Genomic DNA, 61,860 nt, shown 5'->3' with positions numbered 1-61,860 from the left:
ATTTGTGTTCTTTGCTGCCTTCTTCTTCCATTGATGATGATTTTCAAATTCTTACAGATATTCATGTTAGTAGCTTGTCTTCTACATTCGATTTGAAAGAAAATGATATGTTTGCTAGCAAGGAACTACTATCAAAGTCATTTTACTACATTGCTATAAAGAACAACTTTGAGTTCAAGACTGTGAGATCAAATTCTAAATCTATTGAGTTTAAGTGCTCCCAAGATAATTGTCCATGGTATGTCCGTGCATCTCGTTACAAGGGTGGAGAATTATGGCGACTAAGGAAGTATATTGCTAATCACAATTGCTCCATAAATGTTATTCAAACTACTCATAAACAAGCATCTTCATCATTGATTAGTGATTGTATTGTAAAAGACTTTAGTTCTTTTGACCATTTGATTCCAAATGATATTATGATTCACATGCGTACTAAACTTGGTGTAAATGTTAGCTACTATAAAGCGTGGAGAGCAAAGGAACTTGTTATGAATTCTTTGAATAGTGAAGCAAAAGAATCTTATGCCTTGATTCCAAACTTTTTTATGAAACTAAAAGAAATTAACCCAGGTATGTTTTTATTCTTACAATTTATATATCATCAATCAAGCTTTCAATGATATGGTCTATCAGTGATAAGTTCTATCAGTGATAGGCCTTATAGTAAATGAGCATATCATCAGACGACTGGTGTTATGGTGGTTTACTATAGGGTCTATCAGTGATAAACCATATCAGTGACAGACCTATAGTAAAAGAACATGTTATTTATTTTTTATGTATGTGTATATATATATATATTAATATTTTTTATTTCAAGTTCATTCACTGCTTATGAAACTGATACAGAGGGACATTTTAAGTACTGTTTTATGGCTATTGGAGCGTGCATTGAAGGATGGAAATATTGTAGGCCCAACATATCAGTTGACGGTACATTTTTGAAATCTAAATATGGTGGAACTCTTTTGACAGCCTCAACAATAGATGGTAATAATCAAATTTTCCCATTGGCCTTTAGTATTGTAGATTCTGAAAATGATGCATCCTGGAGATGGTTTTTTTGAGAATATAAAGAATAGTTTAAGGGATCGGGAAGATTTAGTTGTAATATCTAATCGACATTTAAGTATCCCAAAAAGTGTTCATAATGTTTTTCCAAATACTGAATATTGCGTTTGTTTGCAACACCTTCTAAAAAGTTTGAAGTTGATATATAAGGACCCTATAATTGATAAGCTCTTCTTTAGATGTGGAAAAGCTTATACAGTTGTTGATTTTGAGACTAATATGAGATGGATGGAGTCTATGTATCCTAGTATACGAGACTATCTTAGTAAGGTTAGTTTTGAAAAGTGGGCTCGAGCATACTGTACAAGGAAAATATATCAAATGATGACTACAAACATTTCAGAAAGCTTAAATGCAGTTCTAAAAGAATCTAGAGATTTTCCTGTTGCAGCATTACTCGATTCTATCAGACAAATACTTCAAAATTGGTTTTATGATCGGAGAAAAGTTGCATGTTGTATGAGAACTGTTTTAACTAGTTGGGCTGAGGGAGAATTACGAATTCAACATCAAAACTCAAGAAGCTTCACAGTAAGTTTTTGTGTTTCAATGTTTATTTATTTAATTAAAGGGTAATGTAACAAGACCTATCAATGATAGACTCTATCGCTGATAGATTCTTATTAGTGATTGTCTATATCAACGATAGATTCTATCGGTGATAAACCATATATGTTGACTAAGTCTTTTTTTTTCAGGTTAATGCTATTAATGATGTTGAATTTCAAGTGATTGATGGAAGAAAACAATTTATTGTATGGTTAGATTGCAAATCATGTACCTGTCGCGTTTAGGATCTTGATGAAATTCCATGTGCCCACGCTCTTGCTGTTCTTCGTGGGCGTAATATGAATGCTTACTCTTTTGTTTCCAAGTATTTTTTGGCACGTACTTTGATTTCAACTTATACTGGATCAATTCGTCCGGTTGGGAACCATGCTAATTGGAAGTCTATTGGGATTGAGAATAACATACTACCTCCAACTTTCAAGCGTCGAGTAGGACGACCGCGAAAACAAAGAATACTATCAATTGACGAGAAGAAAAGTCACTCAAGATGCAGCCATTGTCATCGTGCTGGTCACAATCGTAGAAATTGCAAATTTCCACCATTTTTATAGTGACGTGATATTATGTTTTTTATAATAAACTTTTAGCTTTAGCATATAGAGCATTTATTTTGTGTGTGTAGTAAATACTTTCTATTTGTTTGACTCAAACCGTTCAATAACAATCTACCTTTTTCTCAAGACTATAAAAGTAAAAGTGATTTTATTGTAAAGTCTATCACAGATAGTTTCTATCAATAATAGATTTTATTGTGTAGTTATCACCAATAGTTTCTACCAGTGATAGAAACCAATATACAATTGAAGGAACTAGAAGGGATAATTGATGAAAGGAATAGTTCAAACATTTCAATAATAATCTACCTTTTTCTCAAGACTATATTGTAAAGTAGTAATATGAAGTAATCTACTATAAAGTCTATCACAGATAGTTTCTATCAATGATAAACTTTATTGTGTAGTCATCACCAATGATAGAAACCAATATACAACTGAAGGAACTAGAAGGGATAATTGATGAAAGGAATGGTTCAATAAATACTAATCTCAATGCAAACAAAGACAGACAAAAAACTTTTTCTTCATTAATATGGTAAAATCAACTAACAGCATATGAAGGTCCAATGTGAACTCTGTCACAAACATCCACAAAACAACTAATGCACTACAATATCTATCTACTAAATATTAAGAGATTTGTATATTAAAACAATGTGAACTCTATCACAAATATCAACAAAACTACTGCACTACAATATCCATCTACTTATAATTTAGAGATTTACAAATCAAAACTAGGTGCAAGATCCTATATTCTAGGAGAATGTCTTGTTGGTTTTGGAGAATCATTCTTCTTGCTTCTTGCCTCTTGCATTCTTTTGTTCTTTCACATTCTCCAACACTTTCTTTGATGGTTTAGGTTGTCTCTTCGGCCTAGTTTTTTCAATATTCGTCGCTATTTCCATAATTTTCACTTTTGCCTTTTCTTGAACAACCTGAAAATATAATATTGAATTAGAGTTTATCTACATATATACATTAAGTCTATCATAAAACAACAAAATGTGATTATTATAATACCTTCACTTTGTTTGATGTGTCATGCACCATTTTTGACTTATTTTCACGATGATTATCATCTTCCTCGGTTTCCTCGTTATCTTCAATCTTTTGCATATATTAATATTAGTATTGCAATGAAAAGAATTATAGAAATTGTCAATATCCTATCATTGATAGACTTTTGAATCACAATTGAGATTTCAGAATAGTCTATCACTAATAGACTTAAATCATAGAAAGAACTGTCTATCATTGATAGACTTTTCACACACAGACATAATAGTCTTGGAAAAAAATAAAAGTAAAAGAACTAGAAGCTTTAATAATTTTACCTCTTTATCTTTATCAACATCAGCATCAATCATTTCTAAACTTATTGATGGAGGAGGATTTTTTTCCAAGGGCTCTTGAGATTGTTTTTCACTTTCACATTTATGCGAAAGTCTTTGATTTACCACTTCTGTCAGTGAAAGTAACAAACGAACAATCTCCTCTTGTCCCTTCTTCAAGCAGTCTAAATCTTCTTTGTTTTTTTAAAATCTTTAATATCTTCATGTAAAGAAGATATTCTTTCTGCCATAATGCTTTCCTTCGTAGCACATGCTTCTTCATCCAATCTATCATTTTCTAATTCCAAAAAATATCTGAAGTACTCAGATTTCATTTTTTCTTCTGATGCAACAATGTGGACCACAGATAGCTAAAAAACAAAATATATAATCAGTGTTAAACAAAAAAGAAACTATCACTGATATGGATCTATAACTGATAAGGATCTATCACTGATAAGGATCTATCACTGATAAAGATCTATCACTGATAAAGATCTATCACTGATAAAGATCTATCACTGATATGGATCTATCACTTAGTAACAACAAATTTAGAAAAAACTGAAAACAAAAACAAATGAAACTTACATTTTTTTCCAGAAAGATGTTATCTTCAAGATCTTGTCAATCGAGTTGTTCACTGGATTCCCAATTTAATATTCTTGGACACCTTTTTCCTATTCTTGTCACATACCCGCTAGCAAGTTGAGGAAGTATTTCGTATGCCCAGTAAGCTAGAACCATAGGGAAGCCTTGTAGAAAGGCATACGCTTTAGATTATGTTTCTGAGTTCTTAGACTTTCTTTTGGATTTCACTGCATTTTGTATGAATTGCTTTGTAAGACTAAAGCACAACCTTCCCCAAGGATAATTCCTAAACTTCTCTTTATCATCCAACATTTTTACATGTTTTAAATCCAACATATTGTGATTTTGTCTATGAATTAAAACATTGTACAAGAAGTAAAGGTTGGCTAATTTTACTAGATCTTCTTCATCGGTGCAGGATTTACAGTGATAGTTAAAAGCAGTCTTCAATTCTTGTCTACTAATGGAAGTGTTATTTCTAAAAAACAATTGTTTAACCATAGACTCATTTTCTTTCGTTGCATCTAAAACATCTTCTATAGCATATTCACCACAATTTAATCCTGTAATCAAACAAAAATCTCGCAGTCCAAACTCCACAATGTTACCTTCGATGTTGAAAAGAAGAACATTGTTGTCCGTTGAGACACATTGTCTTCTAATCAAGTGTGCTAATAGTTGTAAAGGTATTTTTGTCATTTTTAAATTTAACAAGTGCCCAAATGGTCCTTCTTTAACAAGTCTAGACAACTAGGTGATAAACTTTCGATAATATGGTCAGAAGTTTGTAGATTACAGTACACAGTGATTCTCAAGGTTGACTTCCACATTTCTTTAGGAATAATGAATCATTTTCCCTGTTTAGAGCATAATAATTGTTACAAATATGCAACATACTAACTTAGAGACAAATATATATATATATATATATATATAATGGAATACCTTCTCTTTTTTTATCTTCTTTTTGCTTGATGAAGGTTCATGTGTTGAGACTCTTTTTGCACATTTTTCATTTGGTTCGCTTTCCATAATATATTTTTTCTTATCCATCTATTAAAATTACAACAAACACATCAACCCAATGAACATATCAGTGATACAAACATATAATAACAATCCAACACAAACAAAGTAAAACATCCTTCAAGCTGATAGAAACATATCACTGATAGAACATAAACAACATCACATAAAAATATACATTAAACTAAATTATCTACTAACATTCCAATGCAAATAAACTAAACATCTCTCAAGACTATCAGTGATACAAATATATCACTGATAGACCCTAACCCTATACACTTACACACAAACCTAAAACAGATCAGCATGTTATACATTCCAACATAAACCAGTTAAACATCCTCCAAATTCGTTAATCAGTGATAGAAACATATCACTGATAGACCCTAAGCAACATAACACACAAAATCTAAATTAGACTAGAGCTTTTACTAATTTCCCAAGTCAAACAGGCTAAACATCTTCTAAGACTATTAGGGATTGAAACATATCAACGATAGACCCTAGGCAACAACATATAAGAAGTGCACATTAAACTAAAATATCTAATAACAATCCAACACAAACAAGTAAAACATCCTTCAAGTTGATAGAAACAGATCACTGATAGAACATAAACAACATCACATAAAAATATACATTAAACTAAATTATCTACTAACATCCCAATGCAAACAAACTAAATATCCCTCAAGACTATCAGTGATACAAATATATCACCGATAGACCCTAATCCTATACACTAACACACAAACCTAAAACAGATCTGCATGTTAAACATTTCAACATAAACAAGTTAAATCCTAAATCAATGATAGAAACACATCATTGATAGACACAAACTGAAAAACAGAGCGTAGAACGTAGCGCGGCGGAAGGAATGAAGGAATCGATTTCAAACAAATAGAAAAAGAAGAAAATCTTCTTCAACAATATAGAACGTAGTGCGGCGGAAGGAAAACAAAATAGAAGAAAGTAGTACCGGCAGCGCGGCGGAAGGAAAACAAAATAGAAGAAAGTAGTACCGGCAACGCGACGAAAGGAAAACAAAATAGAAGAAAGTAGTACCAGCAGCGTGGCGGAAGGAAAACAAAATAGAAGAAAGTAGTACCAGCAGCGTGGCGGAAGGAAAACAAAATAGAAGAAAGTAGTACGGGCAGCACGGCGGAAGGAAAACAAAATAGAAGAAAGTAATACTGGCACCGAAAAACTAAATGGGAGTACGAAGAAAGTGGAAGAAAATAGAAAGAGGAGGAAAACGTGAAGAATCTTCTTGAAATCGTCTTCTAGAGGCTTAGTGTATATGTAGGGGTAATTTCGTCTTTTTTGTTAAAAATTGCCATATTTACAATTTTTAATTTTTTTTTTACTATATCCTTAATATATATCGGGCCAAATGCTATATACCCACTCAGCCCTTTAATTAAAGACATTTTCTAATCTAATCTAATCAAACTCAGGAATTTAATCTAACAATTCAATTGTGGGAGTTTGGTGGGTGGGTGGGTGGGTTATGTTTGAATACCCCTGCCCGTAACGGAGACGAATATAAAAAATTTGGAACTTTGGTTGCAATTAATTTGTTTTCTTTGATAGGTCTAAAGAGTCAAACTTATTCAACTAAGTTGACTTCTTCGTGTCCAAACAAGCGGTAAATCGAACAAAAGCAAGAAAGGGCGGAAAAAGAAGAAGAAGAAACCCTACTAGGGTTTTTATTTTCCACCCAATCCAATTGACGGGATGATAATCCCCTAATTCCCATCCCCTCAATTTCGTATTACCTTCGTACTTATCCATTTTCCGTCGGATTCCTCCTCTCCCGGAAGGTTAGTATTTGGATTTCGATCCATTTCGTGGTTTCATTGTTCATTGTATTCGTGTAGAATGAATCCCATTCGTGTTAAACGATGTTTCCTCAGTTTCGTATTCGACATGGCTGAGCTGATCGAGAATGCTTGACTTATCGAATTCTGCGTTGGTGTCTTGACATTCCGATTGCTTCGGATGGAGTGGCTTTCCTGGCAGTAGATAGAAAGCTGGCTTCTTGATGTTTATGTTACTCAGTCCTACTATAGAAATGTAACTTGTTTTTGGGTTTTGGGATATTTCGGTACGTTCTTTAAGGGGTTTGTTGTTGATTCGATATAATTGGGGGTTTGGGTTTGATTCATAGTATTTCGTGCTGGCGCGAAGATTTTTGGATTTCCTTGGGCGTAAATGCGTTTGCAGATTCTCTAAATCGTTGGATAGCTAGTTGTTTTTTGTCTCGAGATGTTAGAAGTCAATACTTTGTCTGCTTGGTTTTTCTTTTCAGAAGCAGGATTACATGTAGTCTATGAACATTTATTTCAAAAATTAGTTTTATTAATTTGTTGATATTTCGTTAAGTCTTTCTTTTGGGTTTTCTTTCCTAGATTATGTCTGGAAGAAATCGAGGACCGCCCATCCCGCTAAATGGTCTGCCTCATGGTGGACTACCACCAGTTCGTGAACCTCCTTTTGCTAGAGGTCTTGGGCCATTGCCACATCCAGTGCTTCTTGAGGAAATCAGGGAATCACAGTATGGGATGCATCCAGGGTCTCTTCCTCCACACCCTGCAATAATCGAGGAGCGTCTTGCTGCCCAACATCAAGATATTCAAGGTCTTCTTCTTGACAACCAGAGGCTAGCTGCAACCCATGTTGCGCTTAAGCAAGAACTAGAAGCAGCCCAGCATGAGTTGCAACGCATGGCTCATGTTGCCGATTCCTTACATGCAGAGAGGGACATTCAGATGAGAGAATTATATGAAAAGTCAGTAAGACTAGAGGTTGATATGCGAGGAGTTGAGACTATGCGAGCAGAGCTTCTTCAAGTTCATTCTGATGTCAAGGAATTAACTGCTGCAAGGCAGGAGCTTAATGGGCAAGTACAAGCAATGACACAAGATCTAACTAGAATCACTGCAGATTTGCAGCAGGTCCCTGCTTTGAGGGCAGAAATTGAAACTGTGAAGCAGGAATTACATCGTGCAAGGTATTTTATGGCAGTCTCTTGGATAGTAAATTTCGATGGGCGATTGAGTTTTTTTTGGGTTGGATATCTATCTTGTAATTCTAATTAGCACGTATATTTTTTGCTTATCAAGAGTTGCAATTGAGTATGAAAAGAAGGGATATGCGGAGAATTATGAACACGGTCAGGTTATGGAGAAGAAACTGGTTTCAATGGCTAGGGAATTGGAGAAACTTAGAGCTGAGGTTGCTAATGCAGAGAAGAGAGCTCATGCTTCTGCTGCTGTTGGCGGAAATGCTGGTATGCACATTCTCTTGAGTTTTAAGTTCCTAATGGCTACTCTGTTTTAATCTAAGATCATATTAGTACTTGTACTTTAAAATGTCCAAATTTATTCATTGTACTTTCATAGTCAAACCCCATTTTTGGAATCAACAAACTCAGTTCGATGATTGATTCTAGATGAACTTAAGGGGTATGTGGAGCACTAAGTTGTTTATCACAGTCAACTGTTCTTTTAGTATGTGGGTTATAATAGTCTATAGGTTATAAAAGTCCGTATTTGGGGTGCAAACTATTTAGTGGTTATAATAGTTTGTATTTGGGGTCTAAACTATGTTAGTTTAGGTAGGAAATAATCAACACTATAATAAAGAGGGAATGAGAAGGTAAGTAGGAAATGGTAAGCATTGTAACATACAGGAATTTGGAATAATAATATTTTTGTTAATTGTAGGTTATAATATTTGAAAATATCAACTATTATTATTGGAGCTCCAAACATGGAGTGGATTATTATAGCCCACCCCACCCACTTAAATCTAGCTAGAATCTGGTAAGTAGATGAAAAGTGGGATCTTCTTTGATTGAAGAGCTTAGATGAGTTCTGTGCAAATCCCATTAATTGAAATATCCTGTAGTTCACATTGTTGTATGTTCTCCCTGAACCTGTTAAATAATTTATTTAGCTGCTGGATATGGAGCAAATTATGGCAATGCTGATGCTGGATACGGGGGAAATCCATATTCTACCAATTATGGCTTGAACTCCGTAAGTTTTCACCCTGTTTATTACTTCTGCTGTTGGTTGTATATACTTCTGTGTGCGGTACATCTGGGAAAGAAGAAAAGTTCTAACACGGATAAAAAATGTCTGATTCAATTTTTCTGGAATGTATGAATATTTCTGAAAAATCATGAAAGCCATGAAAACGTGGATACATTTTTAAAGTCAGAACTTTTTCGATATTTCTCAAATTGGCAAACAGTAATTCATATCTAATTAGTTAATTTTTTCTATGAGATACAAAGCATAATAGTTATCTAAGCTTCACACTATTAAATTTTCTTTAGTTATATCAGGTTAATATTATATTATTATTTATATATTTTTTGCCACACCTCACAAAACCTCTCTCCCTCCCTATTTCTATCAGCCAACCTCAACTAGGGATAGAAAGCAAAAGGAAAAGCAAGGATAGTTACAAGCATTTGCTCCTATTATTTGCTAATAAGATAATAATTCATATCTAAAGTTAATTTTTTAAAATATCCATGAGTGTTTGAGCTAGCTTGTCTGCTCCTCGTCTAATCTCATGGGACAACCTGTCTGATCCTACAACATTTTGATGTCCAAGAAACTAGTAAGGAATTAATTCCTAGATAGGTGACCACCATAGATTGAACCCATGACCATGACCTCTTAATTATGAGACCATGTCTCCTTTTTTTACTACTAGACCAACCCATGATGGTTATATCTAAATTTAATTTTGTTTAGTTATATTTGGTTAATATTATATGATTATTTATATATTTTGTGCCACACCTCACAAACCTCTCTCCCTCCCTATTTCTATCGGCCAACCTCAACCAGGGACAGGAAGCAAAAAGTAAAAGCAAAGATATTTACAAGCCTTTGCTCCTATTTTTGCTAATAAGACAGTAATTCATATCTAAAGTTAGTTGTGTTTACAAGTCAATGTAAAATAGTTTGTTAATTTATGGTCCACGCTACTATATTTTATTTTTCTTTTACAATTCTAATTCAATTTTATTAATTTTAATAGTCAGTGACTCGGTATAAATTTTTTGATGAATTTTGGGCTTGATCTTACATACATACATATATTGGGGGGGGGGGGGGTTGTGAGAATGTGTTCCTTCTCCTACATTTTTAGAAATTGTCATGTTGAGTTTGTGAGTGTCCATGTTTAGCCTGTGCTTCTTAGCCTCTTCAATTCTTTTCCACCTCACCCTAGGCTCTGGACCTTAATTTCTTTTGCGTATAGCATTTTAAATCTTCACAAAATAATGAAAGACAAACAAAGCAGTAGTAAAACCAAAATATTTACAAGCATGTGCTGCTATTATTTACAACAGAAGAAGGGGTTGCTATTTTATTGGACTGTCTTTATGTACGCTCCTTCAAAGCTAGGTTTCAACAAAAAAGGGTTTGTCATAAAACAAAGTTGACTCATACACCCAAAGCCTTTTTGGAGTATTTGCAATTCAATGCAAGCATGTTCGGTTTTTGGGGGTCTTTGCCATACTTCTCATGTACCATTTGTCTGTCTCTTCTTGGATTCCTATATTTTTCGTTGTTTTGAATGTTGTATTATGGTTTTGCTGTAAATTATAGGTGCAGTCTGGTACTGAAGGTTATCCTCCGTATGGACCTGGATCTGTTCCCTGGGGTGCATATGACATACAACGGGCTCAAGGACATAGATAGAATGATGCATGATATCCTGCTAAGATGTTTCTTGCAGAGGGATTGAGGTTCAAATCACAAAGCACTGATAATTAGGTCTGGATCTGATGTGTTGTTTTGTGATAAACATTTTAGGAGGTTTGCTTATTAACAGTTTCCAAGTTGTACTTGTGTTAGACAATTAGCTTGGCCCATTGATGCAGTATGCTACTTTTTGTTTCAGATTATATATTTTCCCTGTATATGCCTTTCTGCACATTTCAGATGTGATATTTATTTTCATTTTGATATGGTTTTCTGGTACATTGCAGAAGGTACACATAGTTTTTTGAATTGCAAATCTGCATTGCAGTTCTTTTTGGTGTGAGAGCGCAGATTTGCTTATGCATTTCACTTAGCAGCTTCAAGGATGAAGTTCTAAGAATTAGATAGGCTAGGTTGAGTTCCCTGCTTATCTCGTGGGATTTAGTCTCTCTTTTCTCTTGATGTGGATCCACATATTGGAGGTGGATTGGTGATTTCCCTTTTTCTTGGGGTTTAATTATGTTATGTATCTAGTAAACAAAGTTTCCTGGTAACTAAAAAGTGATCTTGATATTGGGTAACCATATTGATGTCTAGAAACCTTTTTTTTCCTCGACTTCCTTTGTGCTCTTTTGGTAAAATTGCCGGATTAATGTCTAACAAGTATATTATTAGTTCTTTGTTATTGTTTTCTTAAAGCCAACTACAAGAGGGTTTAGAAATACAAACTTGAAGACACGTGTTAATATGTGCCATACCCCAAACCCATGGAAACCCAAAAGGATGTCACAATGAGCACCATATCGTGGGAGTAAAAAGGAAAAAGCCACAAAGGATAGTTTCAGTCTTTGAAGGGTTCCTTGCACAAATGCAGGTTGTGGTGCCAAATAAAAAGATGGTGGCTCTTTAGATAAAGTAATTTGATAACCCTCCCAAGGAAAACAAGCCAAGAAATGATCGGAGTTGTTTTCAACATCCAAAATTTAGAGAATAAATGATGGTTTGAAAAATAATAATAAACCAACTTTAGAGGAGTTAGGAGTGACCCCTGGGATGTTTTGTCCCTTGCTAGGATTCCGTGATTCCCTTTGGAGGTCAGTGATGAAATCCTTTTGCAATTATTGGTTAGGTCTTTACTTGATTGGAGTCCCTTTATCAAGCACGATTTTCTTTGTGGCTTTTTTTAGTTATTATTTGTTTTATAATACCCTTGTATTCTCTCATATTTACATTTTTTCCTCAATAGGTTAGATCTTCATTAAAAAAGGAAAAAAAGTAAACTAACTAGGTGCATGTAAGACATTCTACTTGGTTCTAATAAATTTAAAAAACATGTATAAATTCCTCGCTGTGGGAGACCTTTGAAATGTGCATGCAAGACATACTACTCACCGTTGTAATTTATGAAGTTAGGGCAAAAGTTGTCTCTGCAACTGATGGCGTGCAAGTAAGCAGGAGCTGCATTGTCTCCATCTCGTTCTGTAATTTCTCCATTCTGATCTACTGGTTAGAAAGAATTTGGCTACATTTATTTGTTTACTGATTTGGTGTAGTAAAGGTCGGCAACAGTCAAATTTACATGCAATGGTTGGAGTATAATTTCTTTAGTTCAATTTTTAGATCTAGATTTCATCCTTTTATTTTGGTTAGGTTTTTTTCTTTAACTGATATTGCTTCCTATTCTTCCTATAATGTAGTTTTTCCCCGAAGCCTCTAGCTTTAAAATCTATTTCCATCCCCGTCGGATGATGTAGCTTGGGTGTTATGGTCAAATCCTTAATTTATTAGGATTATGATTAGTTTCTTTGATTTATCAGGATCCAGATCTAGTTTCTTTGGTTTATTAGGATTCGGATTAGTTTCTTTTCCTAATTATTAATTAGGATTAGGATTAGTTTCTTTTATTAATTATAATTATGATTAGTTTTTTTTATAAATTAGGATTAGGATTAGTTTACTTTTCGACTCTGTAAATAGAGTACTTGTCTTCTTGTATTTATAACTTTTTATTCATTTGAATAAAATTCTCTCTTGATATTCACCACTTTCTTTTTAAGATGTGTTGGAAGATTGGCATTTCAGTAGAGATGCAAAGGCCGTTGGATTTTGTGGAGGGGTGATTGCTTCTCAACCTTTTGAAGAATCACCTATGGGTATTAAGTACCTCACAAGTTTCTACAATATCATATATTGTCTTGTTGAGAAGTTATCTTATTTTTTATTCTGTTGGTGGTCAAAAGGTGAAACTTTCGAGTATTCGGATTTCACATAAACAGAGAGAGTAGGTGTGGATGATTTCGAATGGAATGAAGGACATGTTTTTTTCCTCTTGAACTGTGCCTTAACTTAATGTCTTTGTAACTCTGATATTGACACTTGTACACTCAGAACTTTTATTGTGTTTAATACATATTCATGAACATATGGATGTGGTTGGTAATCTGTTCAATCCATTTAGAGAGTAGAGTGCCTTGGGAAGGGATTGTACCATATTCTGAAGAAAAGGTATAAAGTGGCATTAAATATGTGAAATGGCCTGCTAAAATGGACATGGTAGTGATAGTTAATAGGTAACATGATTTGAAACTCGCCATTCCTTTGCCTATCTTGTGTGCTCCACTCATTTTGATCTTCTGTCGTCTGTGTCCTATCTTTCCTTACCAGTTAGATTTCCACGCCTTAGTCCAGACTTCAATACAAGAATAGTTACATTTCTATGCTTTAGAATCCAAACTTTAATAAGAAACGATGAGATCTGTGTCTTCAAACTTCTACTTATAACCTACATCATTAAATGTGAAATTCACAGGATTTTTGTTGGACCTCTTGGTAATGATTTCCCTTCTATTTATTTGGTTGGCCTGTCATTTAGGAGCTTGTATTTCTTTGAGTTTGTTGTCAACACTTTCCACTATTTAATATGGTCTATTTTTGTATTGTATGGCTTTGTTACATGTATGTTATCTCTTAATTTTTTGCCTCTTCCATTCATGACATGGGAGAGAATATTTCATTTTCTGGTCTGTATACTCCAAACACGAGGTATGAATTTCGGTTGTAGCCCATGTAATGTACTGCAACCATATCATCCTGCAGTGGGCTAATTAAGTGAAGTGAGTAGGAACGATAAGTATAAATATGGGGATCTCAAACTTTTCTGGTGGTATTAAAAGTCTCGTCCTCACATGGTTTTAGGACAAAGAAAGAAAATAATTACAGAAACGTAAGGAAACGCTCTATGTTTCTCATCTGCTCTAGAGAATTACAGCAAAGAATTGAGAGAAAGCTTGTATATTGCGTGAAATGGCTGGTCATTGCCAAGACAGTTCAACAATGGAGCCACATGGTGAATTTCAGTCAAGTAAGTGTTTATCTTTTTTCTCTGAAAAAAAAGTGATCACCTATTATCCCAGTCTCTTCCTCTTCCTCATCCTTGTAGAAATCTTAGATCTGTTTTCTTTGTCCTCACCTGTTGCCTTATGGCACTCTCACTTTGCTGCCGTTGCCTTTGGTAGGACATCGGTACCCCTTGATTGAGATTTTGTGTGCAATGTGCATCTTTCTCCTTTCCTTCCATCTCCCTGTATGATCGTGCCTGAGATTGTAGGTTTGGGGTTTTATGTACAATAGTAGGTTTATTAGGGGTTTTATGTACAATAGTATCAGATCCGGGTACATTAATGATTTCAATGTAGATAATATTTTGATAAATGAGATGTTTAAGTTATATAGTTACGAACAAACCTTGTTCCTATCCTGAACGGCATTGCTGCTAGAATATGTAGAATGGTTTATGGAAATGAAAATTTTACTTCATTCAAGTTACCAACTAATGGAGTGGAGTATTTAGAACGGTTAAAGGTGGAGTACAATTGCATGGTTGTAAGGAAAATTTGACGTTTCAGATTATAGCAGCAGGAAGAGGCTGGAAGAATCGTCTCGTTTGTTTGGTTAGAAAACATTAAAAATGGTCAAATCTGCCAACTTTTTACTTGGCATCCTTCAGAATCGTTTTTTACTATTTTGGAACTTTGTCATTTGAATTTCAAATGCAGTTTCTGCATTGATATCTTTTTGGGCTGTAAATACGATCTTTTTCCCAGTTTTGTAGTTAGAGATATTTGAAGCAGCCATTTCTCTGATCCCTTTGTTGATAGGCTAATGCTCTTTTGTGAATTTGCTTCTTTTCCATATTATGCAGTCCTCTGGAATAGTTTGACCCCTGTTATGAATCTTTTAGGAATAAATTGCCTGTAGGTCTGCGTTTATTGTCCTGAAATGCTGATGGGAAGCTTTTTATTTAAATTAGCTTATAGCTTGGTACTTATTGTTTCGTAAATTTTCTAGCTCTTAGGACCCTGGAGGATATCCAATAGTACTGCTGCCACTTTCCATCTTTTTCCCACTATAGTATCCTAAAAAGAAAACTAGTTGCTTAACTTGCCTTTTAACTTATTGGAGAAGCAGTCCCACAACAGTGTGAATTATGAGCATTCATTTTTTCTTCCAAGTATTTTGTTATGTTTTAGTACTTCGGTGATTTTATGTTCAATTTTCTTGGAAACCTATAATGATGTCTGTTATGGTTTGCATTTTTCTGTTTTTCATATTTTCTAATGTAAAATTTTCATTTGCTCCTTTCACTAGCAGGTTTGTGGGCCTCCGTTATCTGCTTCATCTATGTCTGTGAACTGATTTCAGATTGTACTGAGGTGGGTGCATCTATTTAAGCTATCTTCAACCGTTTCCAATCTGATTATGAATGTATTTGCAGTTTGATATCACTGCTTCTTTTGAAAGATATACATTTTTTGCATGTAATATACCATGAAAAATACAACTTTATTGCTGTTACTTATTAAAGCGAATTTGTTGTTATTCGTATAAAAAAATGAATATGTTATTAATATTATCAAATTTGAACCATGGGTAGGCCTAGTGATGGAAAAGAAGACATAGTCTCAATAACTATCCAAGAGGATTTGAGTTCAATCAATGCTGGCCACCTATCTAAGAATTAATTTCCTACGAATTTCCTTAACACCAAAATGTTGTAGGGTTAGACGGGTTGTCTCGTGAGATTAGTCAAGGTGCACGTAAGCTGGCCCGAACACTCACGAATATAAAAAAATAAAAATTTATCAAATTTGATGAGGAGCAAACTACAACTTGAGGGAATAAAATAGTAAAAGAAGGGCTCACTAATAAGGCCAAACAAAAATTGGGGGAGCAGAAAAGCATGTTGAAAAGTGTTAGATTTTGAGAATCCCTCCTTGGAAAAACCAAGGAGACTCACACTCCTTATAAGAAGATGGATGAGTCACTTCTCTCATTACCAATTGGTTTTGAGATGGAACCTCATATTGCTAAATATGATATGAGAACAGATTGCTTCATGATATCCTAGACTCAAGTTCTTGCAATGTTGTTTCCTCCACAATCAATATCAATCTACACTTGCTTGGCTCTTCTTTATGTTGCATGCTTGCAAGTGAGGGAGAGTGTTAGATATATAATTAAATTTACCCTTACTCACTACCTAAACTTTTGGGTCAATAGGTGATAGAAAAAGATCCCTCATTTTTATTTTCAAAAATCGTATTCCTCCTAAGCCAAATAAAATTGAGACTGACAATGAAGCTAGTCCACCATATAGCATGACCTTGCTTGCAAAGAACAATTCCGAATAACTTCCGCAGACCTTTGAATTTCAAGATTTGAAAGTTCAGAAGAGAAAGAGCACAACCATGAAACGATTAAGATCCTTTGTGTCATACTGCAGCCATAGAAAATACAGCAGTTTGTGATTAGAGCTCAAGTGGTAATCTTCTGGTGTCAATCCTTCCATAGACACCCAAGCAAAGAACCAAATCTTCTTTTCGATTTTGGACTTCCACATAAAAGAGAGGGAAAAGGTGGTACAGGGAGGAGACAGGAGGCATGGTCAATCATCAAGGGTACATATGAATTAATTCTAGGAGACAAATTAATGGACTGGGATCTACAACCTGGAAAAAGAGCAACCATCTAAAGTGAAGGTTGTAGGAGTGGTTCACTTTGTCTAGTTCATGAGGTTTTAATATAAGGTTGAATTTGAAAGGGCTGCTCCCTCTTTATCTAGGAAGTGTTTAGTTTGAAAGGTTCCAAAATAGGTTAAATTTGAAAGCTTGCAAGGCTGTTCGAGATCTCATACACAAGTGATATGAAGTACATAAAAAAAGTGGCTCATAGATCTTGTCGCTGGATGTAGTACACAACATTCATTTGTTTCTGCAGAGATAAATGAAAGAACAGTCTAGTTTGTCGAAATTGAACGCTTTCTACATTGTGGTGTTTGTAATTTCATGGGACTTCATGTGGTGGGTTGGTTAAGAAATGGTTTGGTAGGAGTGATTTCATTGCTGAATAAAGGCTCCTTAAGAGGAGAAGGTCATCTAGTCTTCTGCCCTACCTTTTGCTGTGGTCATAAACACGAGGGGAAAAAGTTGCCCATTTATATATTAGCTTGGCTGGATGGAATGGAGGACGGGATAAGGTGCATTGCATTTAAGTTGAAATTGGAAGAGTTCCTTTGAAAAAGGCGTGCTTATCTAATGTGACAGTTGACAGTTTTAAAAAGGAAAGTTGTCTCTTTTTATGGATGTTGAATGACCCCTCTCTACTTCCTCCTTGACATGATTTGGAAGGACAACTATCCAAACAAAAGTCTAGTCCTCTGGTCTAGGAGAGGCAGAGGGCTAAATACACATGATCGTCTGTAAGTCTGTAAAGAAACTGAGCCATCTATCTACACCTGGTGCGGAACCGATCTACCATCTATTTGTTTATTGTTGGGTCCCATCGAGAATGTAAGGCTATGTGGGTTACTTCGTTGGGTTTTGGAAAGCAAGCGAAGACTTCTTTAAAGCAATGCTTCCTCTTATGAGTCTTTCCATAGTAATGTGCTTTCTTTTAGTTCACTAAGAGGGAGTCTTTTTTGTATTTTTATTCACACCCGAGTTTCTTTAAAAAGAAGTTTGGGATGGAGGAAAATATATTTATTATGTCCTATTGTGAAGTTGATTTTACCCTTGGATAAAACCGGTAGGATTCTGGCCTAACAAGAAATACTCAAGAACATACAACTCGAACAATCGAATATGAAAACATATGAAAATATATTGAAATGTAAGCTATGGTATCACAAGAACAGGTAACCCCTAGCCTTTCGAGAGGGTTAGACTCTTCCCAAATTCCCACTCAAGGAGTCTACTACAAAACTCTTCATACCTTTCCCTAACCCCTCTCCATCTACTTGTAGCAAAATAACCTATCCAACTTAATATCTAATTTCTAAAATGCGCTTCCTACTAAACATACGAATTATCCTTATCTAGGAGTCTCACAGAATCATTGTCTGAAAGAGAAGTTTGGTAGGCGCGTTTTACGATCATTTAGCTATTACCCATTAGGATAGGGAGGAAGCTGAAGTCTGGAAAGTGCTTAGAAATGTTTGAGACTAGGTTTAAATACCTTGATATTTCTCCAGGTCATCAAACTAGAAGGGCATCCTATACAAAATAAGAAGTTTGATCATTGAAATCCTTGTGTCCAGGTCTCATAGTTAGATTTGAAACTTTACGAGTGTCCTGAGGGTTCTCAACTTTTCTTAAAATTCTTTTATAGTTCCTCTCAAGAATGCCCTAAAATTGCCGTAATCTTGACATGCCAAAACCCTTACATGAAAGGGCGAATAAAGAGACTCCTCCATGAAGATACACTCTTGAATTGAGTCAAGCAGACACTAAACGTCCTAATGAAAATCTATCCCAAAACTATCCCCAAATTGCACAAGCAAACTGAAGGTCTTCAACCACATCCTTATAGAGGATACAACATTGTGGCTCTGTGAAGAAGAAGACTTCGTCTTAATGATAAGCAACCACAATTTACCAAAAGATTGGGAATCCAAAACTGAGCATCGCTTCTATCCTTGGGCTCATAGAAAAACCCCCAAGCAAAAACAGAAGTCCTCATTTATGTCGAGGGATGTTTGGACGGTTATATTCATATGGGATTTAATATGACTATCTAGTCCTTGCATGCTTTCTCCAAAGTTGTTTAGGTAATGTTTCTCTTGAACTCTATGATCGAAAAACAGCTGTTGAAAAAGTCAATGTCAATGGTCGATTGTGAAAACTGTTTCTTGCTCTAGGTTTTGAAGGTATCTTCTTGTGCTTTGCATTCCCAATCCTCAGATGGTTATGATGATTTTGTTTTATGTATTTTTCAAGCCAAGAAGTAGGGCGTCAAAATGGTGAGCCTTGTTGTTTTATGAAGATCATAAACATTCTTAAGATCAATTTGGAGATGACTCGTGCCTTGGTTTCGTAATTTTATTTCATCAATTAAGGCAAACTGGATTTTAGAAACTTTAGTTTTGGGTTACTTCAATTCTATCAGCCACGGCCCTTCCTTTTATCTATGCTGTTGTCTAGGCTTATGATTGGGTGAAATTTGTGCATCTGGAAGCCTCTGTTTTCTGTAGAGTTAGATAAGTGATCTCTGAAGGCACACAAACAATTTGAATACAAATTGAAGCATATCTACTGCGGTTATTGATGTCCATGAACCGTGTTTTTTTTCCTGATACTTTTTAGTTCTCCATTTTGTAAAACCATATTTCGGGAAAAGTAAATTCTGCATGTTTCATTATTTATTTATTATTATTTGTTTCTAAAATTTTTGAAATTAAGAGAGTCGTTCATTCGAGCCTTTGCAGGTTTAAAATCTGCGCAGTTGATTTATTTATAGCAAGCACTCGGTTAAAATTATTGTTTTGAGTAGTTAAGTATTGCTATTTTTCAACAGTGCAAAATTTCACTTTCTCAGGAAACATAGATTTTTGGAAGTTATCATTGTGTATCTTCTGTGTTATATAACTTATTACTGTGTATCTTCTGTGTTCCGGATTTTTATTGCCTTGGTGGACAATATTGCCTACATTTCTGTTTGTATCTTAACTTGGTTGATATTTGTTCTCAGATTCTATATAAAAGCAGTGGAAGCTGAACTCCCAATTCTTCCATCTGAAATCACTGCAGTTTGTGGCTTGGCTTCCGCCCTTTGCTTCAGTATGAGAAAAATGAGACGTCTATTCGAAGTTGACCTATGGTTCTTGAACATCCATCTATGTAACAGGCATACAGATCCGAACAGGCTTCAACTGTGTTCGCTGCTCGACAAAATGGGTTCTGTCACAGTTTAGTAGTTCAACTTCAACCAAAACCCTCTGGAGTTTTGTTGGCTTGAAGTTGGTTGAATTTAACAGCAGCGGATCAAAAGTTAATTGTTGAAAGTTGGGGTAAATCAACCCCACATCAGGCAAATATCAGTGTATCTAACATCTCAGATCAAGAAATTTTTGTACGTTTTCTCGTCTCTGAATTCTTATTTGAACTTATGAATGTATGAACTACTAAGGTTCTTGTCTAAAAGACTCGTAAACATCAAATTTGTGTCTAATAGATACGGGATTTAACTTTGAAGAGTGTATTGACATAAAATACAAATTTGTCAGTAGGTAAATTATCAAATAAATTTTGACCCACCAGAAAAATAGATATTTCGTAGAGGATATGATTCAATCGATAGTATGTCATCATCCGGGCCACTTTGTGTAATTTTCATCCCAGTTATTTTTTAATTATTATATATATACTACAGAAGATAAGGTATTCTTTTTTAATAACAGTTTATGTCCATTGATTTTTCTTTTCTTTTTATGTTTTCTAAATATTTAAAACCACTTTTTAACTAAAAGATCAAACTATTTTAGTTCTTCGGGTTTTTGTGGCCTAAATCCCTTAATTTTAATAACTTATTTGGTCTCTTCTAGTAGTCATTTAGAAGTGAGAATTGAGTAACAAAATTCTACCATATTTATTATTTGACCTTCATCATATATTTTTTATTTTTTTTATAATATTTACTATTTTCTTCTCATACTAAAACTATCTATACCACAAATCTATATCATTATAATCCAAACTATAATAATCGAAGATCGTAATAAATTGTTCTTTACTCGAAACATATCTTAAAGATCAAACCACTAACCTAATTGGTGCAATATACAGAAAACATGTTTCTTAGTGAATTTGAAAAACATGTTTCTTAGTGAATTTGAATCACTTAAAAAGGATAGTATTATTAATAAATCAGGTAGCTAATTCACTAGGTTACCTTGTTTAAGTAATTGGGGACTTGGACATCTAAAACCTATTACTCAAACCTTGAAAACTATCCTTTAGTAATCAAAATTATGTTCATTTGTTTGCGATAAACATCTTATTATGATTTGAATTTTTATAGGTAGAATATTTGATTCCCGGTTGATTCATGATTAAAAAATTGTTTTATGGAAAAAAAGAAAAAAACAAATCTTCTTCCTCATTATATTAAAATATTAAAATATAGATTTTTGAAATTTTGATTTCAAAACTAAGAATTTGTATTTGGTTGTTAGGTTGGAATTGCAAAAACTTGTCTTTGAATATAAGCTATTTAAATAGTTATTTTTGGATGTCGTTTAAACATGCTTTAATTGTCTTTTTTTTTTTTTGATACAGAAAAGTAAATCACGAATCAAGCTACCCAAATTTTTAATACTTTTTTAAATTATCAATTTTTAGTCTCAACTTAATTTTAAAAGTATAGACAACATATTGAATAAATTAATTATAAATTATAAAATTATTCAAAATATTTATAAAATTGAGTAAAATTCGAAATTCTATATTGTTATATACATATGATAGAATGATTATTTATTTGTAAAGTTAATTTTGAAAGTGAAAAATGAAATAGTGATGAACGGAGCATAGAGCTTTAACCTTTTGACATCAAATCAATTGTGACCAAAATTACATAAACGTCGAAAATGGATTCCCGGTCCCATCGAACTAAACTCCACGCCACTCTCCACGGCTCCACTTAACCAAGCTGACCAAAGGGTTCTGGCGGGATTGAAGATCGCCGTCCCCGGAGTTCCCCCGTTGCCGTAAACACTGAACTGAGCTTCACAGTCACGTCATTGTCGAAGTTTCTTTCATTCATTCTTTGTTTGGTCGTCGCCGAGACATAGAGAATGCAGTCTCTTCCATCAGATACTTGCGTTCTTCGTCCTTATCGATATTCCCTTTCAACCTTCACGCCGCGCACTTCACTTGTAACTTCATCTTCTTCTAACAACCCTCTCAATTCGTCTTTGTCCTCTTTTTCTCTGGTTGGGTTACGTCGTGAATCTTCTTTACTGCTATTCGGCGACCGAATTTGGAATCGGAACCCTTTTGTTTGCTCCCAGACCAAACGGAATGATTTTGGATTGTTAGTTCCTCCTCTTCGATGCGAACCGTCATCGAACGGCAACAGCATCCAGGGCGAGCGGAGTTTGATGCAGTGGATTGAATTGATTGGAGAAGCTTTATCTACTGCGTTTCCTGTTTGGGTGGCGCTAGGTTGCGTTTTAGGGCTGCTCAGACCGGCTTCCTATGCTTGGGTTCAACCGAGATGGACTGTTCTTGGCATTACTCTCACAATGCTTGGTATGGGCATGACATTGACCCTCGATGATCTTCGTGGAGCCTTGGCTATGCCTAAGGAATTGATTTCTGGGTTCGTTCTCCAGTATTCGGTTAGTTCCTTTGTTTACTGGGATTGTGCTATTGTTTGAACGGATATGAAATTCGTTGATTTTGTTGATCTTGAGAAATTTCTCGTGTATGCTGCATGATTCTGAATGTGTGTGACTTGGGTTTTGGAATATTAGAAGCTGTTCTAGTTCACAGAAGGAGGAAAAGGAACAACAGAAATGACTATGGCCATCAGAAATGTTCCAAAACTCAGCAATGGGTATTGATGTTGAATCATAGCGAGATGAAGAATTACTATTACGAGCTAAATGGAGATTGATTCTTCATCTCTAATATTCCACTACTTCCTTTGAATTGTATGCTAACTGTGTTTCGAAAAGCAGTTCGTTTGGATGAAATCCTTCTATTATTGATCTACTGGTTAGATTTTTCTGAATTTGTACTGAAGAAAACAATTAATAAAAAATAGTGTGACATCGAGGATTTCCACTTCACTTTCTTTGGTAGTTTTAGGAACTTCAATCTATAGATGAAATTATAAGATAGACTTTCATGGTTCTTGGTGCAGGTGATGCCAATATCAGGCTTTCTTGTCAGCAAGCTTTTAAATTTGCCATCTTACTATGCAGCTGGTTTAATATTGGTTGGTTGCTGTCCTGGTGGTATGCATCAGTTGGTAGCGTCAATTATCTTTCTCATTCTATTTATTTTAACAGTTTGATCTATCTTTGGTTTCAGGAACAGCAAGCAATATCGTCACTTACATTGCAAGGTATTCTAATTTTTTGAAATGCCACCATTTAGCTTCTTTCTTGTTAAATTATGTTAGAGGTTAAGAAAAATTTTATGCCTTTCCAGGGGAAATGTAGCTCTTTCCGTGTTGATGACTGCCACAAGCACTATGGCAGCCGTGGTTAGCAAGCCTCCATAATGCTTTTGCTTTTCTCGTTTATTTAGTTTCTAAATTCAAGTTTGCATTTAAGCATAGTCTGTTTTTCTTCCAGTTTTATATAGTTCTTCTTTCGTTAAAACAGGACCTAACATCTTTGTTAGTAGAAATGACAACACATAAGAAACCACAGTTTACTCTTAAGTTCATACTTATACAAACATAGGAAAAACCTTAACTGAACACCACAATAAATTTTCATCTACCATGTTACTTTTTTCATTCTCTTCAAAGATATCGGTATGATGAGTGTTTGCCGTAGAGATCCCAGTGCTATGATCGAGGAGTCCCTCCTTAATCCGCCTTTTGGAGAGAAAACCCGGTTTCTTTGGCTTGTCGGTGTGTGTGCAGTGTTATGGGTTTTGCGGGATGTGAGGAACAGTAGAGTGTTTGGGGAGTGGAGAGGAACCCTAGGGAGCTTTGGTCCCTTGTTCGTTTTCATGATTTTCTCTAGGCTTCAATTTTGGAGACTTTTGATAATTATTCTATAGGAATGATTTTGCATAGTTGGAGTCCGTTCTTGTAAAGGGTGTCCCTCCTTTTTGTGGGCTTTGTTTCTTTCATACCTGTGCATTCTTTTCCTTTTCTCAATGAAAGTGATTATTTTCGAAGTTTAGATATTGAAGTCTAAGTTATCATTTCAATTTTACAGATCATGACCCCTTTTCTCACTGCCAAACTGGCTGGTCAATTTGTTGCCGTAGATGCAGCTGGGTTGTTAATGTCCACCCTGCAGGTGCAACTTCTAACAAACGAAAGCGATATCAATATTTTTCTAACATTAAATTACTCTCAAGTAACCTCCCTTTCCTTCATATACAACAGATTGTGCTTCTTCCAGTGTTGGGTGGGGCATTTTTAAACCAGTATTTCCATGGCTTGGTTAGATTTGTCTCTCCATTCATGCCCCCTATCGCAGTTGGCACCGTAGCTGTTTTATGTGGACATGCAATTGCTCAGAGCTCCTCTGCTATTCGGATCTCTGGTCAGCAAGTAGTACTGGCTGCAGCTCTTCTTCACGCTTCAGGATTTTTCTTCGGTTATGTGCTTGCAAGATTGCTTGGCATCGACATTGCATCTTCTCGAACGATCTCCATTGAAGTTGGAATGCAGGTAAAGCATTTCATTTAGAATAATTGCAATGGATAGTGCTTTCATGATAAATAATTGAATGTGTAGCAACATGTTAAAAGAACTTTAAATATGGGAAAAATCTATTAATGATAAACATTTATTAGCAATATAGACTATGGTAGACTTTGAGAACTGATTCATTGTGTTATATTTGTAAATTGTTTTGGATTGTGCTACATTTATTAGTATTTGGGTCTGATTGCTGTTTTTGCAACTATCCTTTTCATATACTTTCGGGATATCTTCGTTGCACTCTTTGGCGAGTCTGCTGCCAAGTGCCTTGCTACATAACTCAATCAGTTTCGGCGTTTTTGGTTGAGCTGGTTTTAACAATGCATAAATTTATGTGACAGAACTCGGTACTAGGAGTTGTTCTTGCTAGCCAGCACTTTGGAAATCCTCTTACGGCAGTGCCCTGTGCAGTTTCTAGTGTTTGCCACTCAATCTTTGGCAGCGTTCTTGCTGGGATTTGGAGGCAAAGCAAAGATTAGGTGAAAATGATGTATAAATTTTGTATGCATCATGTGTTTTATCCTTTTGGTTCAGTAGATTTTGTAACATTGGAATAGTTCTTAACAGGTTGTTTACAACCATTCCATGTTTGAACTTTGTTTAATTTTGTTTTAGAATCTCTTAAATTGTTTTTTTCCATTAAAAATAAATTTAATCAAGTGCGTTCATATGGAAAATTGATCGTTTAAGGTCTATTCGATTGACAACTTCAATTTTGATTTATGTTTTTGATTCATCACGTTTCACGAATGGTTTTTGTGGTCATTTTGGACTTATTTTTAAAATTGTTTTTAAATATATGATACGAATGAATACTTTTATGTTTATACTGTATTTATATTTTGAATTTTAAATTTTAAAATAGAGGATTATATCAAACCCTAAAATAGATAAAAAAATACAGGGTTTTCTAAAAATATAATAAAACGCGAAAATATTGAACAATTAAAAAAAAAGTCTACAAGCCCATAATGTGAAATAACAAAAATATCCTTAGATCATACATGCGTGTAAACGATCTTATACCTAGTATAAACGATTTTGTATCTTATCTAAACAATTCTATACTTAGTCCAAATAGTCTTGTACTAAATTTAAATGATCATTAGTGATAATAGTTTATTTCTATCTGTCCAAAGTAGACAATTGATCGTCTAGATATTGATATACAATGATTTAGATTCTATATCAGGATCGTTTAGATCTCGTGCCAATAAAGAAAAAAATGAGAGATGAAGAAAAATTTAAAAATTATGGAAGAGGAAATGAAGAAATCACAAACAAGAATAGAAATATGAAGAAGAAGTAATAATATGCCATGGAGAAGAATAAACTACAAAGAAGAAAGAATAAGAAGTGAAGTAAACATGATATTCCTACAATATTAAAATATAACAAAGGGTAAATTTGAAATTTATGAAAAAAACAATTTTGGCAGTTTAAAATTTTTGTTACACGTGTCATAAATATAATAAAATCAAACAATATTTACAGAAATTTTTGTTTGGTTTTATTATATTTACGAAAATTAATCTAAAAATATAAACAAATATGGTATTTCATTTTCCGAAATCCATCGTATTTGTTAAATTGAATAAAATATGTAATATATTATATATTATATAGGTCTTTTCAAAAATATAAAAAGTGACAAAGTATTTACATTGTATAGAACAATTTCGAAAATTGAAAAATTCTAGAGGTCCACCATGTAAAATACCAAAAATGCATCGTCAACAATGCGTGCAATATATTTGGTAACGCTATTTGAGACACGATCGTTTAGATTTGGGGTACGATTTTTTTTTTCCTTCAAAATTTGGTATAAACGATTTTTTTTCAATATTCTTTATACACGATCTTTTAATTTTTGTTACTCTAATTTAAATGCCTAACCAATTTTTTCAAGATTCTTTATACATCATCTGCGTAAAAAAAAAATAAAAGAAGAAAAACAATTTTTTTCAATATTCTTTATACATAATCTTTTAGTTTTGGTTACTCTAATTTAAATGCCTAACCGATTTTTACAAGATTCTTTATACACCATATGTTTAAAAAAGAAAAGAAGAAAGACAATACAGTGAATGAAAAAAAGAAAAAGAAAAAGAAGAAACAGAAATAAAAAGAAATAGTTTTGGTTACCCAAATCTAAAAAAAGAAGGACTGAAGAGATCGCATGAAGAGTAGGAAGAAGACGATAAAAAATCGAGGAGAAAAGGATTAGAGGAAAAATTTGAAATATTTAAAAAATGGCTAAATTTATGCACTTTGTTACATGCAACGTAAATATTTTAGTAGTATGTTATATTTAGGAAAGTTTATCTGATGTTGCAAATTAATAATTGTACAATATTTTTAACATTGTAATAGTTCAAATTAATTAGTAATAGTATGTGTTCTCAACCTAACATTTAGTAACTATAATTAGCCTTCTGGTTTATAAATACATTATCACACATTTTGAAAAATGGTTCAAGTTGGAATTTAAATTTTGATTTTGATACCAAACACATATTTTATGCAATTATTTTTACCTTGGATCTTTTGGTTTTGCATTGTTAACCAAAAATCCTTTTATCTTTTATGAGTTTTAGATTTAAGTTTTAGTTCTTATTTACGAAGTTGGATCGAGTTATGAACATGTTTATTTAGATATGTATAATTTTCATTCATCAGTGTGGAATTTCAACCATTTGACTTCGTGATTGGAAATATATTTTAACTATTTGAATCATCAACTAGATAGTTTGACTTTGATACGTGTAGGAAATGGTATAATAACAACAACAATAATAATAGGAGAGAATTATTATAAATGACAAACAAATTGTTGAAAATATTTATAAAATATAGTAAAATTTTAATTTTTTTTTATCAACATAAGATCGATACTGACAGACATTTATAAACTTTGATCAGTATCTTTTATTGTCATCGATAGACACTGATACATAGACAGAAGTCTTGTATCAATGTCTATCATTAATATAATATAAAATTTTGCTATGTTTTAGTATATATATTGAAATTTCTTGTTACATAGACCTTTATTAGTTTTCATGATGTAATACATAATTTGATTCCAATTAAAATGAATTATGACATTTATGACGGTAAACAATCCATCAAACTGACAATCGTAAGGAATATATATTAATGCCAATTTTATAAGAAAATTTGTTAAGAAAATTTTGACTTGACTGATAATTGTAAGTGCTAAGATGAAGAAATTTGTAGGTCAAATTTCTCCGCCCCAATTAAAATTTTATTAGGCCACACATTATTATATATTTATCTATAAAGCTTGGCGATCAGGTATGTTTGAGAGTTTTTAGGGTTTTTTAAAGCTTCTTAATTTGGGTTAAAATAAAAAGGTAAGTTCAAGGTTGACTACTTTTCATCTTTCTTGTTGACATGTTTTTCTCTCATCGTAAATTCATTGTCTAATATAAGTTAGGGTTGTTCGTATATCTAAAGATTGGTTCGGCTATTGTAGGATGGTACCATTAAATATTGGCAACCAGCAAAAAATGCTACCATTGACAACGAGTCGGTGAGAAAGCAAACAAATATAAACTTGATTGTTTAATAAGTCATTATACTTTTAATAAATCTTAAACTAGATTGTATTATCGATTTTTTATTTTTATTTTTTGAATAATTTTTATAATATCTTAGCTTTTCCAATATTAACCAACAAATTTAGAAAAAAAACATCTAAGGTTTATTAAAAGCATAACAACTAGAATTTAATAATTTGGAGAGTATAAGCGCGAGAGTTTTTTAGAAATTACAGCTTTTTTATTTTATATTTCAAAAGTAGCACAGTTTTAGAAAACTCATAATTTTATTTTTTCTCGAGATCAATCTCGACCGAGATTGATCCTAAGATTCTTCCCAAATTTAAAAAACCCCTTCAAAGGAAATTTCTCGATGTCTCTTGGCCGAGTGCATCATCGAGATAGTGCATTTTTTCTTATTAAAAAATTGAAATTAAAGACAAAGAAACCAAACAACGTAACAAGAGACTTTGGATATTAGAACAATCTTTGCTTACAAACTTTTGTTCCTTGAGAGCTTCAACAAGAATAACTTAAAAGAGCATAAGCAAGAACAACCTTTCTGATTCAATAGACCAACTTTCAACATACAAAAAAAAAAAAAAAAAAAAATCTTTCAAACCTTTTCATCCAATAAAACATAAAGAATAAAGTCTATTATTGTAGGCACCGGTGGATTTAGTATAAGTCCAAGGGGGCTCGAGCTCCCTCTCAACTTTATTGTTTTTATATAATATATATAAAGAAAACTATAGTTAGCATAGTGGTTAAACTGAATGTCAACCCACCTTTCAACAAAAAAGTTCAATAATTTTTTCTATATATTGACTAAGAAATGACTAATCCCAAAAAAGTGATGGAGAAGCTTTCATATTGTCATCTTCTTTAACTTATGGCTAAGGTATTTTCCTAAAAACAACTAAAAAATGTCTACATCTTAGAGTTTAATTTCCATTTTAGCTTATATTTTAAATGATCTGGGACATCTTAGGGCAACCTTATCCTGAGATCATATTACATAATGCTTATGTTTTTTTAGCTCGAGGCCATGCATCTCAGGCCAACTTTGTCCGGGATCATGCATCTTGGGCCCACAATGACCTAAAAACAGTTAACCTAAATGCTTCGAGATGTTATCGAGAAAGTGCGTTTTCAACTTGAAGACTCTTGTGACAAATTTGGCTTGAGAAGAGAGTTAACCTCAAATTTAAAATTTTAATGAAAAACACACTTTGTTTGTGATGCACTCGGCTGAGAGAGATCGAAAGTTTTTAGGAAGAATCTCGAGGTAGATATCGACCGAGATTGACCATGAAAAAAAGAAAATAATGAGTTTTCTAAAACTGCTAGTTTTAAAATATAAAAGAAAATGAGTGTTAGTTTTGTGAAATTAAGATCGCAAATGAGAATGATATTAAAAAAGAAACATATAATTGAACCAAAATTGAAATTCCGTTAGGGGTGATATTAAGAAAAAACCCGACCCGTTATAATTGGGAAAAAAGAGCGGGAAATTGGCGCCAATTTCTCTAAACCGAAAAATTTGGAAATTTCAACAAAACATAAAAGATTAAGCGAATTGAACTAACAATTTTTGGTTCTTCCCCGCCGGATTCATTCTCCAGTTTTCCCATTTCAAAATTTATCTAAAAATTTCCACTTTTTCAGTTAGCGGGAACCCTGATTTTGAAAAACCCTAACCCAAATTCTTACTAAAATGTCATTCCTTCCCAATTTTTCAACCCCATTCATTCGCCTTCTTCTTCTTCTTCTTCTTCTTCTTCCTTGTTCCACTGCTGAAGTTCCAGAGAAAAATGGATTTCCTCCATGGCTTACCTCCTCTCAAAAGGCTCAGAATCCTTCAAGAACAAGAACAAAATCGTCAGAAGGAGGACCAATCGCTTGATTCTTGTTCCCTCCCAGCGAAGAAGCGAAAGGAGTCTCGTGATTCTTCATTACTCCTAATTCCTGACGCTTCTCCTTACTGCTTGCCCACCAAGAAAAGGGTGCGGGCCTTTCACCCTGATTTTGCACCGGAGTCATTGGATCTCAATGTTGAATATAAGCCACCTCTGGAGGAAGAATCCATATCGAAATCTGAATTAGAGGGACAGAAAAAGGAGGAAGAGGATAAGGAAAAGGAAAAGGAAAAGGAAGTTTCTGATGTTGAAATGGAGATTCAAGAGATTGAAACAGTCCAAGATGAAGAGGAAGATGATGGGATTCTTTGTGCGATTTGTCAAAGCACAGATGGGGATCCTTCAGATCCAATTGTATTCTGTGATGGATGTGATTTAATGGTACACGCTTCATGTTATGGTAATCCTCTTGTAAAGAGTATACCAGAAGGAGATTGGTTCTGTAGCCAATGCTTAGCTTCTTCGTCTTCCGAGACGGGGAAGAAGGTTACAGAAACACCATTTTCATGCTGCCTTTGTCCTCTTAAAGGAGGAGCCATGAAGCCGACGAACGACGGCCAATGGGCTCATATTGTTTGTGGACTCTATGTTCCTGAGGTGTTCTTTGAGGACCCAGAAGGGAGAGAAGGGATTGATTGCTCGAAGATTCTGAAGAGGAGATGGAAAACTAAATGTTATATCTGCAGAACTTCTAGAGGTTGTTCTATTGACTGCTCAGAGCCTAAATGTAGTTTGGCTTTTCATGTTACTTGCGGGTTGGAGGAGGATCTATGTATTGAGTACCAAGAAGGAAGATCTGGTGCTATTGTAGCTGGGTTTTGTAGAAACCATACAGACTTGTGGAAGAAGGTAAATTCACGTTCTTTATTCTTTGAGCTAAATATGTTATGCTGCATAGGTCAAACAACTTTGGCTTGGTCAGAAGATATTTGTCTATGTCTGATGAGTTTCCAACTTAGTTTTTAGTCGTTTGTTTGTTCTTCTTGCATTCAATAGCAAAGTGAATTCTGTCAATATCTTTGGGTTCTTAACAAGTCAAAATGAGCTTTTACTAATTGATGTGTAGGGTCAGTATCATTTCTTAAATCTAGTAAAAATGGTAAACAGGGTTGAATTAGGAAGAGTTCTTAGAATGATTTTTCTTCCATAGACCATAACATAGGAAATTAGGAGTGAGTTTGAAATTTTTGTCGAGAAGTACTTGTCTTTGTCACATGAGTTTCTATGGACTTTCTAATGTGAGTTGTATGCATGTATGTATCTATTTTGATTGCATTTGGGTCATTAAACATATTCTAGTTTGGTTTAAGGGTTTGAATTTGTGTTTATCTCTTCTGCTTGTAGCAACAACTAACAGGGAAATTCAAGATAGTGGCTAGAGATGAAGGTAAGTTGTAGTTGCTGCCACATAGCTGCTGGGAAATCAGCAAATCAGCTTGCTCTAAATTTAGGATCAAATGTTTAGATAGTTATTTCAGTTAATGTTTTTAGTCTTTGTAATTTTGATGTTAGAGCAATAAACTAGTGTTGTAATTCCTTTTTATTCATAGAATATCCCTAAAAGGAGTTGTTGAATAGTTGAGTAAAATCAATATGATTGTTATGGATGGTTTCACTTTCACTTCGATATCAAGTAAATGAGTTGAATTACACATTTTCTTTGACTTGGTGCAAGTTCTATTTGTCAAAACCTTAGGTTACAACTTACAAAGGCTTTTGAAGAGAAAATGAGGTTACACTCCATTGTTGCAACTTCAAGTTTCATGATTTAATTTGTTAAGGTGTTGTAAAATTGTTTCATGTTTGAATTTGGTTCAATTCCAAATTTGAACAAAAGAAAAAGTAGTCTTTTGAGAGGTGATCGAGTTAATTATTTTAGTTAATGATAGCTATGACATGTAAGTTATGATACTCTATATTAGTAGTGAACATCATAATAGAGAAATCAAATGGTATTATGATAAATAATGGTAGGTTATAGATGGTTGAAGACTCCACTATTATATTTAGAACCTCAAATATAAAATGGACTAATAACTTCGATCCACTCTAGCAACCTAATTATTCTCAAAAGTAATTTTAAAAAATTATCTCTATACCCACTCATAGGTATAAAAATAATTACACCACTTGAAGATATATCAATCTAATTTGATTAGTCAAATTATTACATCTTCAACTAAGTCAAGATTCTAAATCTTATATATTTGACAAAAACAAAAGTGAAAAGCATATGCCATCATTAATATATATTTATAAACAAATGAAAGTTGAATAAAAATAACAAGTTATTAATTAATTTATTTATTTTATCCCTCAACTTGACGATAGTATTTGGATTAGGTATCAAAAAGTAAGGTGTAAATAGCTGGAAAAGTTTAGAAAATTGTAAATCATTGAAACGATCGGTGTAAGAAAATATATTTTTAGTAACGGAACCCACAAACTAATTTGATCAAATAAGGGATGAAGTTCTCCGTACTTCTAAATCACTTAGGCGAAACCCACGTTGAAGGATCATTTGATTTCAAATTTTTATAAAATGGATAATACAATCACCTGTAAAATCATATATTTTAATAATATTTTGAAAAAATTAACTACTCCATTACAAATTTTAGTTGAACACAATATAAAGAATGGTGTGATTGCGAGAATTGTTAACAAAAATTTTATACTTCATGACAACATTGAGTGTAAACAAGATTTCTTTTTCCTTGATTTATTTTTGCCATAATGGTAAAATATCTTTTAATAAATATAACAAAATAACAAAATATTTATAGAATAATTTCGAAAACGAAAAAAATCTACGGTTTCACGATGAAAAACACCAAAAATACCCTGTTAACAAAGCGCCTAATATATTTAGTACAAGATTATTCATATTTAGTTACATGATTGTTTATCTTTTCAAGATTTTTTGGTACACGATCGTTTAGATTTGGCTAAATAATTTTTCTTAATTCTTTTGGTACACGATCGTTCTAAATGATTATTTTCACGATTATTTATACACGATCTCTTAGATTTTATTACCTTAATCTAAACGATGTAAAAAAAAAGAAAAAGAAGAAAAACGACGTAAAGAAATCATAGCAAAAAAAAAAAAAGACAATAAAAAGAAATCAGATTTAAATAACTCAAATGTAAACAATGTAAAAAAGAACAGCAAAAGAAGAAAAAAGATGTAAAGAAATTGCAACATAAAAAGATGTAAAGAAATTGCAACAGTAATTAAAAAAGGAGAGGAAAGGAAGAAAGACAAATGACAAATCCTACCACATTTAGTATTTACTTCGTTAAGGTAAGTATTTTAGTATTTTGTTAAATTTACCTAATGGTAAATATTTTAACTTTTTTTATTTTTTATTTTTTATTTTTGAATAAAACCCCGAGATGATTCTGCCAAAGTTTTTTCTTTAAATAGATTATCACGTATTACATTCTAGAAGATTATGAAATGATTAAAAAAACAAAAACAAAGTATATTATCTAAGCAAAACTTTTCTATTTATTTTAAAAAAATATTCACAAGTTTCCAAAAGTCTCAAAGCTTTTACTCAAATATAATTTAATTTCCTTTACAATATTTTAAAACAAAAATTGTGACTTAGTACTACGTGATTATTTTGCTTCTTTTATCATTCTTTGACAAAAATTACAATATTTAGTTTCCAGATGTTACATAATTAATTTGTAGTACACAAATAAGTAGATGGTAAGGTACTATTATAGCATTACATATTTGACCACCTAGAACTTCTTGATCATAACTGGACCAACAGAATACAATAATAATAATAATAATAATAATAATAATAATAATAATAATAATAATAATAATAATAATAATAATAATAATAATAATAATAATAATAATAATAATAATAATAATAATAATAATAATAATAATAATAATAATAATAACAAATATACTAACATCCAAAAACATGAATGTGCTGGAAAACATAAAAATCAAAATCAAATCTCATTACCTTTTCCATACATAATTTCAGAAACCAATCAATCACAAAAATAAGAAACTCATGGCGGAGGAGAAGAACAACGACACATTAAGGTTCGGAAGTTCCATTCTAGTACCTTCCGTTCAAGAGTTAGCCAAACACCCCATCACCGAAATTCCACATCGATACATCCGCCCCGATCTCCCCCACCACTCCCCCATCTCCTCCGACGCTTCCCAAATCCCCGTCATCGACATGTCCAACTTGCGCTCCCATGATACAATGGATTCCGAGTTGTCTCGCCTTCACTCCGCCTGCAAAAATTGGGGATTCTTTCAGGTTCGTAATATCTCCTCTCTCTCTCTCTCTTTCTATGTGTTTAACTAATGACAGGAATCTGAAAATAGTATGTGAAATTGAAATTAATTACAGTTGGTGAAGCACGGAGTGAGCGAATCGTTGATGGAGAGAATGAAGATGGAAACTCAGAAATTGTTCGAACTTCCGATTGAAGAGAAGAAAAAGCTATGGCAAAGAGCGGGAGATGTAGAGGGATTTGGACAAGCTTTCGTTAGAAGTGAAGAACAGAAATTGGATTGGTGTGATATGTTCTTCATGGCTACATTGCCTTTACATTTCAGGAATCCCCGATTGTTACAAAATCTCCCTCTCTCTTTGAGGTTCGATAATTCCTTCTATTCCAAAACCTTTTAAGTGATTCTCAAACTCATAATAATCATAGAAATTGAACTCCAGACTCACTCTAAACAAAATCAATCTTGTAATTTAAGCAAGTGAGAATCAAAAGAAGTAATCCATTATAGGTTAAAACAATGTTGATTAGTTTAATTTATATATATAAAAAAAAGAATTAGGAAGTAATTATGAAACTGTTTTGGTATGCAGAGAGACATTGGAGGAGTACTCGGCGGCGGTGAAGGATGTGGCGACGGAGATATTTGACGGTGTTGAGAAAGCGTTGGGGATAAAAGAGGGAGAGTTGAGTGAATTGTTCAAGAACGGTAATCAATCGATGAGAATGAACTATTACCCACCCTGCCCGGAGCCGGAGAAGGTGATCGGGCTGGCGCCTCATTCCGACTCCGTTGGCCTCACGATTCTGCTCCAAATCAACAAAGTTGAAGGTCTAAAGATTAAGAAAGAGGGGAATTGGATTAACGTTATGCCTCTCCCAAATGCCTTCATCGTTAACATTGGCGACATCTTGGAGGTAATTTACTCCCTCTCATGCACATTTCACCCCTCTTTTCCAACCTAACAATATACTAAAGGCCCTTAAATTATAAAAAAAATGCTCCGATGATCGTCGAAAATATACACAAACTCTCAAGAATATTCTTTTTGAGGTTAAAAAAAAATACTTGGAAACGGTTAATGGTTTCTTTAAAAAATATAAAAGTTTTGTAAATATTTTTAAAACATAAAAATTTAAAAATATTTCTATTTATTCAATAATTATACCAAAACTATAGTTCTCAACATAAAAACCAAAATTTTAAACAAGACTCTAGTTTTAAATTTCCATTTACACGTATATATTTCTGTAAGATATTTTTATATTTTTGTAGGTTTCATATCGATAAAAGAAGTAAATCTATATTTTCATTATATCATAGAAAAACCCCCGAATCACAAAAAAATAAATGTGAAAATGATATTAATATAAATGTAATATAAATAATAGATAATTTTACTGAAAAAAGATATTTGCTAATTTAAAATTATTTTTTTGATTATTTTTTATTTTTGAGAAATATCTCTTGAAATCGAAGTTTTTATAATTTTAAAACTTCTATGTATCAATCAATGTTATGATCTTAAACCTTGGTTAAAACATAGGATTCCACAAAATCTAATAAAGTTTTAGAAAAAGTCTCCTTAAAACATCTAGAACAATAACTATTCAAATAAAAAATAGATTATCATGTGTGTTAATAGTCAAATATATTTTTTAATTAACAATTAACCGTATCTTAATCATAACAAGAACTATTGAGATTAGATGTGCTCTTGATTTGTTAGTAGTCAAATAAATTTAAAATTGTGGTTTTTACTTAAAATTTTAATTTTGATTTTAGTTGGTAAGAAAATTGGAGTAAATTTTGGATTAATGAAACTATTTTTTTTAAGCTCAAGAGCATTTTTGGAACTTTTTAACGGATCAAGATATTTTGAAACAAGACTTTAATGGTTTCTATCCAAAACTAACGATGGTAAAATTATTATTATTATTTTTAACTATTTTAAAAAATTTAAGGGCATTTTTGACACAAATATCAAAGTTGAGACATATTTTATAATTTAACCTATGATAAAAGTAAAATATTAACGACAAATAATTGAGTAACGAATAATATGTGCATTTTATACTTTTCTAACATATAATATTTAGGTGCATTCCAACATCATCCTTCTCGATATAATTCATATTATAAAAAATATTAAAATATTCTTAACAGAAGAAAATACGAAATTTGAATGATGAAAAGTTGATTAGAATAATTGGATGGAATTAAAGATAGGATGGCCCAAATTTTCTACTATGAAAGACAAAGTCAGTTTGGTTTATTTATTCATTTTTCTATTTAAGTAGACAATCTTGTTAAAAAAATGATAAATTTCCAACCATTTATATGATGTGATGCTTGGTGATCTCTTTGTTAAACCAATAATAATATATTTCTAAGAAACTTTTGGAATTGTTAAAATATTCAAGACACCAATACATCTTTCAAATTACATAACTTATCTAATATATTTTGAAACTTATATCTATTTTTTATTATGTTTTAAACTTGTAATATTGAAAAGAAAAAGAAAACTCTTTAATCATTGGTTTAAATCACACCTAATTTGAAATTCATTAGATACAAATATGAAATTTAAAGATTTGTTAGATAAATAGTTTGTTATTTTAATGACTTTATCTCAAAAACACCAAATATTAGTCATTTTTTCTTGGAGTACAAAATCTATATTAAATGAAAGTTTTAAATGTAGGGTTTAACACATGTTTTATCTTATTATTTTAATCGTCAATGAAATTCTATTTCTTATCATCGATTATAACATTAATGCGATTTGTCAACACAAATAAAACTCAATAATAATTGACCACATATTTCTTTACTTGAAGTTCCATTTGTTATATTAAAAATTATACATTTTTTCTTCTAAGGTTCAATTCTATTAATAATTTGATCTGTGCTTTATTAATTCTTTATAAAAATAGTAATCGAAAGATTATTTGATAGTATGAGGTTCTATCTCAAAACCAATTGACAATGTGAGAAGTAACTTATTTATATTGTAAGAAGTGTAAAATTTCTTAATTTTTTCAACATGGGAATCTCAATATCTCAACAAAATTGACATGATAACTATTCTTATTTACTTATTTATCTCTATTTCTCTCACCTTTTTCTTCGAGCTTTCCAACCTTCTGCCTCTCTTTTCTTATTTGGCAAATTGTAGACTATATATTTCAATATTGTTTTGATTTAATAATAAGTTTATGAATGGCAGATGGTAACAAATGGGGAATACAAAAGCATAGAGCATTGTGCAACAGTGAACTCAAAGAGTGAAAGGTTGTCCATAGCAACTTTCAACTCTCCAAGTTTGGAGAAAGAAATAAGGCCAACACCATCCCTTGTTACGCCTCATTCTCCTCCTTTATTTAGAACTGTGACACATCAAGAGTATGTGAGGGGCCTTTTCTCTCGAACAATTGACGGAAAATCTTATCTCGAAGCAATGCGAATTCACCCTCATTCAACCTAATTATTTGCTTTTCAAATTGGAGTCTAAGATTGAAAAAGTTATATTTGATGTTTGGATGTTAAAAGTCCCTAAATGAAATTTCATATGAAACTATTATCTTTTCTACAAAATTTCATATATTTGAAATGGATTGTTTTGGATGTTGAAATGTATTACATGTTTATTATTTTATCTAAACAAGACTTTTCTCTTTATTTAAAAAATATTCCCAAATTTCCAAAAGTTACAAAGCTATTACTCAAATGTAATTTTCTTTTCAAACTTTGCTAACAAAAATTGTGACAAATTAGTACCAGAGAATTATTTTACTTTTTCTTATTGTTCTTATTTCTTAAGAAAAATACCTAATATTTGTGGTAGGAATCTCCTATAATTAATTTGTAATACACAAGCAAAGCAAATAGATGTATGTAGTATGACTATTATAGCACTATATTTGATCACCAAAGAGTTCGTGGTCCTAAGTGGGCCAGGATACAATAATCATAATAAATATACAAACATCCAAAAGCGTGAATCTGATGTAAAACATACAAATTAAAACCAAATCTCATTACCATTTTCACAAAGAAATTCAGAAACGAATCAATCACAAAAATAAGAAAACATGGCGGAGGAGAAGAACGACACATTAAGGTACGGAAGTTCAATTCTAGTACCTTCCGTTCAAGAGTTAGCCAAACACCCCATCACCGAAATTCCACATCGATACATCCACCCCGATCTCCTCCACCACTCACCCATCTCCTCCGACGCTTCCCAAATCCCCGTCATCGACATGTCCAACTTGCGCTCCCATGATACAATGGATTCCGAGTTGTCTCGCCTTCACTCCGCCTGCAAAAATTGGGGATTCTTTCAGGTTCGTAATATCTCCTCTCCCTCTCTGTTTCTATGTGTTTAACTAATGACAGGAATCTGAAAATAGTTGGCGAAATTAATTACAGTTGGTGAAGCACGGAGTGAGCGATTCGTTGGTGGAGAGAATGAAGATGGAAACGCAGAAATTGTTCGAACTTCCGATTGAAGAGAAGAAAAAGCTATGGCAGAGAGAAGGAGACGTAGAGGGATTTGGACAAGCTTTCGTTACAAGTGAAGAACAGAAATTGGATTGGTGTGATATTTTCTTCATCGCTACATTGCCTTTACATTTCAGGAAACCCCGGTTATTTCAAAATCTCCCTCTCTCTTTGAGGTTCGATAATTCCTTCCATTACAAAACTTTTTAAGTGATTCTCAAACTCATAATTATCCTAGAAATTGAACTCCGGACTCATAAAACAATGTTGATTAGTTTAATTAATATTAAAAATATTAGGAAATAATTATGAAACTGTTTTGGTATGTAGAGAGACATTGGAGGAGTACTCGGCGGCGGTGAAGGATGTAGCGGCGGAGATATTAGACGGCGTTGAGAAAGCGTTGGGGATAAAAGAGGGAGAGTTGAGTGAGTTGTTCAAGGACGGTAATCAATCGATGAGAATGAACTATTACCCACCCTGCCCGGAGCCAGAGAAGGTGATCGGACTGACGCCTCATTCCGACGCCGCTGGCCTCACGATTCTGCTCCAAATCAACAAAGTTGAAGGTCTAAAGATTAAGAAAGAGGGGAATTGGATTACCGTTATGCCCCTCCCAAATGCTTTCATCGTTAACATTGGCGACATCTTGGAGGTAATTTTACACTCTCCCTCTCATGCACTCCTCTTTTCTAACCTAATAATATAACAAAGGCCCTTGGATTATAAAAGAATGCTAATTAACTTTGGTTCTTTAGGTCAAAAATATCTATAAACTTTTAGGAGTTTAAAAAATATTTTATTAAAAAGATTAAAAATTATTCTTATAATTAATTTTGGATAAAAATCGTTAAAGTTTTGTTTCGAAAGTATCCTTGAATTATTGAAAAGTTTTGTAATTTAAAACTATTGAACTTTAAAAAATTAAAAAAATATATCCATTTATTCAATTTTTAAATCAAATATTTGGACTCTCAAAATAAAAACTAAAATTTTAAGTAAAATTATAGTTTTAAATTCCATCAAAATTTGAATTCTATAGATATTTTTCTATTTTCATAGATTCAATATCAATATAAGGGGTGAATGGATATTTTCATTGCATGATAGAAATATACACAAATCATAAAAAATAAATCCAAAAAGAAAACTATAACAATAGAGAAGTTTTTGAATTTTTGAATTTTTTGTAATTTTACATGAATCTATCGATATCGAAATTTCTATAAATTAAGACTTTAATATATTAATAGATATTGCTATTTTAAACATTAGTTAAAACATAAAATTTCACAAAATCTTGTGAAATTTTAAAAAATCTCCTTAAAAAATACTATAGGACTTATTTGGAATGACTTAAGAATTTTTTTTTTAGAAAATGCATTTTTATTTAAACATTTTTTCTAAAAACTCTTTGAAAGAAAACACATGGCTGTTTGACAATTTTTTTTTTTCAAAAGTGTTTTTAGGTAAAAACTTGTTCGAGTTGTAATAGAGTAAAAGATATATAATTATCAAACTTGTTTGTAGAGATTTTGATTGAAGTTTGACAACGATCATTGAGGATGATTGTTTGAGGTGGTTGGGGACAGTCATTGTAAATTGATAATTAGAGATTGGTGACAATGTTCATTGGAAGTCAAACAATGACAAATCACGAAAAAATGGTTGTTGGCAGTTGGTCGATAATAGTCAAAGAAAAACGATTGACAAAAGTTGGCTGGTAACGGTTACCATAAAACAATTGACAAAAATATGCCAACAAGGGTCACAGAAAAACGACCGACAAAAGTGATAGGCAACGACCACAAAAAAATGGTTGAAGAAAGTTGATCGACGATAGTTGATAAAGATGGTTGTCGAAGGTTGGTTGGTGAGGATATCTGAAGGCGTTGGCCGGATTGTTTCATACAAATTTGGGAGATTAACCATTAAACACATAAAATTTATTTTTCTAAAAGTTGGTTTTAGGTGTTTTCATTTTATAATTTCATTTTTTTCAAACTTCGTTTTAGGTGGTTGTCCAACACATGATCATTTTTTTTTAAAAAAATTATTTTTTAATTTAATCACTTGAAAATACAATTCAAACACACCCTAATACAATAACTAGTAAAAAAAAAAAAGCACATTGATATCTAATAAAAGAAATCAGAGTATCTCTGTATGTTATAAGTCAAGTATATTTTTTTATTTGACAATTAACTATATGTTAATTACAACCATTACCGTTGAGATTGGTTGTGTTTGTGGTCTATCGTTGTGTATTATAGTCAAATAAACTTAAAACTATGGTTTTAACTTAAATTTTTAATTGTGATTTTAGTTGGTGAGAAAATTGGTTTAAATTTTGGATTAACAAGAGTATTTCTTTAACATTTTTAAAGTTTAAAAGTATTTTTGAAACTTTCTAACGGTGTAGGGTATTTTTTAAACAAAACTTGAACCGTTTCTATCCAAAACTAACGGTAAAGTTTTTTTTTTGAAGTATTTTTGAAATTTTTGAAAGTTCAATGATATTTTTGACATAAAATAATTGAGTACCATATAATACGTGCATTTCCCACTTTTCTAATGATTAATACTTGGGTGCATTTTAAACATCACACATCTCTTACTCAAGAAAAGTATTAAAATATTTGAAAATAAAAGAAAAAATAAAATCTACATGTTAGAATATTTTGATGGAATAAAAGATAGGATGGTGTAAATTTTTGTAGGATGAAAAGACAAACTCAGTTTGGTTTATTTATTTATTTTTCTAGATTAAAAAAATGATAAATTTCCAACCTTCTAAAAGATGTGATGGATTGGTCTCTTTGTCAAACCAATAATAATAATATTTCGTAGAGAATTTTTTGAAATTGTAAAAATTACACCCTTCTATTTTCAAAATCACTTCAAAAATATTATTCCAAATAAATTTTAATAATATGAAATTTTTTCAAATTAAACAAATTGATTTATTTTAGTAACTAGCTATTTTCAACATTTTATTTTTATAATAGTGCAATTTGTGCTTTCTAATTTTTATTGATTATCAATTAGTTTAAATCTGAGTTATTTATTATCTCTTTAAAAATAGATGAATCCCAGTGTTGTTCATATTATTACTTCTTGACAACGTCTAATTGTACGTGACAATTTATTATTTTTAATAGGTTTTTTAACCAAACAATCCATACACATTTTTTGTCATTGGGCAACTATGAGTGGATTTATATTGAAAAAGTGTTGAAAAAGAAGAAAGAGAATTGAGAAGTTTTATTTACAGTTGATTATCAACCATAGGTGATGGTTAGTGAAGAATTGTTAAAAGGATAAGGATTTGTGTCAATAATAGTCATCAAGGCTTGAAAATTGTGATGAAAGAGGAGGAAGAAGCTGCGCATGCGATTAAAGAAAATGACAATGACGATTAGAGCTTGAATGTTAGGAAGAAAAGGAGAGAAAGAAACAACCATGAAAGGGAAAAGAAAAACGAGAATCATAATGAAAAGATGAACCATTTTGGGAGACAAATCTAACGTAAAAAGACAACTAATTTAATAATTATATACTAAGTATTTTTATCAAAGATAGCTCAACTCATATAATTAATGTTTCTACTATCAAATTGGAGGTTAGATATTTGATTTCTCAATCTAGTATGCTCACAAAATATACATAACAACATAGATATATTTGTCCTACCAAAACCTAAACAGTTTCTTCTAAAAAAAAATGCTAACCTAATTCAAAATGAACTTTATTCTAGTGGGGAAAGGAAAAGGTGACAAGAAAGAGTGAGGAAAGAGGAAATGCAAGATAGGGATGTTAGACGTATAATTAAGACATAGGCTATGTATGTAAATAAATAATTTATCATATTGAGTTGTTTTATTTAATTGAGCCTATTATGTAATCTATTTAATTAAGACCCAGTATGGATTAAAAGATAAGAAACCTATTACTAGATTGATTAGGATTTAAGAGGATCTTAATTGAACTAGTATATAAAGAACATTGCCAAAACAGTAAGCATTCATTCTTTCTTTTATCCAAACAAGATCCCATCAGTTTACAACTATAGATAGAATTTAGTATGTAACTTATTCTTGACCAGTCGACTAAATTTAAAGTATTTATTCTAAAGAGAGAAAATAATAATAATAATAATATTGAAAATAAGGGTGTGGTGTATATTAGAGTTGTTGTTGTTGATGTTGAGGAGAGAAATAAAAGAGGGTTCCAAGAGAGGCATCTTTCCATATTGTTTTGCTTTCCTTTCCTCTTTCTTAATTAACCCTTTTTCTCCCCTCAACGCCTCTTCTTTAATTTCACAATTCTTTCAAATTACATTACTTATCTAATTAATATCTTTTAACACTTATTTCTATTTATATAATGTTTTAAATTTGTAATTTGAAAAGAAGAAAAAAACTCTTTAATCATTGGTTGTTTTAATTAGATACAAATATAAAAATTTAAAGATTTATTAGTCATTTTTTTGGAGTACAGGATCTATATTAAATTTAGTTCTAAACTTGTGGTTTAATATATATTTTATTTTATTTTTAAAACAAAAATATTTTAATCATTAACGAAATTCTATTTCTACCGTCAATTATAACATTAATGTGATCTGTCAATCCAAGTAAAATTCAACGCTAATTAACCACATATTTCTTTAATCGACTTGAGTTCCATTTGTTATACTAAGAAATGTACACTTTTGGTTCTAAGGTTTGATTCTAGTAGTAATTTGATTCATGCTTTGTTAATTCTCTACAAAATTACTAATTGAAAGATTATTTATCTTAAAACCAACTCACGATGTGAAGATTAACTTATCCATCGTTTAGAAAGTGTGAAGTTTCTTAGTTTTTTAGATTTGGAAATCTCAATATCCTAACAAAGTTGACGTGGCACCTACTTTTTTATTTTATTTATCTCTATCTCTCTCACATTTTTCTTCAAGCTTTCCAATCTTCTCCCTCTCTTTCCTTCTTTGGCAAATTTTGTAGACTATATTTTCAATATTGCTTTGATTTAATAATAATTGTAAGTATGGCAGATGGTAACAAATGGGGAATACAAAAGCATAGAGCATTGTGCAACAGTGAACTCAAAGAGTGAAAGGTTGTCCATAGCAACTTTCAACTCTCCAAGTTTGGAGAAAAAAATAAGGCCTACACCATCCCTCATCACACCTCATTCTCCTCCTTTGTTTACAACTTTGACATATCAAGAGTATGTGAGGGGCCTTTTCTCTCGAAAACTCGATGGAAAATCTTATCTTGACGCTATGCGAATTCACCATCTTTCGACCTAACTATTCACTTCTCAAATCAGAAGATTGAAAAAGATATATTTGATGTTTGGATGTTAAAATCCCTAAATGAAATGTCATATATATGAACTCATTATCTTTCCTACAAGATTTCGACAACAGTGGAGTCTACCACTATTTATAACCTACCACTATTTATTATAATACCGTTTGAATTCTTTGTTATAATGTTTAATACTGATATAGAGTATCATAACTTACATATATTTTAACCACCATTGACTAAATTAACTCGATCATCCACCAAAAGATCATTTTTTCTTTTGTTTTTTTTTTCTTTTTGTCATATTATAAGAGAGATGCAAACAAGAAATTATCCGGCTCCATTATCCAATTTTTTGTTTGTTTGTTAGTATAGAAACTATCGACAAAAAATAACACATAATTATCAAACACATTATTTTTTACTTCAAAATAATAAAAAATTTATTATAATCTATTTGTGTATTGTCAACCACTTAAAGACATATCAACCTAATTTGATTAGTCAAATTATTACATTTCAACTAAGTAGTCAAGATTCTAAATCTTATATGTTTGACAAAAATAAAAGTGAAAAGCATATGCCATCATTAATAAAAATAATTTAAATAATTTTTCTAAAAATAATAAAACTAAATAATAAACCTAACATTTAATAAATATATATAGCTCTGTGACAAAAGAAAAATAGAGGATTTGAGGAAATCAACTGCAACAAAAATCAGGAGAAATTTAACAAAAGAAAAAGAATAACAACATAAATAAAGTCAAATAAATATACCTAAGTGTGGAGAAGATATTTTTTATGGATTGTCTAAGAATGAAGTTGATGGAAGAAGGATGGGATGGAGAAAATGAAGATATAAAGTAGAGAAGAGAAGAGGAGGAAGGAAAATAAAAGAAGGTTGGGTCGAATGAAGATAGGGGAGCCGAAGGAAGGGAGAGAGGAGAGGAAGGAGAATTTTTTTTTAGGTTGGAATGAGACAGAAATGGAGAAATCTACTGTTTTTAAAGAGGGAAAGTCGACGACAAAAGTGGCAATCAATGTTACTGTTGACTGCCATCTGATATAGACAGTACTGAAGTTGTATACTGGGTACATGACTTTGTTACTCTATTTTTTACATTTCTTTTCGTTCCACCATATTTTTGACAATTACTTTTAAAATTACGTTATTTAAAAAAAATCCATATATTTTAATAATATTTGAAAAAATTAACTACTCCGTTATGATTTTTAATTGAATACAACACAAAGAATGATGTGATGTGAGAATTGTCGCAAATGATAAAGTAAATTTTTGTACTTTACTGACAACAAGTTTTTTCTTTTCTTTAATGATTTTTGCCGTAAAGTTAAATATTTTAACTTTTATTTTATTTTCTGAAAAACCCCTAAGATGATTTGGATCTTTTATTTAAATATAGTAAATAAAGAAAATATTTAGATATATATGGTTGTTTTGAAAATATTTATTATAATATTGTAGTTTTTAATAGGTCGGGTGTTGAACATCCGACCTATATTTAAAAAAAAAAAACAAACAAAGGTCTGGTCTTGAAAAACAAACAAAGACCAGATCTACCTTTATTTTTAAAAAAAAAAGAAAAAGAAAAAAAGAAAACAGACCAGACCTGGGAAAGGACATCGTGTAAAATATCAAAAATGCCCCATCAACAATGCACGTAATTTGGTAACGCGATTTGGTACACGATCGTTTAATTACTTGGATACACGATCGTTTAGATTTGTTTACACGATCGTTTAGAGTTGTCTACACAATCTCTAAACCATTTTTTTTTCAAAATTTAGTATACGATCGTTTAGATTTGGGGTTCCAAATCTAAAATTTGTTTTTTAAAAATTTGGTATACGATCGTTTAGATTTTGCTACACGATCGTTTAGATTTTGGCTACACGATCGTTTAGATTTGGACGATCATAAACGATTTTTTTTCAATATTCTTTATAATCTTTAAATTTTGGTTATTCTAATGTCTAACCAACTTTTTCAAGATTCTTTATACACCATCTGCGTAAAAAAGAAAAGAAGAAAGACGAGTTGGGTTCCAAATCTAATTTTTTTTCAAAATTTGGTATAAATGATTTTTTCCATATTTAAAAATAAAAAATAAAAAAATAAAAAAAAACAAAGACCAGATTTACGTTGAAAAAAAAAGAATCAGAATCTCACGCCTCTGTCTTCTTCTGCTTGCATGAGTGGCCTTTCACGACCATTCCATCAAAAATACTAACAGTGATCATTTTTCTTTCTTTAAATCTCCTTCCAATTTTCTTCTTCCCCACATATTTTCTCATCTCTTTCCAATCTTCTTCTTTCCCACATATTTTCTTTTCTTTCTTCCGGTGAATTAACCACTACTTATCTTCTTCTTTTTCTTTCCAACGAAGAACGAGATCTCCCTCATTAATGACAGAGCATGTTTTTCTTTAATTTTATTATCGTTATATTGTTAGATTTTGTTAAAGGGAATGGCTGTAGATTTATGTTTAATTAATTAAGCATAATTTTGTTAAATTTTATTAGTTTTATTAAACATAATTTTGTTAGATTTTGTTGTTAAATAATTAAAGATAATTTTGTTATTATTATTTTAATTGCTGTTAGATTTTGTTAAATTAAAAAGGTTTAGGTTTATATTTAATTAATTAAGCTTCGTTAAATTTTATTAGTTATGTTAAACATTAAATTTGGTTAGTCTTGTGGTTAAATAATTAAAGATAATTTTGTTATAATTGTTTTAATTTTTGTTAGATTTTGTTAAATTTAAGGGATTTAGATTTATATTTAATTATTAAGCATAATTTTGTAAAACATATAGATTTTGTTGTTAAATAATTAAAGATAATTTTGTTGTTTTATATTTTTAGAATATATTGTTCGTTTTTTTTTCTTTTCTTAGAAAATGGCGGACAAAATTTTGGAATTTATGTTGTTTATGAATGGTAGTATGATTGATGGTATTGATGGAATCAATTATGACCAACCAGCTTGTGGAGGTTTTACCATAAGTGTAAACAGTGGAATTGTCTTTGAACAATTTATTGAAATCGTAGGATCATCAGTTGGTATACATATACACACAAGTGATATAGAAATTATATATAGACACCACATCTAACTCCCTCAAGACTAATAATAAGGTTTATGCCATTCCCTATACCAAATGAACAAGCAATGAAAACTATGTTTTCAATTGCAATGCCAATCCCGAACATGGTGCATCTATATGTCAATGTGAGTAGAGTGGGTTTGGATATAAACCTGAATTCAGAACCATTTTGCCAACTCGAAGATCGAACTCAGGTTATTATCCCTGACTCTGAACTAGTTGCATCGTCGGTATATGACGATGAAGAAATGGTGGCTAATAATGAATATATGGACTTTCAAACAGAAATAGATGATGAGTTTGAAGAGTTTGACTTTGATGGTCGTGAACATGAATTACCATCAAATACACTCACTCAGATAGATATGGATGTAATAGATAGTATTCGTGAACACGATCCGATTGTAGCCCCTGTGGTTGTTGACAATTCAGAACTGTATAAGGGAATGATATGTCAAGATAAAGAAACACTTCAACATATGGTAAAATATTTTTCCATTAAGAATCATGCACCATATGAGGTAGTAGAATCAACACCGACTATCTGGGCAATTCGATGTAAGAAGTGGGCAGAAGGGTGCACGTGGAGGCTTCGTGCATCAAAGAAAAAAGCACATGGTATGTTCGAGATTACTAAATTACCTGAGCAACACACGTGTTTTTATTTCGAACTCAGTCAGAGTCATGTACAATTGGATTCTTAAATGATGGTCTGAGAGTTTCGTGATGTTGTAAAAGAAAAACCATCAATCAGCATCGCACAACTACAGTTCGACATGAAAACAAAATTTGGATAGCATGTTTCTTATCACAGAGCATGGGATGGTAAAAGAAAAGCGGTGGTAACAGTGTTCGGTGACTGGGATGAATCATATAAACTTTTGCCCAAGTGGCTGTATATAGTTAAACACACCAATCCTGGAACATGCGTGGAATGAAGAGTGTGTGACACAAACATTGAAGAGCATGTTGTTCTCACTTCTGTATTTTGGACATTTGGTCCTTGTATAGAAGCCTTTAGTCGATGTCGGTCGGTTATTCAAATAGATGGCACTCACTTATATGGTAAATATCGAGGTAAGTTGCTAATATCCACATTCGTCGACTCAAACGAACATCTTCTCCCACTTGCGTTTGCCATTGTAGATGAGGAGTCTGCAGATTCCTAGGGGTGGTTTTTGCAGCACCTAAAAAAAGTTGTATTCCATGATGAAATATGTTTAGTTTAAGATCGACATGCTGGCATTATATCGGCTGTAAACAATCCAACAAACGGATGGACAGAACCTCAATGTCACCATAGGTTCTGTTTACGTCATATTGTTAGCAACTTCAATAAAAAGTTTAAGTTTAATACATTGAAAAATTATGTATATCGTGCTGGATGTCAATTCCAAATTCGAAAATTTAATAAAGCAATTGAAGACATCAGACAAATTAATAGCAACTGTTTGATTTTTTTTGACGACATTGATATTGAGCAATGGACTCAAGCACATGACGGTGGATTTAGGTATGGATGGATGACAACAAATCTATCAGAGTGCATGAATCGAGTCCTAAAAGGAGCTCAAATGTTGTCGATAAATGCTCTTGCTCAAGCAACATTCTATAAATGTGTCAATTATTTTGAGAAAAGAAGAGCAGAAATCAGAGTTTCATTGGAACGTCGAGATAAATACACCCGGTAATAATTTATAACATGCAATTAGTTTTGAATAAGTCTACTGTACTAAGTGAAGTCACTTTGCAAGTACGCACTTGATAAAATCTTGAAATGGGCTGCAAGATCTAGTAAACATAATGTGCAATCATATGATCGACATGAAGGCGTATTTCATGTGAAAATCGGATGCCATAGCCTTAATGCGAAAGGAGGAAATATTCAAATATTAAGGTTGAATGCTTCAGAACGATACTGTTCATGTAATAAATGGCAAGCTTTTGGCATACCATGTTCGCATTTTATGGCGGTTTGTTCGCAATTTAACATGAACTACGAAGATTTCATTGAGGACTACTACAAACTTTCAACGTATGTTTCATGTTACTCTCCTCAGTTTCAGCCAGTACCACATGAAGATTACTGGATCACACCTGTTATGCCCGTCTTACATCCTGACCCATCATTGTTGAGAAAACCCGATCGACCGAAGAGTTCACGATATCATAATGAGATGGATTGGAGGGAACCGAGTTCTCAAGTACAATGTGGATTTTGTGGTCAACGAGGTCACAATCGAAGGAAATGTCCTTTGCTACAGAGACGAGCACCTGATAATTAAGAAATTGTGTACTTGATTTTTTTTTGTATACCAACTAGTTTGATAAACTTATTTTATATAATCCATTATGTAGCATTTTTTGTTGTACCTACTTGTTTACTTTCTAATTAATATTTTCTGTGTAGATTATTGATGGAAAAACCAAAGCAAGAGACATGCAGCAGTGGAAGATGTAGATCATGCTTTATTCTATATGCATCTAAACGATTTAGAAATTAACATGCAACTACCATGCGATGAATCTAAACGAAGAGAGAGGAAGGTAAACGATGAACTTACCTTTGTAGTTCTCAACTTCTTCTTTGATCCAAAACTTCTTCTCTTCCTGAAAATCACGAGCAAGGACAATCACCAAGCTGACCTACTATGCTGAGGACCAAGAACGGAGTTATGAGACTCGGTTATGCGAAGAGAATTTTGGAGAGAGATGGAATTCTATCGTTAGGTGTTTTTAGAGCAAAAACTCTCTTATTTTCTCATTCGGTAATGAGAAGTTTTATATGAAATTTACATGCAATTTGCATGTAAATTATTTCATATCTTATAAACACCTTCAAATCATTATCTCTTTAATGAAATTAGTGGCCTTCAATTCATAATCGACTACCACATTTCCCATTAACATTAATTAATAAAGTAATTAGTCAAAAAAGAGGCATTTTGGTCATTTGACCAACTTAAGTCAAAGTCAAATTTTGACTTTACTTAGTCAAAAGTCAACTTTTTGACTTTTTACTAATTTTCCCGTCTTGACTAATTCTAACCTCCTAAGTATGAATCCGTATTCATTTCTCTAAAATTTAAATCATATTTGAAAATAAATCCGGTCAAAGTTCAAAATCAACATGTTGACTTGATCGTTTTCTAAACTTTTCAAGCTTTTAAATATGAATCTATATTCATATTTATTTAAATCATATTTAAACAAAAAATTTAAAGTTTAATTTTTTACCGACTTATATATTTGTCGATTTCTCTCTCTTTATTTTTATACGAACAATTCGATTTACTTCAACATACTTGTTCTTAGTTGAATCCATATGAGCTAGTAGGGGAACCTAATGGACTTATAGATCATGGGCTCCAACGATCCGAGATTAACTGACTAAACTCTTTTAGACCAAAGTTAATCAACATTCGTTAACTAAAGAGTCATTCCACTAAAGACTCTTAGCTGCACTCCCCTCACTATAGATATATTTTTGTCCACCTGATATAACCATAATGGGTAAGTCGATCATTCACAGGTTGTTCGTAATCTTTGCTGGGTAAAAATATCATTTTACACCCGAGATTACATCTTGCTCCTTAAGACCCATTGATCCATTATTGAACAATTGGTTTAAGGTCTAACCTGTAAACCAGAATCCTTCTTGGGCCAATGAGAAGGTGGGGCCCATTGTTCAAGACTTGGATTCAATCCTTAAGGGAACAACCTATCTACTATCCCAGAAGTGGGTAGGAGTGAATTCCATCTTGCACCCTATGTCCCTAGTGTCAAGGGCATAATTGTCCAAAGTATTATTTACCGATGGCCGTATGCCCGAATACCCCCAAATCACTTTATCTTTATGTCTTGAAAGTAGTATAGGTTAATTCTTTCGTTTAGGTGTGTCGAGTCACAGTGTGACATTTCGGCTTTTTCATATGCAAGCCTGCCAAGGCTAACATTCTCAATATGTACTATAGGGGGTACATGACTAGTCCGACCCCTGCCCAAGCCTTGTCGCACTCTTTGCATGTTAAGCTATTTTTCTTGCAATTGACAGTCTTCAATGCTTTCTTTATGACGTTTTCAACTATTTACTTTCTCTCTCCCGTTTTATAAAAACTTTTTCCCAAGAACGGGGAGGGAGGCTACGTCATACTGCGAGTTTGTTCGCGGATTCCGATTTTCGAACGGCTGACTTGCTGATCGAGCTAAGCAAGTGTCGCACAATCGTATTGAGAAGTTACGATTGTGACAAGTGGTATCAGAGCCAAATTGGCTAATTGACGATAAGACCGAAACATGTCGTCGTCGAATCCATCGGGCAAGGCCCAGAAAGACCGACTAGTAGAGCTAGAAGAGCAGATGCTCTACCTAGTCGAAGTTTCCGACTCCATCCGCTACTTGGAGTCTCGTCTTGATGAAATTTCAGAGAAAACTGATGCAATCGATGCGGTAGCTGGCCGTGTCGAAGCGTTGTAGATACAAGAGTTGTTGGCAAGAGTCGACACCTTGGAAGCAAACACAAACGTCGGAAGAACTGTTAACTACGAGCGTGGGGACAGTTCATCGGGCTTTGCTGCCCACATGGAAGAACGTGTCAGCGAGCTAGATAGCTCTCAGAAGACACTCTTAGAGATGATAAACGACATGTCAGAGGATTTTCGAGTCACCCTCGATGTCGTTAGGAATGAAATCGCAGATGTGAACATAAGAATGAGTCTCAGAATGCGAGCAATGGCAAACCAAGTTCCGGTTGAAGGAGCAGTTCCTGTTACTAAGGTGAAGGTTCCGGAACCCAAACCCTTCTGTGGGGTGAGGGATGCAAAGGCCTTAGATAACTTCACATTTGACCTCAAACAGTACTTCAAGGCCACAAACACAGTCACCAAAGAAGCCAAAGTGACATTGGCGACGATGTATTTGTGTGAGGATGCCAAGTTGTGGTGGAGGTCCCGATACATGGACATACAGGAAGGGCGTTGCACAATAGATACGTAGGACGTCCTGAAGAAAGAACTTCACTCACAATTCTTCCCTGAGAACGTGGAAATCTTGGCTCGGTGGAAATTGCGTGATCTAAGACACACTGGTAAGATTCGAGAGTATGTGAAACAGTTCGCGGGGTTGATGTTAGGCATTCGCGACATGTCAGAGAAAGACAAAGTATTCTGTTTTGTTGAAGGGCTGAAACCGTGGGCAAGGGCCAAGTTGTATGAACAAAGGGTTCAAGACCTCACGTCTGCTTATGTAGCAGCCGAACGGTTGTTCGATCTGACAAGTGGCTCTCAAGATGTGAGACGTCACCAAAGTTCCTCACCTGAAAGGAACAGGAATAGTCGTCCGAGCTCTCCCAAAGCTGTAAGGGGAGATGAATGTCCTGGTGAAGACCGCCGATCTCATCAGTCAAAGACAGGGAACACATGGCAAAGGCCGAATAATCAAAGCCCACTTAAGCGCCGCCTCAGTTGTTTCATATGTGGTAGGCCACATATGGCAAGGGAATGCCCAAATAAAGTCGACTTTCATGCGTTTCAGGCCTCATTAATCGCGGATTCAGATGATAAGTCAAATCATGCTGAGGAGGAAACGAACCTGATAGATGAGGGCGAAAAGACTCGAATAGGGGCCATAAAGTACATGTCATCTCTCCAGAAAAAGTTAGGGGAGAGACACGTACCAACAAAAAGGGGCTTACTGTATGTTGACACCTGGATCAACCAAAAGCAGACCAAGAGCACAATGGTTGATTCTGGTGCAACCCACAACTTCATAATTGAGGCGGAAGCTAGACGTCTAAGGCTCCGTTGGGAGAGGGATTCAGGAAAGATGAAGGCCGTGAATTCCATTGCCCTACCTATCGTCGGATTGGTGAAGCGAACGACGATAAAATTGGGAGGATGGAAAGGCCCCGTAGACTTTATGGTTGTAAAGATGGACGACTTTGATGTAGTACTGGGAATGGAGTTCCTCCTCGAACATCAAGTCATACCAATTCCCTCAGCCAAATGTCTAGCGATTACCGGATCTTTCCCCACAGTAGTACAAGCAGATATACGTCAGCCTAACGGGTTCAAAATGGTATCGGCCATGCAACTAGACTAGAGTCGCGCCCAAAAGGAACCACCATCTGTGGAGATCCTGCTTGGGGCGTTGGAAAAGCCGGGGGAGACAGTCCCCAAGGACACTCTGTGTGTCCCAAAGAAGTGCCATGGTGTGATGCCAAGTAGTTGGCCCAAGTCCTTGTCGATGCGAAGGAGAACCGACTATGGGGTAGAGTCGCCATCAGAGGCAAAGGTGCATGTGAAGAATGCTTATCGCATGGCGCCGCCGGAGTTAGCCAAACTTCGAAAACCATCGAAGATGTTGTTGAATACAGGATATCATAGACCTGTGCAAGCTTCGTATGGAGTCCACGTCCTTTCCCTGAAGAAGAAGGACAGAAGCTCACAACAGTGTGTTGACCGCCGTACCCACAATAAGCTCACAGTTCAACGTAAATGTCCACTCCCCATGCTCACGAGGTGGGTGGACTGCTCACGTGGAGTGAAGCATATCCCAAAGTCAGACGACCAACCGAGGCAATGTCGAGTAAGAACAACGAAGGCAAAGGGACTCGAGAAAAATTATGTCACTAGGCATGAAGCATATGAGTTCCCCGTGGTGCCACTGAGTCTTACCGATGCCAAGGGAGGAAAGTGTTGTTCTGTCCAGAGCCAGATAAACACGCTGAGTCATGTGGGGGAGTGCCACCAAGGTGGATTGTTGAGAGAAGACACTCAGTGGAATGAGAACCTCGAGTGTCAGGCCGCCTTCAATGGTTTAAAGCAAGCCATGATCGAGGGCCAAGTCTTGGGGTCGTCGGTGCGACCAAGACTCCTGAAGTTGAAGTCGAGCAATTCAGCTGTGTGCTCAGAGAATACTTGCATCATTGTGTTGATGGCAGACAAAAGAATTGGGTTCAACTGCTGAAGGTAGCCCAATTCGATCATAGTGCTCAGACAGACTCGCTGATCAAGAGAAGTCCGTTTGAGATTAAAGCTAAGAGGCATTCCGTATTGCCGCCCCTTGCTGATGGCCCTTATGTAAGGGACCGCCCTCAAGTCCACCGAGTTGGAGAGGAATGTGAACAGATGGCCGACATCACTCGAGTGTGCCTAGAAGGAGCTTCAAGGCCGATGAAGGAGAGGGGAGATCAAAAGCGATGCCCTCTCGAGTTCGAGTGGAAGACCAAGCTTCCAATTGACGGTGCAACAACGCCGTATGATTATCTGCCAACCTGGACCTGGAGGAAGACAGAGAAGTCAAGGAAGTCCTTGCTGACAGAGTAAGGACTGGTAGAAGGCCCACGAGGGAGACACATAAATTCCTGTTGAAGCGGAAGAAGCCCCTCATGGAGGTAACAAGAGAGGACATGTCGAAGACCTTGAAGCGTGGATGCAGAAGATCGAAGAGCTCCAGCTTCGCCAGTTGACGAGGGCGTCAACCGTTTAAGTGGGGGAGAATGTCAAGGGCATAATTGTCCAAGGTATTATTTACCGATGGCCATATGCTCGAATACCCCCAAATCACTTTATCTTTATGTCTTGAAAGTAGTATAGGTTAATTCTTTCGTTTAGGTGTTGCCGAGTCACAGTGTGACGTTTCGGCTTTTTCATATGCAAGCCTGCCAAGGCCAAAATTCTCAATATGTACTATAGGGGGTACATGACTAGTTCGACCCCCACCCAAGCCTTGTCACACTCTTTGCATGTTAAGCTATTTTCCTTGCAATTGACAGTCTTCAATGCTTTCTTTGTGACGTTTTCAACTATTTACTTTCTCTCTCTCGTTCTATAAATACATTTTCCCAAGAACGGGGAGGGAGGCTATGTCATACCGCGAGTTTTTTCGCGGATTCCGATTTTCGAACGGCTGACTTGCTGATCGAGCTAAGCAAGTGCCGCATAATCGTGTTGAGAAGTTACGATTGTGACACCTAGCTATCCACTCGGTCTTACCCCTAAAATGGGAGGCTTATTGGGCCAGCGATGTTGAGCTACCCTCACCTATGCAGATCTAAGGATACTACCGAATAAACAGAAGTTCATAGTTAGCTCAGGATTAAGATCAAGTTACCTAGGCCATCATAAATGAAATAGTCAGTTTATAGTTTACGATGTTATAACTAAAAGTGACTACTTCGTGGTTCCAGTCTTATGTAAACCATTTACATAGGATGCCCCCACTCCCATGTCTCTACATGAACGATTCAGGATTACATTGTTTGTACTAACTGTAGAGCGAGCCGCATCCATAGTGTTTATCCAGAATAAGGTGCCCAACCTTATTCATACACTGTAGACCATTTGGGCTATTAACTTGAACTTAATCCATGTTTATGTCTCTACATAAAGTTCAAGTATATATGACAAACTAGTAAATAGCCTCGGAACCTTAAAGATTATTGGTTTTAAGATTATAGTATTCAATAATAAATTTTATTGAATCAAATAACAAAGTATGAGTTTTAGGACACAAATTCCAACAATTATGACTTTAAACCCAAGACCGATTGATTCTAATGGTCTGTATGATCAATATTTTCATCGATCTTCAATTGTGTGGGATGATAGAATGGTAGGTGAGTTGGGTTGTATATGTAGAGAGGCAATAGTCCAACGCAATATCCCACTTCACCGTAACATATTGCCTATACTCCAAGTATCTAGATTTTATGGGGTGGCTAGATTGGGTTTCATCCAGTTAGATTGATACCTTATTACTGCACTCGTTGAGAGATGGAGATCGAAGACGCATATGTTTCATATGCCCACTAGAGAGTGCACTATCACCTTACAGGACGTAGAAGTATTGTTAAGGATACCTGTCGATGGAGAACCTGTTATTAGTCAAGTGCATGAAGATTGGTTAAATTTATGTCAGATGTTACTTGGTGTGGTCCCACCTGCTAATAAAATAAAGGGATCAAGATTAAATCTCACATGGTTGGCGTCACAATTTCCAGGACTTGATGACGATGCAGAAGAGGAAATCGTGATCAGATAGATATGCAAGAGCATACATTTTACAATTAATGGGTGGAAGTCTATTTTCTGATAAATCAGGTAGTTTTGTGCATCTGATGTTCCTACAACTATTGGGTGATTTACATGAGGCGGGTCGATACTCGTGGGGTGGAACGTGCTTGGCATGGTTGTATAGACAATTATGCAAAACATCGAAGCGAGATATTCGTGACATTGCTGGTCCGTTGATACTTCTTCAAATATGGGCTTGAGAACGATTTTCCACAATAGCTCCACATCTTACACATGCAAATAATCATCTACTACCTGGACGAGCACTTGGTTTACGGTATGCTATTTTATTTTAATTTATATCAAACAATAGTTTAATACTAAATGAGTGATATAATTAAATCAAAGGAAAACTTACACAAATGTAAGAAAACAGCAAATCTAAACGATCGTAAAACTTACACAAATGTCAAACAAACAACAAATTTTGAAAAAAAAAATCGTTTAGATTTGGAACCTCAAATCTAAACGACCGTGTAGCCAAATCTAAACGATCGTTTATCAAATTTTAAAAAAAAATCGTTTAGATTTGGAACCCCAAATCTAAACGATCGTGTAGACAAATATAAACGATTTTCTAGCCAAATCTAAACGATCGTATACCAAATTTTAAAAAAAAATCGTTTAGATTTGGAACCCTAAATTTAAACAATCGTGTAGCCAAATCTAAACGATCATGTAGCCAAATCTAAACGATCTTCTAGCCAAATCTAAACGATCAAAATTGTTCTATACAGTGTAAATACTTTGCTGTTTTTTTATATTTTTAAAAAGACCCCTAAATCAAAATCTAAAATTTACTTTACGTGTAACTAGATCGGCTACTCATGTAGTTAGTCAGTATAGGTACATGTTCAACCTTCTTCAGCGTGATCAGGCATGTCGATACTGAAATTTTAATTTATTTATTCATTAGTAAACATATATTTATTTATTTTTAATGTAATGTGTGATGTTTCAGATTATCTGGGAGCCTTACAAAGATGTGATTGATAATTTTTCAAATTTTTATAAGAACGGTCAAGATATATGGCGGACCATTAATCCTCTCATATGTTTCCATATTGGTGAGTGGCATCATCCCGATAGGGTGCTTAGACAATTTGACCTTAAACAAAATATCCCATCAGTATGCAATACTGAGCCACTTCTACATAACATTGACTTGAGAGTTACATATTGGTCCAACAGGGTTGCACATTTAGTAGTGCGATGGCAATCTCGTAGAAGATTTATGACAATAGGAGTTTCGATTCAGCAATTTGATATGGATGTAACTCAAGAATACATCCATTGGTATAATAATATTACGAGGCTCTACATCACTCGACCAGGAGCAGCCGTGGGCCATCTGGTACATATTTAAATATTGTATAATTACTTAAATTATTTATTCAATTAAATATTTCTAATTTTTTTTACAATTTACAGAGATCGAACAACGTAAGACTTCGTGATGTAGCAGATGATCCACAACAAGTCCTTGATTTATTTAATAATAATGAGAGGTACATGAAGGAGATACATAATATGTACGATCTACCTATTGTACCTCCACTAGTTCATAGGGGACGTGTTCGAGTGGAAGAAGATGAACTCGATGAAGTTTACCATAATGTGGAAGAAATGCCTCATACGACACAAACATAGAGCCAAACTGGTTATGGTAGTCCGATGAAGATGATGTCAACATTTGGAGCAGGATATTGTGATTCTGAGGTCGATACAAGATATTATGATGCAGGGGTCGGTCCATCGTCTTCATACATGGATGTCGGTCCATCTAATTCTTACATGCATGGACATGGACGTGGCTATTGGAAACATAACGAATATCTGTATCATGAAGCACCTGCAGATGTATCAGATCGATAAGAGTACCAACAAGAACCAGAGAACCAAGAGGACCGAGAACAACATAGAGTTCAGAGTCGACGTCGACAACCAGCTCGAAATCGACGACGTCTGAGTTGTGGAACACATTAATTTTCTTTTACCAATCAAATAAATGTAATTTGGTTATTAAAAATGATTTTAATTTATATTTAATTTTTTAATTACGCGTCATTATTAAAAACGGTGCATCTAATTATTTAATTATTTAGAAATATTCATATAAATTTTAATATTGAAATTTAAATTTATTTGACAAAGCTATTAAAATGAATACAAAGGAGACAGAAATTTAAATTAAAAAAAGAATTATCAATGTCTTGGGTTCAACCCAAGACATTGGAGAGAGAATAAAACTACCACATTCTTCTAAATATTTTCAAAACTACAATATATTAATAATTATTTTCCAAAACTACAATATTTATTCAAATTTCATAGATGATTTTGTCCAAAGTTTTTTCTTTAAATAGATGATTACGTATTACATTCTAGAATATTATAAAATGATTAATAAAACAAAAACAAAGTCTTTTATCTAAACGAATCTTTTCTATTTATTTCAAATAAATATTCACAAATTTCCAAAACTCTCAAAGCTTTTACTCAAATATAATTTCCTTTTCAATATTTTCATCCGGGTCATAGTGGACCATGATACAATAATAATAACAATAATAATAATAATAATAATAATAATAATATTATTATTATTATTATAACCATGATGATGAGGATGATGATGAACATACAAACATCCAAAAACAAGAATGTGCTGAAAACATAAAAATCAAAACCAAATCTCATTGCCATTTTCATACAGAATTTCAGAAACCAATCAATCACAAAAATAAGAAACTCATGGCGGAGGAGAAGAACAACGACACATTAAGGTTCGGAAGTTCCATTCTAGTACCTTCCGTTCAAGAGTTAGCCAAACACCCCATCACCGAAATCCACATCGATACATCCGCCCCGATCTCCCCCACCACTCCCCCATCTCCTCCGACGCTTCCCAAATCCCCGTCATCGACATGTACAACTTGTGCTCCCATGATACAATGGATTCCGAGTTGTCTCGCCTTCACTCCGCCTGCAAAATTTGGGGATTCTTTCAGGTTCGTAATATCTCCTCTCTCTCTCTCTCTCTTTCTATGTGTTTAACTAATGACAGGAATCTGAAAATAGTATGTGAAATTGAAATTAATTACAGTTGGTGAAGCACGGAGTGAGCGATTCGTTGATGGAGAGAATGAAGATGGAAACTCAGAAATTGTTCGAACTTCCGATTGAAGAGAAGAAAAAGCTATGGCAGAGAGAAGGTGATGTAGAAGGATTTGGACAAGCTTTCGTTAGAAGTGAAGAACAAAAATTGGATTGGTGTGATATTTTCTTCATGGCTACATCGCCTTTACATTTCAGGAATCCCCGACTGTTTCAAAATCTCCCTCTCTCTTTGAGGTCCGATAATTCCTTCCATTACAAAACCTTTTAAGTGATTCTCAAACTCATAATTATAATCATAGAAATTGAACTCCGGACTCACTCTAAACAAAATTAATCTTGTAATTTAAGCAAGTGGGAATCAAAAGAAATAATCCATTATGGGTTAAAACAATGTTGATTAATTTAATTAATATTAAAAGAAGAATTAGGAAATAATATCGAAAAATATCTACGCTGCTCTAGAGTGTCCTGAATGGAAAAATGCTGTTATGGAAGAGATGAAGGTTCTTGAAAAGAATAGAACTTGGGAGATGTGTGCTCTACCCAAGGAACATAAAACTGTAGGATGCAAATGGGTGTTCTCTCGCAGATGGTACACTTGATAGACACAAGACAAGGTTAGTTGCAAAGGGGTTTACTCAGACATATGGTATTGACTATTCAGAAACCTTTTCTCCAGTTGCTAAGTTGAATATTGTTAGAGTCTTGCTATTTGTTGTTGTGAACAAAGATTGGCCTCTGTACCAGCTGGATGTTAAGAATGATTTTTTGAATGGAGACCTTGTGGAGGAAGTCTACATGAGCCCACGCCAAGATTTGAAACCCAATTTGGTCAGCAGGTGTGTAAACTCCAAAAATTCGTATATGATCTGAAACAGTCTCCGAGAGCATGGTTTGGCAGATTATCACTTGCATTCATCATCAACATTGGCGACATCTTGGAGGTAATTTCATACTCTCCCTCTGATGCCCATTGCATCCTTTTTTTTCTAACTAAAAGCCCTTAAATTATAAAAAATGATCATCAATTTGCCGTTTGGGTAAAAATCTCTTAACTTTAAAAAATTGTTAAACTTTAAAAAATGTTCAAAAACACAGCATTTTAAGTTTTGTTTAAAAAATATCTTTGAATTATCTAGTAATTACACTAAAGTAAAGCTATAGTTTTAAATTTTCATCTATATGTGGATATTTTTTGTGATATTTTCACATTTTCATATGATAAAAGGGGTGAATCGATTTCCATTACATCATACAAAATTCATGAATCACAAGAAAAATAAACCAAAAAATGATATTAATATAAATATAATATAAATAATAGACAATTCTACTTATTTGAAAAAAAATTATTTGCTAATTTAAAATTATTTTTTGAATTTGTTGTTTTCATAATTTTTTAGAAATATTTCTTGAAGCAAAAAATTCTACAAATTTAAGACTTCTATGTATCAATCAATATTGGTATCTTAAACCTTGGTTAAAACATAAAATTCCACAAAATTTCACAAAGTTTTAAAAAAAATCTCCTTAAAACAATAACTAGTTAAATTATATATATAAAAAAATCTCACATTTATAATCAAATAAAAAAAATTAGATTATCACTATGTATTAATAATCAAATGGATTTTTTATTTGACAACTAATTATATCTTAATTATAACAAAAACTATTGAAATTGGTTAATAATCAAATAAATTTAAAACTATGGTTTTAACTTAAAATTAATTTTGATTTTATTTGGTAAGAAAATTTGTGTAAATTTTGGATTAATGAAACTATTTTTTAAGCTCAAGAGTATTTTTGAAACTTTTTAATGGTTACGTTCAAGGATTTGGGAAATCTGAGCTTGTGTGGGGAATTGTTCACTTTTGGCCTAAGTGAAGTCGGACTCTCCTAGTTCCTAGAGTTAAGTTGGTTGGAACAAGTAGAATGCATTGTGCTCCCTCAGTATTAGAGCTTGTGTGGGAACTCTTCACTTTTCGCCTATGCGAAATCATACCTTCCAAGTACCTAGAGTTAAGTTAGTTAGGCCAAGTAAAATGCGATAGGCTTCTTTAATATCAGAGCTTGTGTGGGGAACTCTTCACTTTTGGCCTTAGCGAAACCAGACCTTCCTAGTTTCTAAAATTTAGTTGGTTAGGTCAAGTAGAATGCATTGGGCTCCCTCAGTATCAGAGCTTGGGTGGTGAACTTTTCACTTTTGGCTTAAGCGAAATCAAACCTTCCTAGTTCCTAGAGTTAACTTGGTTAGGCCAAGTAGAATGTGTTGGGCTCCTTTAATATCAGAGCTTGTGTAGGAAACTCTTCACTTTCGGCCTACGCG

At 33.4% G+C, this 61,860-nt stretch overlaps 4 protein-coding genes and 2 long non-coding RNA genes across 14 annotated transcripts in view; 5 read left to right on the top strand and 1 right to left on the bottom strand.

Annotated features, from left to right (window-relative positions):
- The first annotated feature begins 6,619 nt into the window (after positions 1–6,619).
- LOC103501846 (protein FLX-like 1) lies at positions 6,620–20,414 on the top strand. 7 transcript variants are annotated; one of them, XR_007822616.1, is made up of 8 exons: positions 6,798–6,981; positions 7,075–7,265; positions 7,570–8,171; positions 8,284–8,450; positions 9,119–9,201; positions 10,792–10,959; positions 15,538–15,599; positions 19,912–20,414. XR_007822616.1 is itself a non-coding variant. In XM_017047595.2 (6 exons), the coding sequence occupies exons 3-6, from the start codon at positions 7,573–7,575 to the stop codon at positions 10,882–10,884; spliced, it is 942 nt and encodes a 313-aa protein (XP_016903084.1). In that variant the 5' UTR covers positions 6,798–6,981; positions 7,075–7,234; positions 7,570–7,572; the 3' UTR covers positions 10,885–11,153. The 7 variants fall into 7 exon arrangements, 3 of the variants coding, with proteins under 3 accessions (XP_008463789.1, XP_016903084.1, XP_016903083.1); XR_007822618.1 differs by having other exon boundaries at positions 15,535–15,599; XR_007822615.1 differs by lacking the exon at positions 7,075–7,265 and having other exon boundaries at positions 6,750–6,981.
- Positions 20,415–21,713: 1,299 nt separating this feature from the next.
- Positions 21,714–25,292, top strand: LOC103501847 (probable sodium/metabolite cotransporter BASS1, chloroplastic). Its single transcript, XM_008465572.3, has 7 exons — positions 21,714–22,561; positions 23,089–23,182; positions 23,259–23,292; positions 23,379–23,433; positions 24,122–24,205; positions 24,295–24,582; positions 24,957–25,292. Exons 1-7 carry the CDS (start codon positions 22,016–22,018, stop codon positions 25,092–25,094), a joined length of 1,239 nt encoding a protein of 412 aa, XP_008463794.1. The 5' UTR covers positions 21,714–22,015; the 3' UTR covers positions 25,095–25,292.
- Positions 25,293–29,901: 4,609 nt separating this feature from the next.
- On the top strand, positions 29,902–31,700 carry LOC103501849 (uncharacterized). The gene is made up of 2 exons (XM_008465573.3): positions 29,902–30,946; positions 31,442–31,700. Exons 1-2 carry the CDS (start codon positions 29,993–29,995, stop codon positions 31,493–31,495), a joined length of 1,008 nt encoding a protein of 335 aa, XP_008463795.2. The 5' UTR covers positions 29,902–29,992; the 3' UTR covers positions 31,496–31,700.
- Positions 31,701–34,068: 2,368 nt separating this feature from the next.
- Positions 34,069–44,348, top strand: LOC103501850 (probable 2-oxoglutarate/Fe(II)-dependent dioxygenase). Of its 3 annotated transcripts, none has more exons than XM_051087604.1 (4): positions 34,069–34,404; positions 34,498–34,745; positions 34,972–35,296; positions 37,612–38,046. In XM_051087604.1, exons 1-4 carry the CDS (start codon positions 34,147–34,149, stop codon positions 37,867–37,869), a joined length of 1,089 nt encoding a protein of 362 aa, XP_050943561.1. In that variant the 5' UTR covers positions 34,069–34,146; the 3' UTR covers positions 37,870–38,046. The 3 variants fall into 3 exon arrangements, with proteins under 3 accessions (XP_050943561.1, XP_050943559.1, XP_008463796.2); XM_051087602.1 differs by lacking the exons at positions 34,498–34,745; positions 34,972–35,296; positions 37,612–38,046 and adding exons at positions 38,817–39,064; positions 39,219–39,543; positions 43,945–44,348 and having other exon boundaries at positions 34,104–34,404; XM_008465574.3 differs by lacking the exons at positions 34,069–34,404; positions 34,498–34,745; positions 34,972–35,296; positions 37,612–38,046 and adding exons at positions 38,397–38,731; positions 38,817–39,064; positions 39,219–39,543; positions 43,945–44,348.
- A 14,729-nt stretch (positions 44,349–59,077) lies between these two features.
- LOC127150280 (uncharacterized) lies at positions 59,078–59,656 on the bottom strand. Its single transcript, XR_007822510.1, has 2 exons — positions 59,516–59,656; positions 59,078–59,397 (listed from the first exon to the last, which is right to left on the bottom strand). It is a non-coding gene; the product is annotated as an uncharacterized LOC127150280 (long non-coding RNA).
- Positions 59,281–61,860, top strand: part of LOC107992300 (uncharacterized) — a 13,061-nt gene continuing 10,481 nt past the window's right edge. The window contains exons 1-2 of the long non-coding RNA XR_007822509.1: positions 59,281–59,422; positions 59,518–60,475. This is a non-coding gene — a long non-coding RNA (uncharacterized LOC107992300). The remainder of the gene's footprint in view (positions 59,423–59,517; positions 60,476–61,860) is intronic.

Source organism: Cucumis melo, chromosome 7 (assembly GCF_025177605.1).
Source record: "Cucumis melo cultivar AY chromosome 7, USDA_Cmelo_AY_1.0, whole genome shotgun sequence".
Taxonomy (NCBI): domain Eukaryota; kingdom Viridiplantae; phylum Streptophyta; class Magnoliopsida; order Cucurbitales; family Cucurbitaceae; genus Cucumis; species Cucumis melo.
This window is presented reverse-complemented; position numbering and strand designations above follow the sequence as displayed.

Bases quoted from the DNA above. Each gene is read 5' to 3' on its own strand.
- LOC103501850 (XM_051087602.1), top strand. From the start codon at position 34,147: ATGGCGGAGGAGAAGAACAACGACACATTAAGGTTCGGAAGTTCCATT. The intron at 39,065-39,218 runs GTTCGATAATTC...TTTGGTATGTAG, and splicing joins AATCTCCCTCTCTCTTTGAG to AGAGACATTGGAGGAGTACT. The intron at 39,544-43,944 runs GTAATTTTACAC...TAAGTATGGCAG, and splicing joins ACATTGGCGACATCTTGGAG to ATGGTAACAAATGGGGAATA.
- LOC103501846 (XM_008465567.3), top strand. From the start codon at position 7,573: ATGTCTGGAAGAAATCGAGGACCGCCCATCCCGCTAAATGGTCTGCCT. The intron at 8,172-8,283 runs GTATTTTATGGC...TTGCTTATCAAG, and splicing joins CAGGAATTACATCGTGCAAG to AGTTGCAATTGAGTATGAAA. The intron at 8,451-9,118 runs GTATGCACATTC...TAATTTATTTAG, and splicing joins TGCTGTTGGCGGAAATGCTG to CTGCTGGATATGGAGCAAAT.
- LOC103501849 (XM_008465573.3), top strand. From the start codon at position 29,993: ATGGATTTCCTCCATGGCTTACCTCCTCTCAAAAGGCTCAGAATCCTT. The intron at 30,947-31,441 runs GTAAATTCACGT...TTCTGCTTGTAG, and splicing joins ATACAGACTTGTGGAAGAAG to CAACAACTAACAGGGAAATT.
- LOC103501847 (XM_008465572.3), top strand. From the start codon at position 22,016: ATGCAGTCTCTTCCATCAGATACTTGCGTTCTTCGTCCTTATCGATAT. The intron at 23,434-24,121 runs GTTAGCAAGCCT...TCAATTTTACAG, and splicing joins CAAGCACTATGGCAGCCGTG to ATCATGACCCCTTTTCTCAC. The intron at 24,583-24,956 runs GTAAAGCATTTC...TTTATGTGACAG, and splicing joins CCATTGAAGTTGGAATGCAG to AACTCGGTACTAGGAGTTGT.